This window comes from Syngnathus leptorhynchus, chromosome 2 (assembly GCF_054491065.1).
Source record: "Syngnathus leptorhynchus isolate UIUO chromosome 2, UIUO_Slep, whole genome shotgun sequence".
Classification (NCBI taxonomy): domain Eukaryota; kingdom Metazoa; phylum Chordata; class Actinopteri; order Syngnathiformes; family Syngnathidae; genus Syngnathus; species Syngnathus leptorhynchus.
The window spans coordinates 18,830,914-18,891,861 of NC_141196.1; the positions used below are offsets into that span (position 1 = coordinate 18,830,914).

The 60,948-nt window shown below is 40.5% G+C and overlaps 1 protein-coding gene and 1 long non-coding RNA gene across 2 annotated transcripts in view; both read left to right on the forward strand.

Moving 5' to 3' along the window:
- LOC147061142 (uncharacterized) overlaps positions 1 to 3,530 on the forward strand; it is a 13,421-nt gene extending 9,891 nt beyond the window's left edge. Inside the window, exon 3 of the long non-coding RNA XR_015065535.1 lies at positions 3,423 to 3,530. This is a non-coding gene — a long non-coding RNA (uncharacterized LOC147061142). The remainder of the gene's footprint in view (positions 1 to 3,422) is intronic.
- Positions 3,531 to 37,872: 34,342 nt separating this feature from the next.
- apln (apelin) lies at positions 37,873 to 60,478 on the forward strand. Its single transcript, XM_085906552.1, has 3 exons — positions 37,873 to 38,243; positions 53,672 to 53,844; positions 56,571 to 60,478. The coding sequence occupies exons 1-2, from the start codon at positions 38,177 to 38,179 to the stop codon at positions 53,836 to 53,838; spliced, it is 234 nt and encodes a 77-aa protein (XP_085762678.1). The 5' UTR covers positions 37,873 to 38,176; the 3' UTR covers positions 53,839 to 53,844; positions 56,571 to 60,478.
- The last annotated feature ends 470 nt before the right edge of the window (positions 60,479 to 60,948 follow it).

Consider the following 60,948-nt stretch of genomic DNA (forward strand, 5'->3'; position numbering starts at 1 on the left):
GGGATGATGACAGCACAGATAGGGACATTGACTAAGATTACTGCAAGGTTGGGAGCTGTCGGTAGAGATGGATGCAAGACTTTTACCCTGGACACGCACTTAGTCCACTTTACAGTATGGTTTGGAATGCAGTTATTTGGTGGGAGCTGCTTTTACCAGTACTCAATGCAGACATCATCATTTTCAAGTATGTAGGCTTACCTGTCTACCAAATATAATCATTACCTTTTAAATTTGATCATTATTCAAGTATTTGTGATCATCCTATCTTATAAATTTGATAATTATATAGATTAATCAAAACTAAAAAAGCTTGCTTAGACCATCACACCATCTATGCTGTCTCCATGGCAACTTGGGGAACAGGGATCACTGCGTCATGCAGCAGAGAAGCGACAGGGAGAAAACAGGAGGAGCGCAGACACTCTCTAGGAAATTAGGAAATTAATTATGAGAGAAATTCACCAAACCATACAGCGTCCATATGCCTCTGTGCTACCCCTGAAACTTAGTGTAGAGAGCTGCTGTGATGAATTACAAGTCTGTATTAAATACAAAATACATGCAGATCCATTAACTGCGGTGGTTCCCCTAATTCAGCGTTGCCACTGAAACAGATGTGTGCGCATACTGCATCAGCATGCGTTCACACACTCCGACACAAATTGCTTACTGGGCCAAACTCCAATCAGCAGGATTAATTCAGCCATATCACATTTTACTGTAAAACACCGGCATGAAGGCCTTTGGGGAACAAATGAGTCTGCAATCCCTCAAAGCCTGCATTCAATAACTGAAGGAAGTTTTGAGGCGATGGGAGGAATTGAAGAAATTCTCCAAATTTTGCAGTATTGTTATGCGCCTCTCGATGATCATTACATGCTTTCCCTCTCCAAAACACAACACAAAATAAAACAAAAACTTTCAAGGAGAATAGCAAATTGATCGGCATGTGGATATCTTTGCTTTTGCTTACAGAGCAATTAGTGTAGAAATATGTGAAATAAAAAATTAAGTGTTGGATTTGAACTTCTCAAACAGCCTTGAAACCGCAGAAACAACCTAAAAGGCCTCAATGATAAAATGTTGGATCAAGTCCAGAGAAAACATTCTAGGATAGTACAGTGGTCCACTGCATCATCAGATGACTGTCTTGTGAAACAAGATTAGCTCTAATGTGGAGGGCAGACTGTACTTTTAAAGGATGCATCCAAAAGTATATTACTTTAGTGGAAAAGCTTTTTTCTTTAGCGTATTTGAAAACATTTCTTTTGTGTCCTTCATCCCACTCAAGGCATCAGGTTTGATGAACCTCTGAGGAGATTAGAAGCCAAGTCTATTGGGTTGAACACCTATAAAGGAAGATCAACAAAACCAAGCTTTCTTTCCATGATTGACAAAGCTTAAAACCGCTATTATAGATGAATGGTACCAACTTGCTTTGTTAACCCAGGCTCTTATCTTGCATGCTCACATAAAAGAGGGAATTTGAAGCATCATTATGTCACGTGTGGAGCAGGATTTGGACCCAGAAGTAGACATGACATGTAAAAGTCTTTACAGAGAGCAGGGCTGGACGCAGAAGACATGGAAAAAAAAACTAGACGCTATACCTGGAAGGAATATCAATGCACTGACAAAAAAAGCAACAATGGTTTTGTTCAGACGTTCAGCTTCATCGACTGAATGGATATAGGTCGCCGTGGCAAAGAGATGTAATGCCCAGGGTCTCTTTGTGGCATTATTGTTTGATCCTCATTCCCTCATCTGATAATTGGGAAAAGTAAGTGCGATTGCAGAAGATTCTCCCTCTCTCTTGCAATTCTCTTATGATCCTTAATTGCATCCCAGGTCCACCACAAATGGTGCAGCCATTTCAATTGAGATTTGGAGAACTTTTACAGCCAATTTAATTTGAACTTTAGAACATAACTTGCTCTCAACCAGGTTATGAGTTGATCATAAATTGCCATGGGGATCTAGCCAGGTTAAAATAGAGCCATCTTCGTAACACTGAAGATCCAAAACAGCTCGTTGAGCCATTGATCTTGCTTCATAGTACGCCCCTAATCACTGTACTATAAGCCGCTCTTTCTTGCACAAGTTTTGAACCCCTCATTTTATGGTCTAGTGCGGCTTATCTATGGATTTTCACAATTTTTATGATCTTGTATGATTTGTGCATATTTTCTTACATAAGGAAATTAAACATTAAAACACCTGCGGTTTATAGTCCATTGCGGCTTATATACTAAGAACATGGTCTCAAATGGCAAACCATTCCATTTCTAACAATGATCATCCCACAACTTTAAGGAGTAACAGCCTTGATTCGAAACAGATTCTACTGGGTTGAAAAACTTGCCCATCATGTCACAAAGCTGCTTCATCTTTGCTGTCTATCACAGAGTTGTTACCCGTCCCAAGAGTCCCCCAAGCATTCCACTTTTGACATCAGTTGTGAAACTTTAAGGAGTAACGACACAGATTTTGACCAGAGTCTATTGGGTTGGAAAAAAACATTTATTCTCCCACACGGGTGAGGATGAAGTCTGGGTTGCAATGATGGGGTCTCTGAGATGTCCACATTTGGCCTATATCTGAATCTGAAATATCTGAAAAATATATTTGCCACCACTACCAACATAATCTCTCATGTTAATTATAAGGTCTTTCAGTCATTGGGGGTTATGATCATGTTTGGACCAAAGCCCAATAATGTGCACAGTGGGCCTCCTGGCTGTGAGGTAACACTCTTGTTCCAATGTTATGGTGCTTGGGACACTCACCACGCCAGAGTGACTTGTCGCACTCCTTTGAATTCCAAAGGGCTGAGGGAATCTGGTGGCTTGAGGTATCAGCGGAGAACATGGTGGACAGAGGTGTCTGGAGGCTTGATAAATTCTGGAGTGAGTGTAAGTTAAAGTGAGCAGATCAGTTCTACGCAAGATAGAGTAATCTTCCGCTATCAAGTTATCAAAGTGTTTGTCTTGAGTTAGAATGAAAGCAGCTTTGCTATTGTGTGAGTTAAAAACAGATGCGGAGTGCCTATTTGTGTGGGATTTTGCAGTCTGGGGTTTTACGGTGCTTCTGATAACATGTTGAGAGCACATAGCATTAGCGCTGTGGACTACTTGCAGGCTGAAATGCAGGAAAAAGATCATGAAATGAAATGCAATCATCTCCTATACACTCCTTGCTAAATCAGTTTCTTCTGAAATGTTTGCTGGATTCAAGTTACCAAAAGCCAAACCAAATCTTGCATACCGTCATGCACAGCGATGGTCCCAAATGAATGAAAATGTAAAGGAAACCATTAGGCACTGGATTGTTTGTATACATATAGTACAATATACTTCAACTGAGTCCAGAAATAGGCAAAACCTGAAATGAGCTCAACTCTCAAACAATGCTTTGTCCAGGGAGTTCGTCCGACTTCCTTTCATGACCAGAAAAGAGCGGTGTGGTACGCAGGAAGTTGTTGACTGGAGGGACCCAAAGAAAATATCCAAATAAGGAGGTCAGTAAACAGGAAAGGCACCTGGCTTAGGAGTGTGTCTTCAGGGACCTGGGACACACACCAAAAGCTCACGCTGTGTTGTTTCCTAAGTTATCATAAGGTTTTCTCATTTGGTTTTCTTGCGTGCATATGTGTATGCTTGGGTGTGTGTCTGAGGGAATCTGACATTGTCGCCGCTTGTTTGTACAATGATATATCGAAAACTGGTATCATTGATTATACCGAGGAATTCACTACAATAGAATGAGGAAATGTGTGTGTGTGTAGGAATGCTTTGTGTCCACTGACCTTCACCGTGGTTCCACTTATTGCACTTCACACACATACATTCACACAACACACACACACACACACACACACGCACGTACGCACGCACGCACGCACACACACGCACACACACACACACACACACACACACACACACACACACACACACACACAAACACACACACACACTCTCCTGGGCTTGAAAAGATACAACATGGCTTCAATCCCAACGCTTGATTGGTCCAAGAAATTCAATCATTTCTCAACTTGCAAAGAATAAATATTTTTTAGGTGAAATGAGGGGGAAAAAAAGTGATGTAGAAATCCCCAGAAGCAACTGCTGTCTGCCAGATCATTTTCATCAGCTAGAAGGAGTTTCTTATGAGTTATGCCAATATATATTTATACATACAGTATATATACTAGAGGTGTGCACCAAAGTGGGTGGTAATTCGTTCGCTCCTTCGAGTGGGCATGGGAAATTATCGGATCAGATGATGTATGTGAAGTCATCGGAACCAGCATTTCGGGAATAAGGTACTTGTTATTGCGAGTCCACTGCGAGGCCATACACATGAAATCTTACTAGATGTTGTTTTGAATTATTTCGTAAACCCAATAAGTACGTGTTATCGTCCTCTTTATTTGAAATATGAATAAATGCTGCAATCCTCTCAACTCTTTTGGCACACTGTTTTGCATCAAAAACATTTTTACATTGCTTAATCTACACAGAAGATTTATACAGCCAAATTTAAAAGCCATCCGTTCAACTTTCCCCTAGTGGAACTTCCGTTCCTAAGTGAACACAGGCCTCTTAAAAACCAAAGTTCAAGTCCTCCTTGAACAGCTTTGCACTCAGACGAAAAGTTGCAACTTGTGTTTGGTTGAATAGACAAATCAAGAAGAACATTCTAACACGGATTCCCAATTGGTGAAGATGCAAGGGGCGCTTTGTTTGGTTTAGGATTGCAAGTGTTATGCGCACATTCAGGAGAATGAGAGGAGGATTAGTGCCTAACTTGACCTTCTGGCCTTTCAAAACAACCCAGTGAAGAAAAAAGGGTAGTCACCTCTAACTTGTAGAAGCAAACTCCTCTTTGCCTCTGACACTTATAAACCGTTCACCTTATGACAAGGGGAGCAGTATATGTCAAAGGCGACCAGTCAGCTTGGGCCATTAGAACACACCGGTCAGAGGGAGGTTAAGCCAAAAGCCGGAACACAGTGAAACTGAGTCCGAAGTCCTTGTCAGGCAAGACGTTAAATCCATGAGCTGCTTTGACGACTCAGATATGGTTCCAGGTTTAAAACATCAGGGGAAATACTTAGCAGTGCTCCCACTTCTTAAATGTTCTTTGTTGATGAAGCCATCATAACTGCTAAACATGAGAAAGTAAAGCTTACCCACATATTACTAGGAATTGGGTGCAATTTCAGCGTTTGTCTTCTCTCCTGATCAAAGCATTAAGTGGCCTATGTCGCTAAAACTGAGATTCCTCAGTTTTTACATCAAGTACCTCAAAAAAGTAACCTGATTTTAAAAATACATTTTTTACTGATTGGTTTGTTAGTTACTTACTTTCAGCAGTCCGATGATTCTGCTCAACATGAAAATGACTGTTTTTGGCAGTATTTTATTGGAAGTGGAGGATAATTGTTTTCTTAAAAAAATAAAACATAATTGTTTTTACGGGATTTCACAAACCATACCTGGCCTACTTTTTTTAATAGTGTTTCTCAATTTCACTAACCATAAATACATTTACTATATATCGTCACAGAGATTGTTTACATGCAATCAATAATCATTTTAAAATCCGAATATTGGCGGTATTCAAGTTTTTAAAGTCTATCTAAACGTATTCCACCGTATATTGCTATAGCACACTTACATCAACATTATTCCACCTAAATAAAATACAGAATATGCAAAGAAAATGCTAACGATATAGCATTGATTAGAATAGGACAAAGATGAAAACATTTCTATGGATATTATAACATTCTCTGTCAAACTTATCAAAAATAAGCCCAATTTTATAAGGTGGCCGTGTAAGCTCACACTGATCTAAATTAACGGCAATCCTCCTTGATTTTACAAGAAAAAAACCCACACAAGGATCTGGCAGATATTATATGCAGTTTAAAAAAAGCCACAATTGTATATAGAGCACATTAATGTGCTAAATCATGTCACTTCAATTTGTAGATAAAAAGGATTTATGGCAAATTCCGCTCATATTACATCTTCTAGGCTCAAATTTCAAGATGAGGAACAAAGCTTGAGACTCTTCCAAAGTGAAGCTGTCATCCAGTCTGCCTGTTAGCGACACTTTCTTTAGATTATTGCTATTTTTTGGACATTATTTTATTATACTTGAGACACTGTATATCTTTCAGTGCGCCTTAATCTAATATTTAAAAACAATTTAAGCGCCCCGCATCTGTCAAGCGTTGACAGGCCAAACATACTATGATTGCATGTAATGCCAAAAAGAAACAAAGAAAGGAATGGCTTGTTTCAAGATATGTTGAAATGTAGCTGGACCGTCATATAAATGTGTTTATAATTATACATGACAGATTTGTTGGCTGCATATAGAAAAGTTGCAGAGGTTATCCATATGCATTTCGGAATCTAAGTCATGGTAAAGCCATTACTATTCGCGTTCAAAAAGTCTCACGTCTCAAGCATTATTTTCTTTTTCTTTTTTTTTTATTGCTAACATTTAATGCCGATTCTCTTGTGTGGATCATTGTGGGGTCTTTCCATGGGAAATTTAGTTTGTAACAAGAATTTATAGGAAATTAACAGAGGTTTATGGTAACTTCTAGTTTTAGTATGAAGGTAGTGAAGCTGTTCAAGTGGAAATAAATTTCACAAAATATATTTTTAATGAAGTGCTCAGTGTTTGGTGCACAGGTATGAAGCGTAATAATACGACACAATGGAGAAGCTCATGAACAATAACAAAGAGGTGTGAACTACCTTTATTTGTTCAAAGCACATTGCAGGAAGGATATATATATATATATATATATATATATATATATATATATATATATATATATATATATATATATATATATATATATATATATATATATATATATATATATATATATATATATATATATATATATATATATATATATATATTTTTTTTTTTAATTCATTTTTGTAGACTTGCAGGTGAGTTTAATTTTACAAGCCTATCCAGCCATTCATTGTCATCCTTAGAGGCAAGCAGAACAACCAAAATTCATGAATTCATCAGTGTTCCTTGGATGGAGGCTGGGGTACCTGCGGTTACTTTTTTTTGGGTTGCAGTGAGAGATCACTATGAAATAAAAGGGAAAAGCAGGACAAAGTGATGAAACAGCAAGAATTGGACGACACGCTGAGCTACTGCACATCAGCATGGGAAATATTTGAGTTGTACACGTAACCTTTGCGCTACCTGCTCACGTTGAGAAATTATTAGCTTGAATGTGATGGAAAGACACGTTAAAACAAAGGACCTCTGAAATTACAATTAAAACAATAGATTCATATTTCATAAAAGGAGACGCAGTGTCTATTGATGTATCTATTCATGTATCTATCAATGTATCACTAACTCTGTCTGTCTGTCTGTCTGTCTGTCTTTAACTTTGAGACAGCACTGGTTAGTACAGTGCTGAGGTTGTGGGTTCGATCCCGACTCCAGCCTTCCTGTGTGCAGATTCCATGTTCTCCCCATGCCTGTGTGGGTTTCCTAAGGGTACTCCGGTTTCCACATTCTAAAATCATGCATGGTAGGCCAATTGAGCACTCCAAATTTCCCCTAGGTGTGAGTGTAAATGGTTGTATGTCTGTCTATGTGCGGTTGGCTGGCGATCAGTTCAGGATGTATCCTGCTAACCGCCCAAAGACTGCTGGGACAGGCTCCAGCACACCTGCGACCCTCGTGAGGATTAGCGATGATTAGATTAGATGATTAGATGATGAATAAAAGAATGAATTCATTTCAATTCATTTCATTTTGTGCTACACAATAGGCATTTGATGAACAAGTATATAGAAAATTGCAAGGGATTTTATGTAATTTTAAGCAAAATTATCACGTTAGGCTTTTTAAAAAAAATCATTACATGAAGTGGAATTTTAGGCGGCTAAAGTAGTGGTATCGGTACTTGCGATCAGTAACAACTCAAATGTTGAGACTCATACTGGTATCGGTCTGGAACAAGGTGGCATCCACGTTGGATGATCCAACATTCCTATCTGCCAAGTATAAATAAATAGTTGAGTTATGGTCTGTTCAAAGATTTCTAAATTGGGTCAATGTATCACTGTAATTGCCAATAGGGGCTACAAGATGACGGAAAAGCGCACTTTTCTATTAGACAAAGCTAACCAAATGAAGATCCTTCATTCAGTTAACGTATATCTTGTTTATCAAAACAACATAGGTGCTGGTGCTTGCAAATAACAAAATAACAACCGACTAGCCTTTGCCCCCAACACTCAACAAAACAGTCTTTGAATATATTAGGTCTGCAGGTGCGCAATATGAGCAAAGGGAGAGTTGAAAAAGACAAACAATGGCCGCATTCTTGGCTGCCCTAATGGATGTGGATGCGTCGCTCAAGTTCTCGGCCGTTTCCTCGACGCACGCTGCGCAGCCTTCAAGGCCTCGAGCCACCCGCATTATTTCCAGGTGGCACATCCGACATCAACACTTCACCCACAGAGAATCCGACAGCAGCAGGTGTGAGGTGTGTGCGGTGACGGACTTTCCAAGGATGTAAAGTCAGTGGAAGACACACAAATTTCCTTCCCCCTTACGGCTGCAAACAAAAGCATTGGAATGCAGGAAGATGACTGTTCACGTTTCAGATGAAGCAGATACACTCGTCTGAATGGAATCTGAACAGCACTCAGAGAGAGAAGCTGAACAATGGTGTGCTACACCAAGCTTTTTACAGAAGGACTTCCATGATAAATCAATACAATTGCAAGCCACAGGATGAAAAAAAACTCAAAAGAATTTGAGGCATTCAAGCGAACGATATCAAAGTCATCAGCTCGTAACGCTTTTCCCATTAGACAATGAAGTTAAGCAAAACCGCAATTAAATTGGTGAAAAGAGACTTTGGGAAGGACACATTTGTGCTTCAGAGAACATAGGGCTGTTATCACAAAAGGGAACATATTAGAGTCACACGCTGGACAGACAGAAAATGCTAAGCACATTCAAAATATTGTCACGGTGATTGAGTTAAGATGGGCTGGAGTTCTGAAATTGGCACATAATTACCTTGTCTGAGCCTCAGCGGCTCATGAAAGAAAAAAAAGCAGAAGACATTTGAATGAACCAGCAAAACAGCAGGTGGTGGTCCAGGTACATCATTATGTATATACAACTTGATCTCGATTTTACGCTCTATGATCCTACGCGACTTTCTGTCTAATGCGGTTTGGTCATGGACCTCAATTTTTTTTGGTCATAAATACATTTTCAAGTAGTATTTAAAATGGGATATATGAAGCTAAATAACTCGCGCGTAAACCTTCGCGCTAGTGATTTGATGGATTTCCATGACCAATTTAAAGGTGTTACTTAGATAATAAGAAAATGGGCTGGTTAATCTTGATGACTGATTTAACAAAGGAACCCTTCCCTTCGGCTGCCTACAAACATGCCTTTCCAAAAAACCAATACTTTCTATACAATGCGCTTTCGGGGTTAACGCAATTCTCAAATTCTGAACCCGCAAACGTCGACCTGGTGTCTGGCTGGTGAGCTACTGCAGCAGCCTCAGCTGGCTTGTCAAAGTGACCTAATAGGGCCAATTGATGGATGACTCTATTACTGTATAGCGCCGCATGCTGCGTCACCCTCGAGTCTGCACGTGACACCGCCAAATTTAGCCAGGAAGCAGTGCTGTGAGGAAATGCGAACATGTAAACGCAAAGTCACAAACAAACATGGGATATCTCCTGCAAAAGGACTTCCTGATGATGATAAGTGCTTGATTCCAGTTAGCGAAACGGAGATAAATTGACAGCGAGAGTGACAAGTACACTTCCTGTAAGAGGCCTCGTTGTCACGCACCATCCTTGGGTTGGTAACTTTTCTGCTCATTGGATACAGTGGATTTTTTTAAACGGACGTATGAGCAGGTCATTCTCGAATGTTGAAAATGAGAAAAGGTCATAGCTCATGCTTAAATGTAATTTTAAAATAATAAATGACCTTAAAATAATGGGCAATCATATTTACCCCCCCCCTCAAATGTCCTAAACATTTGACAGTCTGCTAAAATTGTTGACATCTTACATTCAGAGGTTCATTCAACCTGAATTAAATCATTCATAAATATAATATAACCATTATTCAGTTAATTTAGTTCCTGTTTCCTGACAAAAGTGACTATTTTGGGAAAGTGACAATATGTAATTTCATTTAATTTGCTCTGCTCTTATTAATTAAGAATTTGTAACTCAATTTCTGATGATTTATGAGGAAATATTTTGATAAAATACATTTCTAATTGTTAGATGTAAATGTAATGTTTTAGAGTATTTATGTAATGTTTGCAATACGGTAATATAAAGGACTGTTTATTACCTCACAGTATAATTATTGCGGCTTCATTGTATTGTGGGGGATCATTCGTGACCATAAATTCATCTGTTGCAATTTTACCTGGCTATTCTACGGGTTTTCTTGCTAATTCTTCTTCTAATTGCTTCTTCTGCTTGAACTGTTTCCATCCTTACTGCACCCTATTTTGGTGCACTCTAAATAACCGATTGGCACATTTCAACAACGCTCCAAATGGTAGAAGTGAAGCAGTGCGTATTTCCGAATGCTCCATAGAGCTCATCTTCCCCAAAATTTATTCGAAAATACACTCCGAGTTGGCTGCTTCACTGTTCAAATGTGACGTTTACTTAATCAGAAAGCTACCAAAATTGTAAGCAAGTAAACGGCTGTGTTAAAAGATGAATGTGAGCAGAACACGGTCTACATGCCGGCAGCGCACGAGGACGAAATAGCCCCTAATAACTTTGTTAACGCAACAGTAGTCATGGCAACTAACTTTGGTTTGCACAACAACAAGCATATATTAGGCTCATTAATCCAGCAGAATTGTACCTTTGGCTACAATGCAATGCAAGATTCTGGGTTAAGATTCTAGTGTAGTATGTGAGTTGTCACTTGTTGAAAGATCTTGAAGCCCCCTTTTGCCCTGGGGTCTCCTTGAACCATAATATCAACGTGTGCGTGCACTAGTGGTTTTTCTTTTGTGCTTGCGTATGCAAAATAATCCTCTCTGACAGATAAAGACACCTCCACTTTAGACAATGAAAACGTGTTAAATCCTTCACAAACAAAAACATATGCCAGTCAGGAAAAAACACGCTCATGTGAAATGTATCAACTCTACACTTAGTACTCCTGATTAAAGGGGGGGGGGGGGTATTTCTTCAATTTACTCTTCAGACAAAGAAAACAGCACATTCGTTGAACTTCCTGAACAGATTGGCAGTGAAGTGAAAAATGAAGCGTGAACCAACGAATGTGGGTCAGGAGACTCATGCATCACACCTTGCTACACTGCTCGCATGCCTAAAATAACACTTATAATCCATTCCTTTGCGCTAATTTAGCAACATAAACATGTAAATTAAGATGAGATCACCCTGGAAGATATGCACTTCACATTTGATGGTAGAGGCTTTTGTACAAACTTTGTTAAAGTAATAATTGTTGGCTAAAGGGCTCACCATTAAGCTAGTATACTGATCTTTTTGGCTCCAGCTAAGCCACGTCCCCCAAATATAATGCTACATTTTTGACAAAGTCTAAAAGGGTCAATTGAATGCCTTAAATTTGACCCCAGTGTACTACTCTCCATAACTTTTCTAATAAATGTTGAAGTGGATTTTGTAGTTTTTGACAAGACAATCTAGCATAACATTGATTTTAAAGTTGTCATTTGAGAGCGAAGTCACTAACCTCATTCACACACAAATGGGTCTTTGGGGGTGCAAGGAAAAGGAAATGCACATTTGCTACAATCCTCTTAAGTTTCACAACCATGGAATGTGTCGCATTTACGCTCTGTTACACTCTGCTTGCGTGAGGATATTTCAGTCACAGACTAAAATATGTGAGAAACCTAACCATGTTGCCAGGCACCTGTTTTCTGCTCTGCATCTAACCTGTGGTGGCCAGTCGTGCCCTATATAACCACGATACATGAAATCTCAAAGGATTGAGGCCCCTCTTGAGACAAATCCACAGAGAGGGGCTTATTCCCATCCTGCGTGGGGACTGGCGACACAGATGGGGGTCCACCCAGACCTGTGATGGCTTCCATATGTCACCGGGCCCTTGAGAGCTTGTGCACTTTTTTCAAACTGTTTTTCTTTCAATCTCTCATCTCTCGCTCTGTTTAGCTCTTTAAACAGCTTCGAGCAGGATGGGGAGGGGTTGAATGCTGGCGAGGTTGGCGTGGGTCAAATGTGAAGGCGATTAATCGTAGCAAAAAAAAAAAATCACCCTCAGCCGGATGCTCACACCTTTTCTCTGAATGATTGTTAGGAGGTTAAAGATGAGCCATGTTTTGCAGGCAGAAAGATGACAGGAGATAATTTGTATATTTTGTAAACAAAGTGACCAGCAGAGAGAAGAAACCAGCAACAAATCTAGTAACGTTTTGTGGCCTGATTAGAGACTTGGAAATCTATGTTTTCCAGTCTGCAATTGGATGATGCTAATGTATTTACATCTTCAGAAATAGCCAAAACACTGCTGTTGTGTAAAAACAATGGCCAAACAGAAACTGTGGGCCCCTATGACATGACTCGGTGTTAAACCAGCCAGTCGGAAGCAGGGAAAGCTCACTTTGAAATGACACGTTTGCCCTTGTCTTGAGTGACACACGAGAGCGCTAATATTCCCCGCCTGATTATAATCCCTGCGGTGGAGCTCATTAGCCAGGCATCCCCGTTGAACCCTGGCTGAGTCGGTCGGGTCTGGGAGCTGAGCTGTCAATCAACACCTTTTTCTTCAAACGAGAGGGCATCAGGGAGAAATAATCCTGCTCACTCTCTTTTTCTAGAGTTTACGAGGCGCCATTTTTTTTACGTTTGTGCAGAGATATATGCATGGAAACACATCCACGGCGTGTCTAATTGTTGTTTGTTTTATGTTTAATTTGGAAATAAACCTTGACTGAAAGAAGCACTGAACAGCTTGAATATCACCTTGAGTTTATTTTCATGTATTGTTCACATTTGCCAAATTGCTGCTCATGTAGCGTGAGTAGAGTTCACTATCACCAAGCACTTGAATTTGGAGACCACCATTTGGAGGTTAAGGTGCTTCTGATGTTAGTCTCGAGTTTTATTTAATTTAATCTTCTTCCACTAAAATGACTACTTCTAATCTACTACTACTCAGATGTGGGCATTCCGGACCAAGGACAAGGGACGAGAAAGTGTAAAAACAGGACAAACTGAGGGCGGACGACAGAAGTGTTTTTTCGTCCGTCCATGTAATTCTCCTTACCCGGGTCAAGTGCTGACTAACCTCTCAGTGACAGATGTCCATTTGACTGACGACTGACGGAAACGGAAACATGCTCCTTTGTCTCGAGTGTGTCGTGAGCAAAAACACAGGAGTGAGAGTGACTTCACTAACTGCGGGTTGCTGATGTATGAGTGTTTTTTTTCCAATAACTTTATCTGGTTGTGAACACAGCAGAAAAGAAGAAAAATTAGAAGAAGACGAAGAGAAGAGGAGAGGGGGAAGGTGAAAGTTCATGTTCGATTGTAGGTACATTTTATAATCATAGTCATTTCATAAAATCATAAAAGATGCAGGATCGGGGAGGCCATCAATTGCTTGTGATAGATTTGATAGTGATATTAGTTGAATGAGTACTAACGCCAGCTTCTTAACCAGCACATTGGAAGCATTGAATGACTGGACCAGAGTGAGCACACTGATGCCAACATGTCGCTTGGTGAGTGTGACTCTGCAGCTGGAGGGGACTGATGCTAAGGACCAAAAAAAATGGAGAGACAACATACTCCACCATTTCAAACAAGGTTTTACATTTCTTGGCCTGTCTTTTTTTTTTTTTTTTTGTCGGGTGCAGAATGATCAATTGACAGAGTGACGGAAGCGATGGCGGTCATGGAAGTCTTTTTTTCCAGTTTATGAATAAAAACAGAGTAACAATGATGGAAGGGTGCCCAGGTCAAGGACAAAGAATGATGAAAACAGACCAGTAAGAACACTTGCCAATGGGTCCTCATAGAAACTCCAACATTGCATATAAAACATTTCTTTCAGAGTACAACGAGATCTACAAAAAAAAGCCTCTACTTTCCATTCGAAAAATATTAGATGGATTCGGCAAGGTACAGCCACTGGAAAAAGGCTGAACAGATACCCCTCAATAACCACGGGCTGTGTTTTCGTCTCCCCATCGATCCCCTACGCCAAGCCTCAACATTTAAAGTGCTATGATTTTCAGAAGCCTCATGGTTACGGAGCAGCATGCACAAAAAAAGCCTATAAAATGACACTGGCTGCTTGTAAGCACAGAGCTGCCAAGGTGATTTACGGCATGCCGGCCTTTCCTGAGGGTGACAGCAGAGACAGCAAGGAAGAGTGATTCGCCCCCTTTGTGGGGTCCTCTCATAAAAAAGGTTGAGTGATGAGACCCCACTGATCTTATAACATTCCTTTGTTGTTTGCCTAACAAAGACAAATAGAAAACGATCCGCCGCTTGTGCTAACTCGCCAGTGTGACCAAAACACTCACCCTGCTCTTCGTCCCGTCTGTCTTAAGTAACTTTTCATGGGAAAAGTTAAAAAGCAAACAAATAAAAGTCAATTACATTTTGTTTTGTAATTTAAAACAATATTCAGTCATTTGACCTTGAAATAACAGCTTCTGCTTAGAACGAGAATAGCATCTAGCTTGTTGTCGTGGTGACACCCCCCCCACACACACACATTGACCCGAACTTGAGATGCAAACGCAAAGAACTGTGAGGCGGATGTCCAGCTTGCCGTGCTGCCCCAAAACAAGACATACAGTAGTTCCACACTATTCACGGAGGATGAGGACCTTCGCTCCCTCCCGTAACACAAAGCTTGTCCTTCTGTCAAGATCACGTCAATTCTTGAGGCATGCACCGAACAGCCAGCAGAGGTTTTCATCACCGTCTTTAACCTATCGCTACTTAAATCACCATTGTCCCGACACATAAAAAACACAGCGAGCTTCCTGAACCTGAACCTCTGCTCTCAATGCTTTTTGTGGCTTTCAAATCTGCAGTTAACACATCTGTAATCCATAAACCGGTTACAAAGGTGAGCAACCGGGGCATCGGAAGCTCACAGTGCACCAGGATACTGGATTTCCTCTCCAACAGACCCATGACGATTTCATGATAGGAAAGAACATCTTCTCCATTCTCATCGTGAACATGAGGACACCTCAGAGATGCGTGCTGTTTCTTTCTTAATCCCGCTTTACACATGACTGGTTCCTCTTTCACTTCATCAAACCCACTGTCAGATATTCTGGCGACACTACCCTTGTAGAACTCATCAGGGACAACAACGAGTCAGCCTAAAAGCAGGAAATCTGGAATCTCAAGCGATGGTGTAAATTAACGATCTTGACTTGAATCCAACCAAGAACAAGTAGATGACCATAGACTTTAAGAGTACTGAGCACACCACCCTAGAGTTCAAGTTCCAGCTCGTTTCTCGGAGTCCTCATCATAGTAGACCTCACCTGGTCCACAGGTGGGGATGATGCTTCCTCAAAAAAGCCTAGCCTCTCCAACACCAGCTTTTATTTCTCTCCAGATCCAGCATGCAAAACCTCCAGAGTGGAGAACAAGCATGTTCAAGTTAATGAACAAAATCTCTATATTGTCTGGTCAAAAGATTTATCCAATACCAACATTTAAATAATTTCACTCCTGCCATACGAACATCAACATTCTACCAATTGTCCATTGACAACAAATGTCATCCGATAACAGGTAAGTGAATTCAATCCCATCATAAACAAATCAGAGTTGTAATAAAAGGCATTGCAACATGCAACATGCATCGTTTAATAGCGTGCCGCCTGGGAAACAGATGGTAGCCACTAACAACGACACCCACCCTGAACACCGAGATCCCGGACCGGGCCTCGGCCAAGCACTGCTAGCTCGCAGCACCTCTCAAATCCCCAACAACTGATCCTCTCCACAGCCATCAACAGATTAGGGGACACACATGAGTGAAACTGGCTGGACAGCCGAGCCTCATTATCCGTCCTCTTTGACTACCAGTCCATTTGCACTCAGTGGATGTTTTGGGTTCAGCACAATGGGACAGATGACGGGGGAGACGGCCCCCATGAGAGCCCTTCAGGAGCTAAAACTAAAGGAGGCCCACTTATTCACTGTCTGGATTCAAACAATTAGACAATTAACCGGTTAAGAGGGATCAATTAGCTGTTGGATTAAAGCCAATCGGAAATGCCGATTGGCCTCAGATTAGGTAAAGATTACAAAAGAATGAACATAATGTTCTCAAACAGATTGCATCCTTACATATGCAAGCAAATTAATGGTGTGCAAAAATAACATTAAGGATATGGCTTGGGTTGTGTGAGTTTTTTTTTTTTCTTTTAACATTATTGCAAGTATTGCAACATTTTGCAAGTATCTTTAACACGGCTCAAGGATCTCAAAGGAAAAAAGTTATAGTACTTTAGAAGGGAACTTCAAAAGGTTAGTAATTAAGTACAGTGGAACTTTTAAGGTTAAAAACAAAGTCAAGATGTTGGTCAGAAAACAGCAAAACACCGTCCTACTTTGGCAGGGCAAAATGTGCAAAATAGTTTGTCCCATCTAAAGTTACCCTTCTCTCCCAATAGCAAACCCTGAAAGAGGCCGATGTCAAGAAAAAATGTGCCCAGGAGCCATTCCTTAAAGCAAAATCTAATTAAAAGGGAAAGAAAAGGTCATGTAAGGGCCAACAGTGCGAGCTGAGGGCCATATCGATAAAAAATAGATAAACAATCCACCTGGCCCATGCTCTCATAGGAACCAGAGGCGACGGCCAGGTTTTTTCCATCTAAAACAGGTAAGAATTAATTATGGCCCGTCAAGTGTTAAGCTCAATTGGAGAAATTTATACTACAGAACAATGGAGTGATTGATTCACTCTTTTCCACAGATAAAATTCTGTGGGATCTGGACTTCATCAGAGGACTGGAGACAATTGAGTGTGAAAAAGTACTTTTCCCCCCCTAAAGAATATTTTTGAACAATTACATAAAAGTTTAAAAGATTATAAAACTTTCAAAGGTTAATATATGCTAGTTAGTAATGGCCAAATGCCAAGATGGAATAATGCGTTTTTAAAAACCTGCCCCCCCCCCCACTGATAAGACCCAGAAACGGTCCATGTGCTGACATGATCTTGAGGTCTGATAACGCCAAATCTCCATTCCTCAGCCAAGAGCAGTTACAGATATTTGAACAGTCAAAAATAATACAACTTCAAATAGGTTTCAAAATATTGAAATAAGATTAAGTTAAAAATCGACACTACAGCTGCTTCTTCATTTAGAAGAACTATTGCAAAAAATATACAAAAAGCCAAAGGAAAATAATAATGCACAGGCTGAACTGAGGTGTTGTGACTTGTGAAGCACACAGATATCAATTTCCCCTCTCAAAAGAATGCTACTTCAAATGGTTTTCTATTGGTATCATGACATGCACTGATGATTCCCGTTTTCACAAATGTCTGGTGTAGTCCTCGTAGAAGAAATGGAAAAAGACGTTTTAGCGAGTGTGCGGGTCATTGTTGGGAAATGATGGGAAGTTACCGTCACCCTGGCGAGGGAAAGGTCTACTCAAAACCATGAGGTGCAAATTTCTAAACATAACTTTATTTTTATTATGTATTTTTGTATTATTATATGTATATATTTCATTTCTGTTATTTGATGGGGGGAGTCAAATTTGAAATCCTCCATAACCTCTGATGTAACATTTGCATGTAATGTCTCTTTTATTAACCTCCCGCCGAGAGGATTGATTCAGACACTTGTTTTTCTTTTAGTTTGTGTGTGTGTGTGTGTGTTGGGTGTTCAAGTAAAGTAAAAAAAGACAGAAGCGTAATCGTATTGTAATTTTGGAGGAGAGATGATAAAAGTATTAACGACGTTGGGCAATTTCTCACTGGTGATAATAACATCACCAATTTATAAACCTCTCGCTCAGACACTTATCCACAAAAACAAGCACTTGATGCATTTGATCACTCATCTTAGTGGAGCTAATAACGGAGTCAGAGTATTTGTCCCCCCCAATTTTCATCAGGTTTTGCATCATACAACTTTACGGGTGTTGTAATGAAGCTGAGAGTGTATGAGACATGTGGGGTGGGTTATGTTATGGAGTGGGCTGGTGTCCTCTATGAGGCCCCATCTAGTTCAACAAGCACTTAAATGAGGCATGTCATGACACTTCTGTGACAGCACCAGACAGACGGTCTCTGCTGCTTCCCGTGCATGGATTTTAATATTTCCCATCTTTCACATCATCAGCACTTTTCATCCGACTGGCGGGAAGTCACGTGACACAGTTTAAAGCATCTGAAAATCGAATAGACTTTTGGACCTGAGGAAACAACCTCTACCCCAACAATCCTCCAACAAAACCTCATGAGGAATATTAATCAATTTTCCTCACTCAAACTTGAATGCAATTGTGAGGGGAAACAATCACTTTGATAATCAAACTAGTCAAACAGAAAAGCCTCTGTCAAGGCACATTCTGAAAAGCTCTTTATTATATTTAACTCTGTTAATCCTCTGTTCTACCGGAAATCCTGTTTAGTGAAAATGGCCCATTATGCTTTCTGGAAGTTTGGTTGACAAATACTTTACACTTGATTGTATGACCAGCTAATGCTACTAGTCCTTTTCTGGGTCAGTTAATCCAAATTTGCCCGAATTCAGCCATTATTCTTTTAAAGAAATAACCAATGAGGTTGGTAATCCCAAAAATAAACAGATAATGATAAAAAGAATGATGCTCCAACCAGAAGGGCATTTGGAGTTCTGTTGAGGCCAGTAAAATAAGAAATAGAAAGAAAGAAAACTACTTTAAAATGTACTTTTCCCTGGCTACACTCCCATCCGGCTCTGCCAAAACAAGCATTTCTTTTTTTCCCCTGGAGTTAGACAGCCTAGTTGGTAAAACGAGCATGAAAATCCATCAGCTCTTTTTCATAAACTTGCATGTCAACAGACATCAGGCCATCACTTCAAATTACTAATTACTAATTAATTGTGAGGCGGCTCGGTGGAGCACTGGGTATTACGTCCGCCTCACAGATAGGAGGGTGCGGGTTCGATTCCACCTCCGGCCCTCCCTGTGTGGAGTTTGCATGTTCTCCCCGAGCCCGCGTGGGTTTTCTCCGGGCACTCCGGTTTCCTCCCACATCCCAAAAACATGCTTGGTAGGCAGATTGAAGACTCTAAATTGTCCCGAGGCATGAGTGCGAGTGCGGATGGTTGTTCGTCTCTGTGTGCCCTGCGATTGGCTGGCAACCGGTTCAGGGTGTCCCCCGCCTGCTGCCCGATGACGGCTGGGATAGGCTCCAGCACGCCCGCGACCCCCGTGGGGACAAAGCAGTTCAGAAAATGGATGGATAATTAATTGTGCTACTATATATCTTTCTGAACATTTGACTGGTCTTTAATGGATAAGTCTGATAAGATATGCATCAAATCATTCTAAAAAAATTCGGAACATTTTTGAATATCTATGGTATCTATTGTTACTTCCCGAGTTTTTTTTTCTTGTATTAAACGCAAGCTAAACATTTTTCAACCATTCACACTTTTTGGGGGTTCCACTGGTAACAAAAACAGAGGTCAATAAAAGTGACCTCCAAATTTGGCCGAGGTAAACAGCAGCCCAACATACTCATCAGGAGTCTGCATAAATCTTGCATGTGTGCGTAATTCATATTCATGGCTGCCACGTTCACTTCTCACTTGAAGCTTGAAACTTCTCAGACTGGCTCGGTGCGGTGCAAATATCAAAAAATCCCTGAGTGGCATTTTACTTTCCTCTGGACCTTGACTGGAGTCCCTGCAGCGTCTAATGTTTCTGCACGTTAAGTGTCATGCCACCCGCGAGCACCGTCTCTCCACAAAACCATCAGCAGACCACCAAAGGTGACCTTGGCAACTAAAATATCACTCATGGATCACAAAGAACGATGAAGAAAATACAGTGGTGGGTGGTCAGGAACTTCAAGGCCTTCTTTGCTGGCCTTCACACTATCAGAAATACTGACCTTAATTAACAAACTTTAGTTCTTGGTTCAATCAAATAGTCTTCCCTCCAGCTACTCATTTCATAGAGTTTCTCTTGGCTCCAATGCTTCCAGTAAATGTGCTTATTAGACTTTTTGTCCAGTCACATTTTATCCTCCGTTGCAATGTCTATCTAATCCACCCGGAGCTTTTAGGATCAATAGAGTTGTCTGATATAAATGGACTGTTTCAGTTGGTAGCATCAAGACTTGTCTTAGCCAACTTTTGCTGGCAAAACACATCTGAACACATGAATAATTTAATAACCAACATCTCTGGTGAGTATTTAAATGTTGTATATTTAAGTCATGTTTATATACTGTTTTGAACTTCTCCAAGTGAGTTGCTGTTAAATTGTTTCTTCTGCAATGTGATGGTGGCTTTAGTCAGGTACTAAGGCCCAGGTACCAAACACATAGCATCATTCTAGAAGAGGCAAGCCAGCAATGAGCGTTGGTGACCTCCGGCCATCGTCAATTATGTGCAAGCGCTAGCTCCTACATGTTGCAATCCATGTTCCATTGTACAACACATCCAGGCCACAAGAGACAAAACTTGTGTGCACGTTGCAGCCAAGACTAAAAGATAAATAGATCAGGCGTTGCATTGCAAAGAATTGCGTCCAAACGTATCCTTCACAGGCATCATAAAGCACTCTCCTGCAAAAAATGAAACTTGTCAGGAAGACACATGCACTGTAAGATGACAAATGACTCATCAAAGTGTCAGCACATCTGTTGAGAGTCAAGCACTCAAACACAATAAAATATGTGGTCTGCTAATGGATTGAACAGGAAAACGCCGCCCTATAAACTCAAAAGATAGCTGTTTTAACTATTTTTATTACTATGGGAAATATACAGGATTATAGAAATATTTATTACTAGATACAATATTTCCCCCTATCTTTTATATTAAACGCTTAAAAACGGCATCTTTTGTGAAATGTTTTGATGAATAGAAGGTACACGTGATTATTTGTTTTTGGCATACAGAAATAACATTTACTGACATTTATTTTCGAGTTTTACTGTTTGAGGTACAATGGAATTGTTCATCCCCTTGTCGCTTCCTGGCTGAATGCGAGACAAGACCTCGTGACAAACAAATCAAATAATAAGAATACAGTGCATCATAGAGAAGTTGATTTTCTTTCCTCCCTCCCCCAACTTGAATCACGAGAGAATAGCTGACCTCAACCAAAAATGGTACAGTCCAAATGGACACAATTCGCTCACTTTTGTTCGAGTGATTTTCTGCAATTTGTGTCACAATTCCCTGTCAAACAAATTTGTGTCACGGGTCGCATTGCACTCATAGTTTCCTTCGGAGAGCCATTATCACTGTCAACGCCTTATATTTTATACAGTATATGCTCCACAACAAACTGATGAATAACTACAGAGACAACTAAAAACGGTTTAAATATTTAAAAAAGATGAACGCTAATAAAAATTTGAAGACAATTTCTAATTTTAGTATTGACACATGAAGTCGATGCACAATTTGTCTTCGCGGGCCACATAAAATGATTTGGCGGGCCATATCTGGCCCTCAGGCCTTGAGCTTGACACCTGTGATCTAGCGTGACCATTGTATGGAGTCTTTTTGTCTTAAATCTTCCACACCTACACGTCATACTGAATGCCATTATGTCTTGTATCTTGTCATGGAGAGCATCAGAGTGTGCAACTGTACCTAATGCAATGTCCAGAGCTCCTATTGGTTGGACCAGGACAAGAATCCAAATGAGATATTTTGAAAACGCATCTGCTACAAGGGCTTTCAATCTCCTTTAAAACCAGCTTGTGCCCAGTAAACATGAGTTCTCCAGCAGGGGCAATCATTTCCACTGGCTTTCGGAGACTTAAGGTGATGAACAAAACAGCTGTCCTGTGCACCCTGCGTGGAAGTGGACGCGCCCCTGGCCTCCTTCCCCAATCTCCCGCTTGTTTAATGTGTGCGCTCGTAAGGAACACAGTCATCTCGCTCCAATGTCACATAGCGGCACTTTGCGGTCTTATCCATCTCCCCTCTCCCGAGAGCTCTCAAGCTCCCGTCTTGGGAAAAAAACGACATGCCGCCAAAACAGCGGAGGACAGGGCATAAGTTATGGACTGCAAGTGCTCAACGATTCGGGGAAACACCATGGCTGCACGTTCTTTTACAACAAGCAGCTGCGCTTGAAGCCAAAAGAGAAATGTCTTTGAGAGTTTTATTCATCATATCAACATTGAAATGGAAATTGCAGCTTCTCCGCACAAATTATTTTAATTTTTTACTTGAATGAGCAAGAAGCCCGTTTCAGGTTAAGTCAGTCATGCAGACTTTGCATTAGTGGGGCAGTGTCCTTTTGAGAGCTGGGATTCCATTGCAAACTCATGCAGTCTATGTATTCCGTAATAGGAAAAATTGAAAGGGAAATTTCCAATTTTCAGATAACGCGAACGGGCAGAAGTATGTAACCGAAATAATCATTGGAGGGGAAAAAAAACTCAGCCATCTCTGGCCCCATTTTGTACCTCTGATTTAAGTTTTAAGAATCACCATGCAAGAGGAAAAGCCACCAATCAGAGACAGAAGCTGAAATTTCCAATCATGCATCTTAATGGGTTCCTGTGCCTGTCACCTTTTCCTATCCTTTGCGTGTAGCAGAAAATCCATCTTTCCCATATTGTGAAGAAATTGTGAGTGCGGAATCGGTATTTAATCAAAATCAATAACAAATTCAAATTCTGCCTCGCAGCAAGAGTGAGAAATTCAGTCACTTGTCAGATGGAATTGATTGGAATTGAAGTCTTGGAATGATTCACTTAGTCTAATTGGTGAGAGTGTGTCCGTGTGTGTGTTTGTGTGTGTGTGTATCCAAACTAAATTGGATTCCCTTAGTCAAGTTAGAGTGTGTGTGTGTATGCGTGTGTGTGTGTGCGTGTGAGTATCCAATCTTATTTGGATACAAATTGCCGTTTGCTATTTTAGTTTATAGTTTGGCATTCTGTTGAGTATTTTTTTTTCCCATCATCTCCATCTAATTCTCTGCTTGCCGACTGGGACCAGCTCGTTAATTGGAGCCTGAGCAGTGGCGGCTCCAAACGATGCTCCGGGGAGGCTTCCGAACAAAATGTAGTCAGTGTTATGGCAAAATCATTAGGATTTTTCCACTGCCGTGAATTGTACTTGTTGATACTGTCATGGCATCTATTTAAAAAGTAAGCGACTATCTCTGTCTCGCTCAGCATTCAGGTGGATTTCATTGAGTTTGCTCCTTTCCCACGATGCAGCGTTGCTGTTCAAAGTGGGTCAAGGTTGTGTTTTTGGCTTTTCTCATTCTATCAGCAGGTGACATGTCAAGTAAATCACACACTAGAGGACAACATCATTCCTGCTGTTCCATTTAACTTGTCCTAAGGGCGAACGTGTTTCATTTTGACCATATCATTGCATTTCAGTTAATATTGACCATGACGCGCATTTATGTACCATTGGAAACAAGCACAATACAAATGTTGTTAAATCAGTACAATCAAAACTGAGCATTGCTAATTTTGTAAAAAGCATAATTTGGGTCTTACGTCGTGCAGGTGTCCCTAATGTTGTGTCCAGTGGTCTTATGTCATTTTGAGGCCTACTTAGGAACCTTTTTAAAGGCAGATGCGTTATCCCCGTGCTAACTCAACCATGACGTGTGACAAACGACAAAAACAACACAATAATGGGCACCAAATGTTCCACAATAAATAATGTTAATATTCTGTTGGTAAGGCCTACATTCTGCACATATGACAAATCTTTGGCATCCCACTTGTGAGCACCAACAGAGTTGATCGTGAAAAAAAAAAAGCATTCAGAACCACTCCACAGGTTGAGCATTGTGGGGAAAACAGATGAAAGAAGTCCAAACAACCTGTCAAACATTTATATTGTGCTGCCTCTTGAGATGTTTTGAGTCCAACTTGTAGAAAATTAACTCTGAATGCCGTGCTCTGGTGAGGTCGGGTGACAAGAGTGTGACAAGCCGTGTGGTCTATGAATCACCACTGCTCGACATCATTTTGTGATGAAGAACCTCAAAAGTTCTCACAGTTGGTAGCAGGCCCAGAGAGAATGCTGATGAAACACAGAGGCAGTGAGGCCTTGGAAGGACACCAGTATTGCGTAGCTATACGTGCCGGGATGTGTAATATGAGATTAAAAAACATGGCTAGAGAGCAGATGATTCACTTTGGCAATGTTTTGTTACTTGTATTGGAGTTAGGGCCGTATTCTCCCAAGTGCTTCAGTCTCCCTTCCACTTAAATCTGTCATTTACCACCTTCATGCTTGATATACAATCCGGGCAAGAGCAACCTTAAAATGTGGGCGTTACTTGTCAAATTTAGCATTGCATGCATTTTCCGCTCGACATAAGCGCGTGTTCCCTTTTGCACTCCAATGCCCTGTGAAGGTGAAACATCACATTGCGCTTGAAGTTTGGATTCAGTTACAACATATGCTGCTGCATGTGACTTCCAGCGATCAAATGCGTTGTATATTTTGTGTTGTATTGTTATTTGATGTTATATGTTTTTGTAAAGCGCATTGTAACAGCGAAAGCTATTGTGAAAGTTAAATATATAATATAAATATATGTATATATATATATATATATATATATATATATATATATATATATATATATATATATATATATATATATAAATATAAATAAAGTTGTACTGTATTGTATTGTGTTGGATGAAGAGAGACTCAGGTGCTGTAAATCGGCTGTTACAGCATTTTAGCCGTGATAGTTATTGGCAAAGAATATTGGCTTTGGTTAAAGTAAACAAGGATCCAAATTTACAACATGCATAATATTGCTCGTTTTTCCAACACTGTAAAAAGTATGGAGTATTTGTAAACCTAAAATTCGACATGAATTTTAATGGATATTTCAACCACATGCAAGAGGCATACAATTTGGTCAAATTAGGATTAGCATTGGTAAAGGTTTGTGAAACAGAAAAAACCCCAACTTATTTTTATAGATAGTGTAAAAACTGGCACATCGTTATTTTTGTGCTGGGCCAAGTTTAGTTTATCATGTTTGGGAATTTGGCAGGCCACAGTACACCTTGCTGGGTATTTCTCATGACACGCTGGCGCACTTGACCATTTGGTGAAAAAAAGTAGACTGGACTTCAGACTAGACAAAACCACGTCTAAATTGTGGCGCAGGTGGTGTAAGGCCATTTTCGTGGATTTGGTCCTGTCGACAAATTATGGTTGTTTATATGCAGACATACGATTGGTGAACAAAGATGGTCTGGCAATTTTCCATCATGCACAAGTAAAGCGCTTTCAGTTCTTTCTCCCGCACAATCTCCGGCATCCGTTATGCTTCCGTCATGTAGACCACGTGCCTCTCCTGCTCTGAATTTGAAGGGAATAGGGAAAGTCGCTCGATTGGCTGGGAATCAAGTCAGCTGTATTCAGTCAACATACCCCACAACAACAGTGTGAATGCCCCCCCTCCCAAAAAAAAAGCCCCACCCATGTACGTATGTCATAGTTGGACTGCAATTTGTGCTAGACTTGTGCAGGACATGTTATTCAATATGATTTAGAAGATGAATGAAGGAACAAAAGGGTGTAGGAAGGAAGGAAGGAAGGAAGGAAGGAAGGAAGGAAGGAAGGAAGGAAGGAAGGAAGGAAGGAAGGAAGGAAGGAAGGAAGATGAACACATTTTGATCTAAAATCATGCCTATTGCAGAAGGGGTGCATAGAGTACAATGTAACGCTGATCCAAATAAGGATTGTTTTATCCTTTGTTTGTCCTCCACTCATTTCCATTGTAGCTTTGTTTTCTTGTTTTGTTTTCTGAAGTCTCCCTATGACATAAGTAAGCTCGCGTGTCAACTTTTTTTTGGCAGAACAATTCCCGGCAAGATAACCAACCAACCCACATCACATCACCACAGTGGAGCACACGTTGCTATGAAACAGACTGTGATGATGCAATGCTGCCTTTGAAGGGCGAAGATAACGCCCCTCGCATGGAGGTCCACAATCCCAAATGATGGAATCATTCATAAGCTTTAAGAGAATTTTTGAGACCTCCATGGTGCGAGAGCTATTTGGCTTGAAGAAAAATGTCCATACTTCGTGAGCTATTTAAGTGCTGCACCAGCTCTGCGTTGAGCTTAATGACTTAGGGTGCATTTCAACAAGCAGGTCAAAGCAGTCACATAAATGCCATCCAATCCCACAACTCTGAACCTTCAACATTTGACATTAATCCAGATAATAATGTGGCCCTTCCTGTGCCCTAATGATATCTGAACTTTTCAATGGTTGACACACAATGGCACTTTTGGAATTAAGCAGCCAGGACTGCTGGGACTGGACTAAATAACACACAGATGGCCCACCCCAATCTTATGTACACCCCCTCTACAGGCTTGTTTGGTTTCTGGGTGTTCGTTGTATCCATCATCCGACTGATTTCAGACATTTACAGCGGTACAACAAAGAAGGTTTGATCAGAAGGTCCAAATGAAATATGTTCAAACAATTGCTGCAGTCAGGAATGTTCTGTATAACTCTGTATTCAACAAGTCAATTGCTTGGTTCCGTATGAAGTTTAAATGTACCTGGGAGTATATGAGTGACTGATGGAAGTCCAAAAGAGTGCATTTCCCTTTTTTTTTTCCATTACTCAAGCGACAGAGATGCCTTAATTAGTTTGATTCTGTTATCATGCTCATATCGCAAATGATCTTTTCCTACTGAAATGAATGTTTAATGCTATTACTGTAGTCTATTTCAGCCTCCTCCCATAACATCCTTATCATCTTCCTTGAACTAATCGTGGTCGGTTGGTTTCTTTAGTACAGTCCATTTGCTTTTGGATGAATTAGAATGAGGGAGTTCTTCTTGGTTAACCAGATCTGGGCTTCTTTTGCACCTTCACCAATCAACCTTTGTCCCTTATGCAGAATTTTGTATCAAAGGACTTGCAACCACAAACACTCAGTCAAATCTATTTATCCTTTCATATCATCTTACTGTTAATTGGAAAGTACAAACCAAAAATTGCACTCTTATTTTCCCTGTTCCATTTTTGTGAACAATTTGGCCTCGGTGGAGGTCTGCACTTGCACAAGTTTTGAGTGTTCCAGGTATGTTGAGTTTTTGTAATTTCAGGAAGGATTTGGTGGTATATTGTAGCAAATAGCTGCATTCTTTAAAACTCCTTTAAATTTGTGCACTCTCCATACAGCTATCTCTGGCAGTAGCATAAGCTTGCATCCTTCTATAAAAGGTGATGCTCTCACATAAAATAGGATGTTAATTCCCGGTGGCACATCTTCAGTCAAAGCCAAGGGTGGGCGGTCTCACTCTCTCGCTCTCTCTCACCACCAGCAGTTGGCAGTTCATAAATTAAAAGATTTGCTTTGGGGAAAATTGTATCCAGCTCACATTTGAGGCAATCAAATCTGCAATTATGCAGTCTCACATTTCAATTTTGCATCCAGCTGTGAAAAGCCCACTCACGACTAACAAGATTTCCTGAAAAAGGGATATGTGAAAAAGACTGGCAGACACCAAACAATGAAGGTGATGCTTGAATTTGTCCAACAGTATACTGTTGTTGTGATATAACCTTTTCTTCTTATTTCTTACTGTCATGTACCGTTACAAAACATAACCTTGCTATATTGATTACGAGAAGAAGAAAAAAAATTGACATTTATGAATGAAAGGGAACCTAACGCTTAACTAACAATTTCAATCCCCATTTTGGATGACAAAGAGGATCTGTAGCAGGGTGACACTATTAAAATATAACCATGCCAAAACCCATTACCTCTCTGAGGCTCATTTTTTTCACACACACTAGGAACTATGCCATTTTCCCAATACCTATGGTGAATTGATTTTGATTTTGAATATGGGATTTTAATTATGTAAAGTGCTTTGAGTTATTTTTTGGAATGCTTAGCCTTGCCTTATAAAAGTTAATTAGTGAGCTTACTAATGAGATCAATACTTAGCCTCCTACCGTCAGTACAATTTAATCATCAGATCATTGCTGGCTCCTCACAGTCTATAAAAAGGTAGATTATGCTCAAATGTGGCTGTGGAAGTGTGGTTGGTTCAAGTTGACCATGAGAGTACAGAGCAGACAGTTTGACTTTAAAGTGGCTCACCCTCGGATGCTCCACCAGGTTAACATGCAGACAGGATTAACGTAGATGTCTGCAAGTTCAGGTAAACCGAGGATTTGAAAGACTTCATGAACAGATTATTAGGACTCAGAGTAAAGCTAGTTATTTTAGGGAAAAGAAAACAGTTGGGTGAAAAGACCGTAAATCAGTGTCCACCAATCCAAATGGAGCGTCCACAACAAATTGTGCAACCTCACTGTTAAGATCTATGCATTATTCATTGAAAAATTGAAGGAGACTTTGTGCTTTTTTTCCCCACGATATAAAACAATTTTCAGTTGTGTCACTGTGGCGGTGGTCTGTCAAAGTACCCACATGATCAGCACTTATGGAGTACTATGTAGTTCATGTCTTGCTGAAACCACCTCTGTTTTTAGGGGCTGACCCTGTCTCGTGCAATCACTGCAGGGCTAAAGGTGAGGCTGGCTGTGGTTACTATGACGACAGTGACTATGCTTCCCATGCATACTATCTCACGTATTTTCCATTCCAGCAGTTTTATTAACCTCGTCAACAAATAATAAATCTCATCTCATCCTTTCCAATCTCATCAGGCTGGATCATACAAGCAGAGGCCAGAATATGGACAAAATGTGAAAATAATACAAACAGTTTAGAATTTATGGAGGCAGCAATTCATCCACTACACTTTGTGTTATGTGGCACATCACATAAACTTAATATATGATATGTATTTATTTCTAATTGTCATAATTTTTGAAAGAGTATAAACCATAGGTGTCAAACTCAAGGCCCGGGGGCCGGATAGGCCCGCCAATTCATTTTATGTGGCCCGCAAAGACAAATTTTGCATCGACTTGATGTGTCAATACAAAAATTACAAATTGTCTTCATTCTAAAAAAGAAAAATTGCTGGAAATTTTGTTAACATTCATCTTTTTAAAATATTTTTAGTTTTTACTAGTCTCTGATTTCAAAACTAGTTATTCATCATAGTTGTACTAAGTTCATTTTGTTTCCTTTGTCAATCACTTTTTGGTTCTTTTATCACAAACATTAATGCAACCTAGTTATTCATCAGCTTGTTGGGACAGTCATAATGGCCCTCCGAAGAAAACTATGGCTACGATGTAGCCCGCGACAAAAATGAGTTTGCCACCCCTGCTATAAACAATTAAGTTCTTCTTACTTTGATTTACTTTTTAACCTCTCACTTGTTCCTGTGGAGGTCGGAACTTCAAACTTTGTGGACTGTGTGGACCGGACCATGCTCACAAGTGGGCTTGTCGTAATATGGGAATGCTAAACAAGAAGCAGACAACACACAACACAGACAGATCTATAGGTAGCTCCTCAGGCCCGCAAGTATTTTGTGTAAAAAAAAATAAAAAATAAGCCTCACAGAATTCAAAATATGAGCAAACAAATGAAGGATCTTGAATTTGCCCATTTCTCAATACATATTCTATCTGTATTTACTCCTTATCAGAAGTAGTAAAAGTGAAATAGGTGTAAGAGCTGGGAGTTTGTGCCAGTTAACTGTTTCAGCATCATGTTTAAAACAGATATTAAATCTGCACCGAAAACCAACAGCAAACATCATCACATAATTACTTTGGCTGGTACACCGAAACATTTAAATCAAAGTCAAGGAATTGGAATGACATGAAAGATATTTGGGCGTTTGCTTTAACAGATGCAGCAACATGTGTCTCTTTCTTCTGCAATAAACTGCCAACCAATGTTTTAAAGATTTCAACAGTTGGGAATGTGTTATGGATTCAAACCTTCCACCCTCCCTGTGTTGATGTGTTTACGGGAGTTAGCGCTCATTGGCCATTTCTTGCATGTGTCATCATCATCATCATAAGAGCTTTATTAAAGTTGCTCTACAGTGAAAATATGTCTTCTTTAATTTGCCACACAACAGAGAAGAGTGTAGTAGTATATAATAGATACAACCATGAAAAAGTATTTAAAAAATCATGAAAAATCAAACCTAAGTCTCTGCTGAAACCACAAACTCAAATGTCAACAACTACTGTCGAACCCGCACAAATGGACACTACTTTGTCGACATCAGTTTTTCCATGCCGCAACAAAAGCAGCCACACAAGCGCAAAGCCTGAGCCCACATGCTGGTTGTCAAGTCGGAGCTTCCTCTTTTGGCTTTCTCTGCGTAAAATAGGCAAAATGGAAAAAAAAAAAAAAAGAATTGTTTACTTTTTGCTCATTGCTTGCAAGACAAAGCAAAAAATTGGTCATACATGTATATGTGGTCATTGGTGTCTCAAAAAAACTGAAGTTGTGGCACTCATACTTCAAGGCTCCACTGTAGAACAATATATATAAAATAGAAATAGTTCAAATTTAAATGTATTTTTTTTCCATGTATTTTAATGTAAGCTGAAAGATTTCTTTATTCATTACATTGAATTGTGTGAATTGTTTCCTGTGACGTCAGTCTGTGTGCATTCCCAGATTAAAAAAAAAAAGCATTGAAATCAAATTCCAAAAAGGAAATGCTGGTTGCTGTGTTAGCGAGGGGGTCAAACGTCCTCTGGAGACGTGACTGCTTCACAGTCGTCCATTCATCAAGCAGCATATCAAGTACAAAGGACGCAATATCCTTTTCGGCCTTTTGTTTAACCCCCTCTCCCCACACACGCACACACACCCCAAAACTGATTTCCAGATTTCCTTATTTTGAGAAGCAAATCCAGAATATTCTATTGTTTATTAAATACCACAAGAATAAAGAGATGAATTGACGGAATATTCCACCATTAGTCAGGTGCTCTCCATGTGTTCCTCTTTCAGGTGAGTTTAAAAGTCCCTTTAATAGCCCTCATCTTGGTTAATGGTGGCAGGTGAGCTGGGCTGGTTCTCATAAAAGAGCAATGAACTGAGCCTAGTCCACATAAAAGCTAATGTGTCATTAATGAATTGGATTCAATCACTGTGTCCATAAGGCAACTCAAGATGAAATCGCCACTAGATGCTGCTTTGACTTTATAGGCCGAAAATGCTTGAATAATAAGTGCATTTGATTGCCCGCGTCGTAATAGGAGAGCAAAAAAAAAAGACGGGAGATGTTGAAATACGGGATTGCAAGGGGAGCATTGACATTTCATAATAGTAAAGAAAACAAAGAGAAGTTTTACAGCAAGATAGCAGACAAAAGAACAAAAGAAGCCACTTTGTTCTTTTGAAAAGTTTCCACCCCCCTTCTCCTCTTGCTCGCTTGCCTGAAAGCATTCATCATAACTGCAAGTTCTTTTCCATTCATTCTTTACACTTTGTCAAGACACGAAGAAAACGGATCTGCTACATACTGTGTGTGACCATATCCACCATGGTAATGCTGGTTTATGAATAAATCGTATGTTATACTTTATTCTTAGCTCATTTAGAATTACCATTTATTCTTATTATATTATCAGATTAGTCTCACAGTATTATGAGTCCCCCCCCCCCCCACACACACACACAATTTGTATTTGTTCTTTTCATTGTGGACCACATCTTCATTTACAAAACATAGTGGGAGTGGATATAAGTCTACACACCCCTATGCAAATGTCACATTTGTGTAACGTGATGTGAATTTCCACAAATACTGTGACCTATAACAAGTGCATCTCAATTGTTATTTTTTAAATTGTTTAAAGGGAAAAAGATAAAAGCATATAATAATTTTGTTGCATAAGTATGCACACCCTAGAACTAACACTACAAACATACCTTTTGGAGTTATTGCCCAAAAAGTTCAACTGTGGTTTCCTTGGACTACAAAACATTTTTGCACATGTCTTTGGTATGTTTTGCAAAAAGCAGGTGGGCTTGAATGTTTTTCTTTGTAAGATAAGTCTTCCATCTTGCCACTATACTGCAAAGCCCAACCATAGAAAGAAGATTAGAGATTATGTACTTGATTCTTTGCAGCTTCCCTGATCAGTTTTTTCTTCTTGCTTTTTCATCATTTTGCAGGGATGTCCAGTTCTGAGTAATATTACTGTTGTTCCATAATCTCCACTTGATCCATTTCCTTTAACTGTCGTTTTTACAATGAATAAAATTGCTTGTGGGATATGTGAAAAACCACAATGACTTTCCCTTTATTAGTAATGCTAATACAGGCTAGTATTGTGACAAAAAGGTAGTGGTGGTAATGCATGACAAACTCAAAACATTTCACAATGGCCCAGCAGAGTTTTTTTTTTTAAAGAGAATTTCTGCAGTTTTGATGAGTGGTATCATGATAACCTCATCTGACTTTCAGTTCCAATGCAAGGATGGTATTGAATGTGAGTGTGAATTTTTATGTCTTATCTTTTTGTTGTTTTGTTTTTTTTAGTTTATGACTGACACTGTGTAGTTAAATTAGTAAATAAAATAAAAATATGGCGAGATGCTTGCACCAAATTGGAAATGGTGCCCCGAATGTTCAGATTAAGACATCACAGTGAAACACTGTGTTGTACTTATTTTTTTGTGTGCTGCATCAATGGATATACAGTATATGGTTATCAAAATATAAAATAAACATTTTTTATATAGAAAATGGATCGATGGATGTTTTGAAAAATGCTGTTATCTAACATGCCACCCATAGAAAGATTAAAAAACACAAATATTTTGGATGAAAGAATAAAAAATACTTGATGTCTTAATGTCAACATCATCTCTGAGCACAGGTCACGTCTATGTGGAAGAAATATGCCTGTATGCGCTTACAATAATAAGTCATCATGAAGAATAATAAATTAAAGCCTGCAAAAGGCAAAACCATTTTTGACATTGAAAGGGTTTAAGAGTTCACCTTCTCGTGTTTTAAGTCGAAAAACAAAAAGACCCTTTGTCTTGCCGCTGAAGGCGGAAGACCTAAGAGAATGTCGTGAAAGGTTCAATGAGCTCTGTTTTCCTCAGCACCTTTATTTCAACGCCGCAAAATCTCTTTCAAAGACACATCATGTCTCTTTTCAGGCAGGGGCCGTCGTCCCCCCTCGTGCCCCCTCCCTACAAAACATTTGCTTATCTCTCGTCTGTCACGTCACATCTCTCCGTCCCGGTCTGAGTCGGCGAGCCCAGGCCCTGGCACGCTCAGCCCCCAGCCTTACAGACTGCGTCCACAAAAAACAAATCAGCCATTTCTAAACGGATCACACGTCTGATAAGAGCAACAATATTAGAAAGCAAGCAAGAGCGCCACTTTGGAGACAACGCCTTCTTGCTTTAAGCTTGTTTTGACTGCGTTTGAAGCCGTTTGACAATGAAAAACAAGGCTGGGTCGTCTGCCTATCTGCTGAGAAACAATGACAAGAGCGCTCAGGGAAGCAAGAGGTGGGTATATTTTCCGAAAAGACTATTGGATGGTGCCTGTAGCTGAGATGTAGCCACCAACTGCCACCAGCGGCGCACATACCGACGTACACGGGTGAGGTTAAAGGGCACGCTTAAGATGGTTGCTGACAAGTGAAGAGGCAATCAACGGTAGCAGAGGAGGAGGAGGGTGCTGCTATCACCTGGCACCTGAACACACACTATCACGAGATCTCGTGTTCTGATTAGACTGATTCAGTGACTATTTGTTTTTCTGTAATATCTGCCTTTGACACGCTCATGAGGGTCTCCTGAAGGTTCTGCACATGCTCATTGGGATTGATGTGTTTACCATGTTTTACTACATAGCGGCCAGGGGACTTTATTAGACGGGATTTGAGGCGGGATTTTGTATTTGTACAAAAACATTTTAAAATACATTGGTGCCTTTAGATAGGAGTGACCGGCATACGAGGTTTTTCAGACAACTTTTTTGCTTCGATTTGTGAGTATGGTAGCACAGAACACAACTCACTTTACAAGCAGCACTGAGTGCACTTAGTGAACATTTATCAAAAAATGATATTTCAAGCTGTTAAATGCCACTCACAGTTGAGGTTTGCTGTCAAACTAATAATAAATTAAAGAAAATAATATTTTGTGTATTCAAAAACAACCTCATAGCTTTGCCTTAGGAAAATCACTTAACAAACAACGCAAAATTCCATTGACATGCTAACATCAAGCACCATCGATTGCATTTTAGTGGCAATGGTGGAGCAAATTTAGACCAAGTTCATCTGGCAGGAAAAATGGAAAGTAGCATTTACGTGAATAAGGATTAAGATTCAGATTTGGATTTAAGGCTTAATATTTGCTAGATTTTTACATGGTTTGAGAGGCCATACGTTCTGCATCACAGTGACTAAAACTCAGGGTCTTGTGCAACTTCAGAAGAATAATTTTCACAGAAACCTTAAAATATGACTTGTATGAGTTTTGGCTCTGCTCTCCTCCAAGACATTTGTTGATGAAAGTAGGGACCACAGTTCCGCCTTCAGAAATGCAAAACACCACAAATCATTCTCCCATCTCAAAAGGAAAGTCCAGTATTTCAACCATCTGGAAGATGCCATTGATTTATTCTGCTGAAGATTTCTCAAAAGGAGAAATCAAGAGACCTGACAACAAGCAATCACTGGTTTGATATCCAATAGGCAGCGTGCAAATGGAGCTGGATGTTTTTCACTTATGCTCGGCAACAGAATCAACGTCTATCTTCGGTTAGCAACAACGACAATACAAATAAACATCCGAACGCTTCATTAGCATTTCCGGAATCAGCAGCTTTATATGGAAACGGAAAATAAACAGGAACAATTCATCAATTTGTGTACAATCGTGAGCTCATGGGCTCAGTTTAGCCAATTCTTCAATCAAAAAGCCACCTGTTGACAATTCCTGTTACGGACATTGACATCGGAAAATAATGCCATTTGCATCATACAGTACGTGATATGTGAGGAATGTCTCCCTGTTAAGAAGTCAGGAATCAGGAAAGGTCATCAAATGCAGACATACACGACATTCCTTCATGTTCGCTTCCTGTAAACAGCCAAGTGTTTCCTGTGTTGAGGCAGATGTTGGGCCCTATTGCTCCCTTCCGACCTCGGTCCGTGTCCTGTTGACCCCAATCACCTGGCTCCCCCGCATGTAAACGTGCAGTCATCCCCTGGCTTTGAATTCACGTCATGGCAAACGTCCACTGACACACGGCGAGGAAACGCCATCTGCTACAGTTTCATTACACGGCTTTGCTCCGAGCTAAGACAATTAAATCTAATAGAGTGCAAATGTCTGAGCTGGTACTGCCAACTTTACAATGTCGGCCATATTACCATCCATATCCATATGACTTTTTAATGACCGCTAAAGCCACAGTCATGAATTATCAATATAGCGCGGGGAATTCAAACACCTGGATTGCGCAAAACTGTTTAATAGCCCACTCAAGCACATTACTGTTCATTTCGAATATCTCTGAGGGTTGGCTTTGCAATCCTTCCTGAATGTTGGATTAAATTGAATTTGGAATTACTCCTAACTACTAAGTGGGCTGGTAATAGCGCCGTAATCCCCATCTATCTGCCATTAGCGACAATTGGGAAGGATTTCTGTCAGTGATCAGTGAGCACATTTGAAAAGATGTCGTGAACAAATTATTCTAAAAGCAACCACGCTAATTATCTTCTGGCTAAGAAAAGGGGCTCGGATAAACGGCCCAGGGGGCCTAGAGGAGCGATCCGCGTGAGCAGGAGAGGCCTTCAAGTGCCTCGTGTAAAAATGGAAGGTGCTCCTCTTGTTGGATCTCAAGTGGGTGGCACATACATGGTTTCCCGTGCGGGACCCAGGACCCTTGGGGGAGACAATGGCCAGGCTGTTGTGGAAAGTTGAGGGTCACAGGCCCCTTCTTCTCAGGTCCACGCCACTAAAGTGTGACTGTTTAGTAACAACAGAAAGAAGAAGCTTTGCGGAGAAGGGGGTTAGGGTCTGGGGGGGGGGGCAAAGGCGGCCCATCGATCAAGTGTCACTACATGCCTTCGGGGACTCTAACCCCAAATGTAAGCAGATTGAGCCACTCAGGAGGCCAAAAACTTCACAATCTGACATCCAATAATTGTAGTCTAAATAATATTTACTTATTATCATTCTTTAATTTATTCTTATTATTATGAATTTTAAAATGTTGTTCCTGTGCATGGCTTGGTCATCTGGGAGCAGTATAAGAATTTGCATCTAGATCAGGGCGATCAGTAGTAGGCTGCAGGTACTGAAATAGACTTGATGTGTCCATGTATGAAATTGGCAAGTAAACTGCAAAACTTTCCCTTGCCGTTGATGTAGTTGGCCGTGCAGGTGACCTGGGCAATTGGAGACCGCCTTTCATCCCCTGATCATGAGTCTTTGTCATGGCAGAAACTTCAAGCTTCTTTGCTTGGGAGCTGAGTCGAGTAGAGTCCCTTGCTAGCATCAAATGCTCAGACCTCAAATTTTAGCTTGCATGTCAAGGCAAAAATTTGGTAGAACGACAACTCATATCTTCAAAAACTCTCAAGTAGGGTCACTAAATTTCTAAATATTTCAGTGAGTAGCCTAAACTAAGGATTCATTTGGTTCTCTTATGGGTCTTGAATGCAAACCGATGCAATTTAGAACATTTGATTCTGTATTGGCATTTCTCCTGTGTAGATCCCTAAAGAAAAATGTTAATTTCGCTCGAGGTACATTTGTGAGTTGCATTGGATAGAATTATATTGAATTCATATGGAAGTTTGCGACAATTTTTGTGTTTCAACACTACAGCAGAAACCAGACAAAAAGCCCTGTGATGAAATCAAACATTGCTAATGTTAGACATCGACTACATATTTTGAAAGTTGTTTTAAAAGGAAAAAAAAAACAATTGCGGATGCAGAAAGCATGTCGCCTTGATGGCGCTACATGGTTTTCCGCGATAAGGAAACTCCCAATTCTCACAATTCATTGCAATAAAAATCAACGTTTCCTGTTTATTGTGCGGTAAACAAACGCAAACGAGATAAGTTGCTCTCTTATCGGCCTTTGTTTGTGAAAAGAATATCCCAAATGTCAAAAAATGATTGGTTAAAGGAGGTGGCGGGCAATAATTGATACGTTTTTTCCTGCAGTGACTCCCCAAGTGTCACGGAGGCCGACTTCAAACGGCGCTTGGTGATTTAAGCCAACCATACCGATTTAGCCCGAGGCGCGCCGTTGATAGAATGGAGCGAGGGTTCGAGCTACAAAAGCAGGAAGCTCATCTCGCACCTACCCTTCCTTCTTTCATCCGCTATTAGCGCTTATTTGGATTCCCCCAAATTCCTGGCATGTCATCCTGCTTTGCAATTTCAAAAGAGTTTTCAACAAGAGCATCTGTTGGGCTATTATCATAAACCTGCACGCACCCCCATGCTCCCGCTTCTTCTTCTTCACACCCCTCCCTCTCTTTTTGCCAACTCCCAGTCCATGCACACTTACTGACTTTGGGGGGAGGTGGCTTTTCTGTGACCTAGTGGCTCCGAGATACATAAGCCACATGACCAGACAGCCTCCTTATCCGAGGAGTGCAGGACTTCCAGAGACACTCACAGCTCCACTGAACTTGGCTGCTCATTTTCTGACACACGCTGTGGGGGAGCTTGGATAGAGACGTGCCTCCAGTCATTGGAGTGGAGCTGTCACATATAACACACAAACACACATTTAGACAACACTCATTTCTTACACACACACACACAGAGCAAACAGTCTCTTTCATTCTCTCTCAATTGCACACTCTCTCTCTCTTTCTCTCTCTCCTCCCTCCCATCCACACACACACAAACACACACACATACACAGCACTACAGTATATCAGCGAGCGACGAGCGGCGAGCCAGAGGGGAGTGCAGAAATGAATGTGAAGATTCTGACGCTGGTGATTGTGCTCCTGGTGTCTCTGCTGTGTTCTGACAGTGCTGGTGAGTAGAAGCGAGGCACCCCTCACGCACCTTCTCTTCTTTTTCCTCCCTCTTCTATTTCTGTCCTGTCTGTGCTGGTGCAAGCTGATCTGTGTTTGTATGTGTGGTTGATCAGTTACCCAGCGTGTGAGGGCTCTCAGCAGGCTTGTAGGAGCACCTGGCCGGGTACAGTACTGCACTGCAGTGGTTCACAAGGCTTCAACTTGAATGTTGTTCTCTTGGCTTAGGTGCATCATTATCATCCCTCATGAATCCCCCCCCCCCCCTCCGTCTCACCTTGATGTGAAGCCAAGCTGCAAATGGAGTACCGAGGGCTTGTGTGCGTGGGGTGATGGATGCATGGCAGACTGTTGTTATGAAATGTAAGCTTCGCATGGCACATGTTCCACAAGCCCGAGAGGGAATCTTGACAAATTGGCAGCTTGTGTTCCATCTGACCTGCATTGCATGATGATTATTCAGTGACTTTGATTGTGCAGCAGAGCAACACGCTGCTCATGGAAGCATCCTGCACTGATGATAATGAGGATGGTATAATTGTTGTAAGGGTTGGTGGGGAGAACACACACACATCCCAGATGTGTGGATCCTCTCTCCCGGGATTCGGTCTTGACGCCTTGCCACGGTAAATTTCCGTAAAGTGCCACTGGAGCTATTGTTGGACTATATATGGATGCCTGTGAAGTCTAATATTGCACATTATTGCCTCGGAAGGGTTTAAGGGTGGCTTCTTTGAGGGGAGTGATGGGCCAAGCTTGCAGATGTGATGCAGGTAACACTGTAGTGTGAAGAAACAACAGTTAGGCCTTGTGTAAACGTCCAAGCCATTCTTGGGATTATCACCTACCTCCCAACTACAGTTGCGGGGAAGACACACACACACAGGCTATAAGCGATATAGGCTGTGAGAGGTGATTGAGTCCAGACTGATTACAGTGATAAGGCAACATTCTGACTTTAGATAGAAAAAGAGAGGCTGTGCAACCGGGATGCTGTCCATTCTGCGATATTGATCCACCAGAGCGGCACCATCCACTTCCCATGCTTCCCTGCACATTTGCCGTACAGCGACACACGCTATTTTTGTCTGACGCTACTGGGCGCACGACTAAATGGGAAGCAATTATCTAGCATCATGGCCAGTGTCGTTTTTCGCACCCCTGTGTGTGGCGAAGCGTGTTCGGCGCCTCGCGAAGCCCCCCGGTGGAAAAAAAAAAGAGCTTTTCACCACAGCTTATCCTTCTTAGTGTTTGTTCCAGTCATGCCGCTTATGTGCTTCCCATTCCTACCCCTCCTTACCCTGGGCTGCTACTGTGGAGTACCAGCGCTCCATTGATGGGGAGGAAACGAGAAAAGGGAAGCTGGTAGAGATGAAGGGAGGCAAGAGTGTTGCGACGGTGATGGGTGTGGGGAGGGATGCTAGCTGGAGTGTGTCTGCTAGGCACAAGCAGCATGCGTCGTCGTGGAAAGGTGTCAGAAGAAGCTCCTACGTGTAGGCAGTGGGTGTGAAGTCTTTTATCTTGAAACAAATGCACTTCCGATTTATTGGGCATCTGTCTCAGCCGTGTGAGCGTCTGGAAATTGAGGTAAAATGCAAAAGGAAGGAAGGAATTAAAGCGTTGAATAATGAATTGAGACCCATTTTTTAGATTTATACTTTAAGGAGTCTTGAAGTCAGAGGTTTTCTGGAAACTTTTCATCATCTTGTCATTCAAAAGTTTGATTAATGGTAGAATTGTTTACAAAGATTCACAAGCAAAACTGATGGAAAAACTGTAAATTACATGCCAGGCCAATTGTTAGTAATCCCACCATGTGAAGGAACATTTGGTCATATTTAGAAGATAATCGGTTAATCAATCTAGGACTTGAACAAAAAAGTCCAATTCATAAAGCTTTTTTCCCAAAATATAAAAATCATTTTAAAGCATGCTGTGCTTCGACACTAGACAAAGACAAGGAAATATATATGAGAACAACTGGAATTTTGCTGTCTTATTTAAGAAGCTTAAATGTGATTGGTTAATTCCAAAAACATCCACACCCAAGTTATGAGGCAAGTTAATATGTATACCACATTCTTGCATCTACAAAATGCTTTACATAAAACATAAAAGAACTATGGAAATAGAAACAAAGGTTAGACATTGAAAAAAAAAATACTAATGATTAAATTTAATCAGAAGGCATGAAAGGGTGTGCAAACTTGTGAGACGAAATTATTTATGTTTTTTGTTTATACTGCAGAAAAATAGTTTTAAAAAAATCCATTGAGGTTGTAGATTACATTGACGCCAAAAGTTTTGAAGTGATTGCTCTTCAACTCATTTATTACGCCACAAAAACTTGTCAGGGTGGGCAGCTATCTTATGTCCACTGTAAGTAGATATTTGATCCTGATATTGCATTATCAGGTGTACCACCCACATAAGTACATAATTAAAAAAATCACTTGATGAGTACAAGCGGTCCTTTTTTCTTTTTTAGCTTGTCAAATACCAATTTATGCCTTGGGTTTTTACAGACAACCCTTTCAATCGTTTCCACTCTCTAAAACACTGTTGCCATGAAAACTAATGGTCAAAAAGGCACTTGTAAAAAAAAAAAAAAATAATTCAATGGTGTTGTGGAAATGGTACCTGAGCGCCTTGTAAAATTCTAAATCATCTAACAAAAAAGGAGCAGTGGCCTTCTGCGTGTAATACTACCATCCTCAAGATGTGCACTTCAATTACCCATCCTTGAAAAGCACTCTGGCTCAAGAGAGGGCTCCAGCTTTAGACATGTGGTATCCATAATTCATCCCCGAGGCCGATCACTCTTTCTCGCTCTGACTCTCAAGACGTAAACAGTCCTTCCTTGTGTCTGTCGCATGAGCATCCATCCTTTTCTCTGCACCCCATAGCAACACATATGGCAGCAGACACACACACACACACACACACACACACACACACACACACACACACACACACACACACACACACACACACACACACACACACACACACACACATTGATGTAATTGTGCTAGCTGAGTTAAACAGGTGAGGTAGTCATGAAGCCCTGATGGGCTGTGCTTTTATCTGACCGAGAAATCGACTGCCTGGAAAGCGGGCGATATCATGTGAGCCTGTCAGCGCTGCTATTATTCCGTATGAAACTTTGATGTACTGTTGGGGCTGGACGCACGTATAAGGCACCGCAGTGCAGCGTGCTCATATGATCATCCCAGTGTTACGGGTCAAACTACAGCCAAAAACAGTATGTGAGGTATCTCACAAGGGGGCAGAAAACAGCGCCTGGTCTGGTCTGACTGGCAAGTGTAAATCATGTGGGGCGTGCTAATGCAAAGAAGGTGTTTGTGCTTTTGGATCTAATTACGGTCACTGAGAAGAGAACAAACGCAACTAAACATTTCCAGATGCTCGGGAATATCTTAATAAGTGCTGTATGATACGGAAGAGCCGGTGTGGACCAATGTTATTATGGGATTTTTGAAAAAAGGAAGGTGGGGAACCAAAATATTAGAAACAGTGATACAAAATGATGTACAATGATGATGTCGTCATTTGGATATGTGTGGTGTTTAGTGGCAGTGAACTCAAACTTCAAATTTCTTTGCGTCACAATAAGCAGCATTTTCACAAATATTAAACAATTCATCAAAACTGCCACTCCTTGTTCAAGTTTACTGTCACATTAGCCATAAAACACACGTTACACAATCACACGTGTATTTAAAACAACCATATAGGAAAGTCCTCCCAGCCGAAGGCTCACAAATAATGTAAAACGACATTGACATGCTAACAGGTTGCATCAATAGTTTTAGGAGCAATGATATTTGAATACAAATGGTGGACCAACACATGTTGACAGATAATATAAGGCATATATTGTTTGTCCTCTACACAAAATGACTAATATGATTGCATCTTACTGAGTGGTAGTAGTAGTAGGACAACTACTAGTAGTAGTACCAGCAATCTTCTTTGTTTGTGTATGCAGGACTGTACGGTATTATACTCGCTCCTGGTGGCCACACCAGAAGGTGATGCATAATGAATTGAATTGAAGCATTAATGATGCTCATGATGCTCAAACTATTTATTTCTTTTACATCCTAGCTAATTATATAATTACTCTATGGTTTTATACAGTACAATATTATAGAGTGCTACTATTTACATTTTCATCTTTTTTTTCATCGTTCGACTGGTGGGATACAATGCTTACCACTTTTGATCATCATTAATTGTTTTTGTGAATGCAACATTAGTCACCAGGAGCCTACTGGATTGAGACCAGATGGACCTAATTTTGTGGCCTAGTGTTTGAGGTGGCCTCCCAATGGAGATGTTCTGGGCTCAAATGAGCAGATTTTTAAAGACATGCAGACGTCTGCATAATATTGGCTGATGCGAGCTGAGTGAATGGCACCCACCATTGCTCCGGAGCAAGTGAGAATTAAGGAAGCGTTTTAGAGAAAAATCACGCGTCATTTGGTCGGGATATAAGGCTAACCTTTGCGCCGACGCACCCTGGAGATTCTTGAAGACTTTGGCATATGTGAGTGCCGTGCAGCCATAATGCAATTCAGAAGCCTTTCACTGAATAAATCTACTCACTTAGATCTTCCCTGGAGAGCCAATGCGGCGGAGGGAGGGGAAAAAAAGAGCAAAGACAAGTTAAAAAAGAAAAGCTGAGGGACTATAAAATAAAAAGGCTATATGGGATCTTGCAGGGTTGTCTCATCAAAAATCTCACAGATGGTTATACTGTAGCCAGAGGAAAGCTGACACTTATTGTGGTGACATGTGGAGCACTCCAGACCCTTATGGGAACTACAGTAATACATTGAGACTCAAGTTCAAATTGTTCCACGGTCACACTCGTAACTTAAAACATCATCTTCCAATCTGTTCCAATCTTGACCAAAATTGAAAATGTGTTTTTTAGGAAGGAGAAAAACATTTAGATAGACAGAACGATAGACAGATAGACAGATAGACAGATAGATAGACAGATAGATAGATAGATAGATAGATAGATAGATAGATAGATAGATAGATAGATAGATAGATAGATAGATAGATAGATAGATAGATAGATAGATAGATAGATAGATAGATAGATAGATAGATAGATAGATAGATAGATAGATAGATAGATAGATAGATAGATAGATAGATAGATAGATAGATAGATAGATAGATAGATAGATAGATAGATAGATAGATAGATAGATAGATAGATAGATAGATAGATAGATAGATAGATTGATTAGAATTCTTGCTTTGAATTGCAAGTACGAAATCAATACATAAGTGCTGTACGGTGGTAGCGAACTCAATTGAACTCAAAAGCAGCTGTTTTGCAGAGTCAATAATTCTTCAAAGAAGAGGCTTCAAGCTGTTTGATTTCATTCCTTAATGAAGTTTACTGGCGAACTAAACATAAAAGAAAGAATTACATGTTCATTTAAAACAACCACACAGCTCGTCCTTAGTAAAAAAAAATTTTTTGCTCAATGCTAACAAACAATGCAAAATTCCTTACGACTAACAAATGGCATCAGTGTTGTCTCATCGTAAGCCTTTAAGCAACAGATATTTGTACACAAATTGTGGAGAAATACATGTAGACAATGTAGTGGATGAATTGTCATCTCCATGAGTAAAACTGCCTGCCATGCTCATCGTGGCAACAAAATTCCTACGTTCCATTGGCCGTGACATTGACGCTCACTTGCACGAGGTTGATGTATTTTGATAAAAGTGTGTGACATTGGAACTATTATTTTAAGTGTTACCTTGATTTACAAGTGGCCCAATTTGCAAGGGTTTAGAATTACAAGCCTTGGTCAATTCTTCTTCCCTTTATGTTGTGAGCAAACAATACAGTAAACAAAACAATGTGAGCTAGAGTGTTAGCCTTTTATTGAACGGGACCTATGGTCAAATTCATGAATTCATAATGAGAACACTTGCAAAAAGATGCTGTTATACAACTTGCTGCCACGTCAAATAACAATCTCAAGTACCTAAAATCACTCACTAGACCACACCCTTTAAAGCCACAAATCAGTTTGTGCAATCATTACAAATCATAAAACCAGTTTATTTATTTGTATCATTTAAACCACTTTTGAAATATTTGTTTGTATGAAAAACTGTGGTATTTTTCTTTCTTAAAAATATCTCAGCAAAAATTGTATTTTGGAATTGATTCGTAGCATTTCCACTCATTTCAATTGGGTATTTTTACATATACAAGCACTTTAGGAAATTTAGTTATGTGATTAGTTACAGAACAGTTTAAACCTATAAATCAGAGTACCATGTATGCCGCCTTTAACAATCAAAGTGCATAACCTGAGCTGGGCATGAAGCCGTATGGAGTGGAGTGGGTCAAGTTCTGGCTAACCAGACCTCATGTGATCTTGCCGTCCCCCCTTAATAAGAGTCAGACAGTCACCCCACTAACAGCTTTCCACCAGTGCCCAATGAAAATATTATTTACGACCCTCTGTTTGAACATTAAGTGTTTATACATTTATAGCAGTAGCCCTGGCAGATTTAATTCCTGATCAAGATCTGAGTAGACACTTTTATTAACAAGCTGTCAGATCACAGAATAAATATTGTGCTCTTTAGGAATGTAGGTGCTTTAATTGCCTTCAAACTCAATTTCAAAAGACTGCAAAGAATTGCTTTGGACGTGTCATTTTTTGGTAGAAGCCCATTCATGGTTTATGTTGAGGCTCACAAATTCACATGTGGCTAAAAGCAACTCACAGCTGGTTGATCTTAGTCTGCAATAAAGATGCCAGTAAAGAAAGGCGATCCGACCGTTGTAGTGGGATTCGGTCTCAGGTTTTAACGTTCCCCTGCGGGGGATGCGTGACGGGGAGCTTTGGGCAACATGTTTCCATCACTAAGCTATTGTGGCGTCTCTCGAGTGGTTTCAAACTGTCATGTTCGCAGTGTTTTCTCTTTGAATGAAGCGTTTGAAAATCATAACATCCCTCTCGTTCCCTACACAATTGGAGATCATTCGTATAGAGTGAAATCATACATTATTCATTGCACTCGTCGACACATTGGAATGCATGTGTTGTTGACTATTTTACATGTTATAATCTTGTCGGTCAAATGACCTGCCACTGAATAATAGTGGCGGTCGAGCCAACGCACAGGTGGGCCCCTCGCCAGTGTTAGGGAGAATGGAAACAGATGTTTATAAAATTACCAAAACCATTTATAAACATTTATCCACATAATGAAAACAGTTTATTCCAAGCGAGACCTTGCAACACCGGTGACTGTCACTGAGTTAACCTACCATCTCTATTCATCTCATTTATATCTTTTCTTTATTTATGAATCCATTCATGTCATATATGACAATGACTTCTAAAGATATTTAAGTTAAACTTTAGAATAAGCACAACTACATTGGTAGCTATGGTTCAAAGCGAGCATCATTTTACACCCATTGTGTCCAGGTTGGGCATCTGAGCCAACGCTATTCCTCCAGTGACGCAGTCTGATGCAACGTAGCTGCTATTTCCTGTCATCAAAAGTGTATATACAGTGTACTGTGGGGAGAGCCAAGGCCCCTGCATAGTGACATTTCCCTCCTGTTTCTCCTCCTCCAACCTGTCAAATGGCAGTAGGCAGGTTCACAGCCCAAGAGGTGGGATGATGATGACACAGGAGAGAGCCGGGTTGAGTTTTGCTTTGTCCTTGACATGCCATCTTTAAGGATACTCTCAGACAGCATCACAAATGTGGATGCAGCCGACTTCAGTACTGTTCCTCAAGATCTAACATGCACTACTGCACACTGGTGGTCAAACTTCAGCTGTATGGTGGCAGTGAACTCAATTCAAGCCACTTCAGTTCACAAAAGTAGCAGTTGGGCAAAAGGTGAACAATTCATTCATAATAGGCTTCAAGCTTTTAATGGCACTCCAAGTTGAGATTTACTGTATAATTAAACACAAAAGCAACATTTAGCCATTGCGTATTTAAAACAACACAGTTATTCTTTAGCAAAGTATGCTTACCTTATTGCTAACAAACAACGGAAAAGATTGTTGACATGCTGATGGTTTGCACGGATATTTGGACACAAATGGTGGGGCAACACATTTAGACAGTTAATATGACAAATTGACAATAGTAACAAACATTTTTCTTTCACTATGATAAATGAATAATATTACAGCATCTTCTTGGGTCAACAGTTGTTTTTTGTTTATAGTTGTAGAAGAAAAACTATTTCTCTTTTCTTTCTGTTTGTTTCCATGACTGGAACATGATGGGTGTGGTGCTCCTTCAATTACGCCCTGACAGATCACATATGTCTGATGCCATAGCCCTGGCCAATAGTAAGACAGTAGTAATTGGTGTCGAGAAGTATTGTGAGGTGATACATTTGGACTGAGAGACTAAGATTTTTGTACGTTGGGGAGGAGCTAAATTTAGCCTGTGTTTTTAGAGGAGAGTCCTGCCACATGTTTTCAAGTCATAATCTAGAAGTCATTTATTTTGAAAGGTAATGTTGGTAATTGTATTTTAGATATGAGTGTTTAGATTGTGACACATTTATTTTAAACTATTAATGCACTGATTATATAGACTTCAACTGCAACCATCTTCCACAACTGTTTATCATGTTTGGGCTGGCAGCAGGGCCGGCAAACTCAAATTTTGTTCTTCATCAGGGAAAAGTTTGAGGATTTATTTAGTTTTGCTGCTGGAGTACAGAAGCCCCCAACTTGTAGTAACCTTGTAGCCACAAATTCACCCCTCCAACTAGAAGTGTGACTGCAAATAAAGCGACAGGCAGTCAAGTAGCGAGGAGAGTCGAGAGCTTCATTAGCCAGCTCAGTGCTGCTGCCGGCGGCACTTTGAACTGGTAGTGCTCTGATCATCAGCGCGCACGCCATCTCACACCTCATCATTTCATACGCTCGCTACTTTGGGCACAAGGCAGGCAAGGCTGACTCACAGGGACATCTGCAGAAAGTAGTGGGCTGCTTGTTTTTCATCTTAATTTTCTCTGAACCTTCACACTGAGGGTACGGTGAGGGGTTGCGATAGAAAGCTGCATTAAACGGGAGAAACTTTTCATGCACTTTGCTTTCCTAATGGACAAAGACGGCCTTCAGCTCGGCCACAAGCGCAGCATTATCATAGCGCAACAATGCTGCATATCAAACAGCCCCCAGCCGAAATCAAAGACGACACAAAACAAATGCTCCTGAGACTGCAGAGGAGGCTTAACATCACAGATAAAACGATCATTGATTCTAACTGTACCGTATGTTGGTATGTTAATGAAATCTGAGTTTGGAACAGGGGTGTCTAACCTTTTTTAATCAAGGTAAAATAAATTAAGGATGAAAGAGCCTCAACACTTCACTTTTAACACAGTAAAACTAATCAATCAGTGTAAGTGAGGATATTATTCTTTATAGTTTTGAAAATTGTTACTGTCTAGCAGAAATCTCACAGGGCAATGCAAATGTCCCCCGGATTGTCGTTTGGACCGCCCTGGATTATAATTTAAGATGATTGATCTAGCTCCGAATTGAGCGGCTTCATGGTGGTTGCCATGGTAACGTGGTCTGAAACTCAGCAATTGGTACCACTTTCTCCCAATGGCCAAAATTACTTAGGGTGAGGATGGAGGGGGGTCTGCGATGAGCATCAACTGGCTACCTGTTTGGACATCTTCCACTACGTGCAGGGTGGACGTGTGTGGCGAGGGATGACAAATCCCTCAATGTGTGGCTGTGACAGCGCGAGCGTTTATTTAATGCTAAGAGAATGTTTGGATTGTTCTAGCACAATTAACACTTCATCCCGGCTAAATAATCCTGATCCGCTAATGTGCTTATACCGTGGCAAGCATCTCTGCTTCGTCTGGCTGTGTGGGTTAGTGTGTCTTTGGTAACGATGCGGATTCACCGGCGAATGCCACTCGTCGCCTCTTAGTTAATGAAGAAGGGGAGAAGCAGGGTTGAGACAGCGGGTCTGCTCCTCCGACGTCACACGATAACCATGGCTACACCCTCCAGGGAACTCATTCTTCCTCTCCACAGCAAAGCCAATTGATGTTTGCTTACCCAGGAGGTTTGCACGTTGTCCGTATAATAGGCTGCAACCACAGAGCAGAGTTATTCTCTTTTTTACTATCCTTTTTATTATTCGCAATAATTGTAGGAACATAATGTAATTCTGCGGTTGCAGAGAGACAATCATTGATATGTAATTCTATTGTGTGACTAAAATAGACTCTTTTTACTGCTCATTTTTATCCTTCATTCAAAGGGATAATTAGAATTCAATCGAATAACTCAATGTTGGGAGGAGTGAACTATTATTTTCTCCAGCCCAAATGTCCAACAATGTCTGAATTAATGATTTTTCTGAAAAAGTGCAAAAGGTGCTCAGGGACACAAAAGCCTTTCTATGTTGCTCCAAACCAAGACGGCATCGTTCCATGTTATGTGGTGATGGCTCTCATCTTTAATAATCAGTGTCAACTCATTTCTGTCTTCATCATTATTGTCAGTGATAGCATTGCAAATACAAATTCTCAGGGAATTGCAAAATTCACTTCACCGTTACAAGTAGGAACAGTGTACAGAACCACTACTTTATCAAAAGGGGATACCTCCCTGACCTACATGCAATAGGTGAAAATCTGCACAATAGAGAGACCCACATGTAAAACATTCCTAAAAAAAAAATCTCCAATGTGCTTTAAACAAAAATGCATTCGAGCACCAAAATTATGAGCTACTTTTATATTCAATGTCTAAACGTGAAGTTGTGCCATTTATTTTTAAATATGATGCTTAAAGGGTTGTTTATATATTTGTTTTCCATTAGCTAGCAGACTAAAGACTTAACCTTGTGTTTGTTTGAAATCCACCACATGTATTTCTCCTCGTTTTAGATTTAATTTGACCATAAACTTCAACTGGAAGTGAAAGAGTTCGGGTTGTCTCTTTAATTGAAGAATTGCTCACTATTTACAGAAGTGATGCTTACTGTGGAGTGAATTTGGACAAGTTTACACATTAGTTGGGTTCAAACGGGATAGTAAAGTGGTATACACTTTTGACTTTAGTTCCTACTTAATACTTTTATACAACTGACTAGTGAACAGTCTAGGGTGTACAGAAAATGGATGGGAATCTATTTCCTGATTAATATGCCGAAGCGCCAAGTCACACTAATAGCCACACCATATCATCAAAGATTTGGTTGAAAAGTTGTTCCGTTTCTGGAAGTGGCTAAAATTTGGACAAATTGTAAAGGAAATTTCACTCCGATGACAACGTTCCTTCTTCTGCTAGTTGTTTGTTTCCACATATCGCCAGTATATCTACAGCGTGTGTCACAGAGATGTCAGATAAGCGATGCAAGCAGCGTAAAGTGAACATGGCGGACAGATTAAACGCTTGTTAGGGTCTTATCCGGCCGTGAGTTTTGATCAATGCGATTGCGACACAGTTGATTCACCATTGACGCAATGTAGATGAGCAGCAGGCAAGATGGGAAAACAAACGCCCATTAAGATCCAAGAGATGATCAATCAGAGAATATTGAATGTGGATTAAATGTCGATGGCCAATGCAAACTGTGTTTGTATACATTTACTGCGACCTAAACTCTGAACACAACACCTCTGTGTGCTCGCTGCAATCGTTTCTCTCGCAGTCTTGTGTAAGTTAATCTGCGCTGCACTAATGACAGAAAAATGTGTGTTGTCGCTCCATTTACAAGCGCAGACATTTGTTATGAGGTTGTTTTGGCAGTCGGTTCACACAAATCAGCTTTACGACTATTCATAAGCAGCTCTGGCCCATTGGCAGCACTGTGGTGTGCACTTTGTTCTCGCCTGCCATGAGGGCAGCTGATGAACTCGGCGTTAAACCAAAGAATGGCCATTTTTCTTCCCTGGAAGTTATATTTTGTATCCCTAAAGGCTGCGGTTCTGATGATGGACTGTTGCAGTAACAATACAGAGGAGCTGTCAATATTCCTCTTTGCACTGGGCCGTGATAAGAAGGACAGCACGGCATTTGATGAGAGGCAACGTATCGCCTCAGGATGTGTTTGGAAACCAGGGCGGCGAATCAAGCAGCTCATCTTGACAGTGACAACTATTCCCCAACCTACTCAAACTTAATTTGCATTCAACTCGAGCATGCTACATCCATCTTTGCAGAAATAACATCCAGTCATTCTTCAATTTCCGAATATATTAAACTTTAATTGGAGAATTAGCAACAGGATGAAAAGAGTTCAGATTTGGTGCAAAGACAGAAGAGGGGTTCCAAGGTCATCAGCTAAGAGGTTTACTATTGTCAGACATATGTTATCCAGTTCGTTTTGTGCTTTACCAGCTCAGAAGAAACACGAGTATCTCTCCTGGGAAAAGATTAAAGAAGATACTACAGGGACTGCTTCCAATTTCAGGGCAATAAAACGGATGACATATCCTTGTTTATGGAGATGAAATATGCAGTGGATATACACACACACACAAATATATATATATATATGTATATATATATATATACACACATACATACATAGTACATATATACACATTCTGCCATTGCAAAAATCAAAAGGCTTGTATGTAACAAAGCTACTATGTGCTATTTTGCTGTCTGTTATAAGTCACATCGCAACACTTTTCTTACTGGCTGCACGAGTCAATCTATACTGCCAGTCTTATCACCGGCCACAGGATATTTTAGCAGCTTTCATTACACTTCTCTCTCTGTTTTGACGCAATGGATTGATTGAGATTGGACAATACGTTGCTTCCAGTGCACAGCAATTACTGACAGGCTGCTGTGGCAGTGGACATCTAAATTGTCTCATTGCGGCGCTGGTGTGTGACAATATCAGCATCTGGGACAGGAGATGACTTTTGGTGCTATGATTGTGTTGGTCACAGTCATTTCGCAGATCCACTAGACATTGGGGTGTGACTGCAGGTATATGTGCAATACCAAACATTTAAGTGATGGTCAATTGTCAAAAAGTAGGAAATAGTCCAGAGTAGCCGATATTCCAAAGTCACCAAAATCTGTGATAACCTTTCCAATGTCATCAAAACCGTCCCATAAGAAACCACCATTCGGTATTATTATTAGGCCAATTGTTTTTTCATTTGTCTTTGAGGCACGAATATGCACCTTTATAATTTAAAGTGGTGAAAGCATATAGTCCATGTGATTAAAAGTGAGACCTGAACTATTTCAGCTAGTTCTGAGTCTAAATACTGAGTCCAATTGACAGAGAAAAGTATAAATCCTTCCAGGATGCTTCAGTTTGCCATAAAACCTACCTAAACAACACACGTATTAACAATCAGCCTCAAGGATTGGAAAAGAATTATCAGAATATTTCAAGAATCTGTGAATGTTCATCTTTCACTGCATCCAGGAATAACAAAAGGATAATGTGCAGATTAAAGCGCCTTGCGGGAAAGATGGGCTTTAAATGCGGAAATATGCAACAGATTTTCGTTTCTCTTGGTCTATGAATTAGCCTAGTGTTCTGCCACAAATATAGCGTGTAATGTGCTTGCTAAGGGGGATTAGTGTGGAAATGGAACTCGAGATGTCTAGCATTTCAGGGATAACACGTAGAAAACACTCAATGAACTAGCTCACTCATACAGTTAACGAATGCCATTCAGATGCTTTCAGTTGTTCTTTTGACATTTCTTTCAGTATGGTATAGCTGAAGGTTGTGAATCATAGGAAATGATTCAAAAGGCTTTGAACCACACATAAAATCAACCTTGGGGACCCTGGAGAAGATTGTTTAGTGTTGTATGCAGCTTCCACTTACATTATAGTAGGAAGGCTATGTGTAGTTTTTTTTTCACCCTCAAATTCAATTTACAGCTTGGTTCAATAATAATAATAATAATAATAGATCGGTTTTATATAGCGCTTTTCTAAACACTCAAAGCCGCTTTACATAGAAAATTCACACACACATAGACACACACACACACACACACACACACACACACACACACACACACACACACACACACACACACACAATACATTGGTTCTATTCCAACATAGCCATTGGCACATATTTTGTTTATATTTAGGATGGCATTTTAGTCATACATCTGGTAAGGACCCCTCTATCACTGAGGTTGCCCTCCCATTCCTAGGCTCGTAAGGAGAATCATCACCATGTTGCCAAAGTATCATTGGTAGAATACATACCTATTATTGAAAGGTTGACACCGAGATTTGGTTAGAAAAATAACAACAGTCCCAGCTGCTTAACCTTCAACAATGTCAGTTGTACTAAAATTGTTTTTAGTAACTTAATGCCAACCTTTTTTGTGACTTGAGCTGCTGTTTCCCTTCCAACCTCACCTCTGCAGTCCACCCTGTGACTTATCTCAAGCTGTGTCCTCAAGCAAGCCCTTGTAAAGGTTCCAAAGGTCACTCTTTAGGGAACTCTAAAAATGGTGCCAGTGTCTGTGAGCAAACTGGAATGTCATGACCCCATGTCAGTAGTTTCAATCAACTTTTGACTGCCCAGTGGGAATTAGTGTTCCCCCTCTTTCTATTCTAAAGAAGTCTTAGGAGTGCAGAGGAGATTGGTGAACTCAAATTGAATCAAGGAAGAAAGAGGACTGAATTGGTTTCCAATAAGACGATCATAAAGATCAGAATCATTACAACAATTCATACTCAGCGCTATGCATTAGGTTTTCATGTTGTACTATGTATTCTATGGAGTTTGTTCAAATTTGATATGAAGTCAATGATTACCATAAATATCCCATTACAAATGAGGGTGCTTTGGATCATTCCGTTTATGGCAGTTTGAGCACTCTGAGACACACCAGGGGTGGACCTAGGCATTTCGGCCAAAGGCTCTTACTTTGCCAATGGATGAGAACATCTGGGATTACTCTCAAACACGCCTGTGTTCACACTCACACACACATGCACGTACACACACAAATACGCATACACACACACACACTGTGCGCATACACGCACACACAGAATCATCTCTAATCTTGGGACCAAACAAAGCGATTTGGTTGTGTCATTGTGAGATGTTTATTATAATCTACAGGCAGAGTGACAGAGACATGAAACACAAGGGATGGGCTCGCTTGATTCGGCTATGTAAATCTGCTCCGCATTAGCTAGCACCACACACTTGATGGACAATGATGCTTGGTGGGCTCTTCATACACACATACAGTACATGTCTCATGGTGCATTATCCATTATCCTTTTCTTCCACTTATAATAGACTATCATCCAAATGTGATATTCATACGAGTGTTTTGGAATTATTGGTTTGTTTATTTATGTCTGTGTATGGCTCCCACAGGTCCAATGGCCTCCACGGAACATGGCAAAGAGCTTGAGGAAGCAGCTCCAGTGAGAAAGCTGGTGCAGCAAAGCCCTTTGAGGAGCGGTCAGAGCCACAGACCAGGCGGATGGAAGCGGAGACGCCCACGGCCCCGCCTTTCCCACAAGGGGCCAATGCCGTTCTAGAGCAAGGTGAGGTTCAACGCTCATAACATTTCTTCGACAGCATTCAGTCACTTGGAATGTTTCTGCTGATGAAAGAGTCTAAATATTGAAACTCTTACAATAGTACCAGAATGTCTGCATTCAACACAAGAATGCCATTGTTGACTTTGTTGACAGATTAATGAATTTACATGCCTTCATTGTACAACAAAGGTGGGTCTTGCAACAATGTCATTCATTTAATCATACGGGAGATTGATATTGTTAGAAACCTAACCTTTGGGTTCATTCCACTAGAATAAATAGGTTTTGTTCATTTGGTTAAGTCAATTAAAACCCTTAAACAAAGATAACACTTTCAAGAGTTTGGTTTCTCGTCTTAACCTCCAGCGCTTAAAAGAATGTTTAACTTTGCTGTCAAGTCAAACAACCCGTCGTGCGAATAATCTTTTATCAAAAATCTGAGACAATATTTTACTTCTCACCTATTCACAGTTTGATTTTCTGAGTTGAACCAAAGCAAGCTCCCTTTATTTCAAAAGAAAACAGATGAGGCGTCACTGAGAAACTAAAACATGCTAAGGCAACATGATCAAATGTACAGTGTATACATATGCTTGGCCTATGCACTCGCCAATGTTTGCACATTGCACAAAGCAACAGCAACATATACGTATGTATGCATACAGAAACACAAGATCCATTAGGGAATCTTTCCCAAATGTGCTAAGAGACAGGGGAACTCTCTCAGACACCATTTCCTCCTCAGGGGGTGCCATGTAGACAACACTGACCTGTAAAGGGCCGTCATAAATTCAAGCCGAAGTGAGACGAGGCTGCAACCCGCGGACGTCAAGGCATGGTTAATTCAGCTGAAAGAAAAACGTCCTACATTGTGGACAGCGTGACAAATATTTTAAAATCCACAGAGAATTATGATCTTTATTGTGTTTTTCTATTTATGTTTTGTCAAACTTCCTTTATGTTGTGCCTTCCATTCAGGACGCTCAAGGGCGCAGAACAATAGTTAACAATCATTCAGAAGTAACATGCATTTGACAGAACATTGGTCACCCGGTCTTCTTGGTCAAACAATAATGAAAGAGGGAACCCTCAACAACTTGTGAGTGTTCAGTGTTTCCAACACAATAAGGAAGTGGCTCTAAAAACTGAATGGTTCATAAATTACGATGCTGTCTCTGCAAACATCATTTAACACTCCTCTCTGGTTCAAAGTCTGTTCATTTAAAGACTTATAGGAAGAGTAAGTTGTCTATGCAGTTAAGAGGCTTCGCAGTCAGTCCTCTATATGAGGCTACGGGAAGTGAAGTTTTACTACGCGCAGTTCAAGCTGGCATCAATTGCACAGGTAGACTCGTAGCATCAGTAAATTAGTTTTAAAGAGGAGTGCAAAAGAGACAAGCTCATCTACACTGGATGACAAGTCATCACTGAGTATCCCTCAATTTAAGGAAAATAAGCAAATATTTTTGCTGCATTCCAGAGTTAACCCAGGGTATGTTTGGTTGAAATCTTCAATGGCAAGATTGTGGCTCATTGGAACGGTGGTCTGAATCCACCACTAAATCGGACTGATGAGAATGTACTGCAGGGCCTCATAGTCAGCCTACAGAAATGATACCTAGCTCTTCAGTAGAGTTTGCACTTTACACCAGGAAAGGATACAACTAGATGATGAGCTACGACACTAGACAACTCATTCAGTACTATTGCACAATCCAAAATGCATCTACGGCCAAATAAAAAAATGATGTCTATAAGTTGAGGTGATTATGGTAGATGGTGGTACCAATCTACCAGCTGTGTCATTTATTAGCATCTCACCATCCTAATGTCCGAGGAATATTGGACAGATCATCTTTTATTCTTCAAAACACCACAGGCGATGTGAAAGTTTCCTCTTGACACATTCCAGATGTGAGATGAAAGACTCTTGATCGCAAGCTCTAACATTCAAACATTCCGCCAGGCCAATATTATAAAAGCCAAGCCACTAAACGACAGAGAGACGACAGGATATTACACATTTTGAAGCCACGGGCGATTTTTGAAGGCCTATTTGAGAAAGCTTAGAGCTGGAGTCCTACAACGATTTCTCCATTTAGAAAAAATGAAAAGTAGTCCAGCAACTCCTCCTTTGGAATGAGGGGTATGACCTCAAACAGTTGTAGTGAGATCATTCTGAGGACCCAGCAAACAAAACAGATAGTGTATACAACTCAGATCAGATACACGCATGTCAATTCACTGGGCATGACATGACTGCAGAACTATGCCAACTTGAAACAAGAATGGGCCCTTATCAGTTAAGGTAACTTGTTTTCTTGCAACAGAGCTCCAACCCAAGGGGAATCTCTGGAAATGATCGCAGACTGGATCGAAGATAAAACGCCAAATAAAGATAACAGATATCCCTTTGGACAAGTGCTGATCCTGTGTCCCAAGTGTAGAATAAGGATGGGTTTGTGTTGTACATGAGACATATACTGTAGAACTCTTTGAAGCAAAGACCCATGGAATCTGGTTGAGACATGTCTGGATAAAGCTCTACTTTACTCTTTCTTCAAATGTAAGATAACATGCGGTGCCACACACAGAAGGTTCTGTTCGATGTGGTCCAAGGGGGCACACTTATCAAACAGGAAATTTAAAAGTCTGCATGACTCATGAACACACACCAAAAAAAAAAAGAGTGCACATTTTGATGACACTTCTGTGTTTCTCTTTTTCAGGCACTGCTTTAAGCGCCATCCCCCAGGTTCTGATTTCTATGCTCTTCCTTTGCCATGGGGGGCCTTGCTGCTAAGGGCCTATGCTTGCCCAGCCTGAAGAGTGATGTCCATAGCACCTGCTGGTTCTTCAAGCAACTCTGTCCACAAGAAAAAAAAAAAATCAGGACAAGCCGCTCAACCCTTAGCTCTAAGGAGGAACGAGGGAGGGCAGTGATGGGGGGGTGGGGAGTTACTGAGCCCCTAGCCATCTGATTCTAATCCTCCGTCACCCTAAATGACTTGATCTATCTCTGTCTTCGCCCAAATGTTGTTTTTCTTTACCTATCATTTGCTTTTTAGACACTAATCATAGCAGTCTCCTTGAGAGTCTTACACATTTAGCATGACATGGTTCAGACTCTCTCTCTAAGAGCATCTGTCACTTCTCCCGTGTAATTTTCCTGTCAATGGAATCTAAGGTTGGCCCCCAATTGTGTCACTGTGTAGCAGCTTAATGGCTTTTGCAAAGGAAGAAGGAGCTAATCATACAACAGTTAATTGGTCAAATATGATTAATTATTATTAATATGAATATATTGTTTGCTAGTCTGTATTTCTACTGCTTAAAGGAGTCAACAGTTTAATGAGCAATGAGAAAGGCAGGAATGTTGCATTTGACTGTGCTTTGCATTTCCTAATGCCATCTACATTCAGTTTCATTTTTGACAGAAACAATTGCACACATGTCCAAATAATCGACTTAAGTGGCAGAACTACTATATTTTGGAGATTCTATAATCTGAAGCTAGTTTGGTGTTCGGAACTGCACTCGAGGTCTCTGTAGCAGCATGTGTCAACTCAAATGAGTCTTAAACTCCAAATTTTATTTTCAGTTGTTGCTCCAAAACCCTACCACCTTCCTACCACACGACTGTTAACTGGCATTGCCAGTCTGTGCCACTTACAGGCTTGCCTTGCCTTTTAATGAAGTGCCAAATAATGAATCCACTCCAAATGCTGCCAGGGTGTGAAGAAATTACCTCTGCTAAAGTCTTGAAATACTGACACGCATTTGAAGCGAGGGATGAATCAACATTGGATCATATCATTTCAATTACTAAACCTCAAATGGCACTTCACCCTTGGCTAAATACTCCCAGTTTGGGATTATCGGAATTATACACCTTCAAGGGTGGGCATCTTCTTGATGCCTGGATTTGTTCCCCTGCATTACTTAGAAGAAAGTGTCGCAAATGAGAAACCTCGCAAGAGGCACACCCACTTTTACCTGGTTATTCCTTGACTCACGCCCCAAATCAAGATCAGTCTATCACAAATGGTCCTGCTGTCTAATCCTATAGTGACTTTAAACCTTTGACCAAACGATATGCCTTTGCATCATACTGGAATACATCACTGTTTATCTATGATCTCTGTGTTTAAGTCTTTATTTTTCCTCAGGGTGCTAGCGTAGGGGCTTGTACTAGATCAGTCTATCATATAAAACAATCATAGAGTTTGCAACATTTAAAGCTTATATCAGCATATTTTCGTAAACTTCATTACTCTCATTGCGTGTAGTACAATATAACCATGTAACCATGTCGTGGCCCTTTTAGGTGGTGATCTTTTACCTACATTGAGTTGGGTACAGTTGCCTTGCCAGTCCGCCAGCTCTTCCACAGCACAGGTGGTTAGGCTTTGATCCGTACCCTCATTAAAACGCTGAGTTAATCTTTCTCAGATGAATCTCCCCGAGGCTGACCGGGGCCACGTAGACTGAGCTCGTTGGTTAAATTGGCTTAGACTGGAACCTCAGCCTCGACCCCCCCCCCCTCCCCTCACTGCTCTCCGTCACTTCATAGTCAGCCTGGTTCAGTGTGTAACCATATCACTAAGACCTTTCACCGCCATTTGTTAGGCTTGAGGACCAAAGCACAAAACTGTGACTTAACTTAAACCCCAAGTCTCTTTGTTGCTGCATCTCATGCAAATATTGAAATCAAACAAATAGGCGTGTAAGGCTTCCGAGCCTTTATGAAGAGCGCATCAAAAATCCCAGTGGTAGTCAACACTGCCAAGATTATACCTTGATTAAAAATGTATTAAATCCTCGAGCACTGTGAAGCGTAATAATTCCAGTTCTGCTTTTTTTCCTTTTTTTTTTTTTTCATATCCTGCCAGACAGAAATGTCGATTTTATTAACGCTACTCGGGTGTGAGGTTGTCTTTGATGGGGGAAGATAGTCAGGGGACAGAAGTTTTGACGTCGGAAGTCGACTGGGTCACGACGAGGGGTTCATATTGATATCCACCACCCCACGCCCCATCTCAGAAGTTTTTGTAACTGGAGCTGAACGTCTGTATCCGCATTCTTCTTCATGAATGTATCCTCACCATCTGCACCAGCCGCGCTGCCCTTCAAGAGACCAGAGCAAACCAACGTCAACCCCATACGGAATCTTGCTGAATAAAAAATTCAAAGACAAATATCCCGCAGGTCCCAAGTATCTGGTTTGAAGTAATCTCAACAAATAAGCGTGGCTTTGCTCCAAGGCCTCTCTGCATGGGTTCGCCAGGCTGCACTTTTGCAATTACATTATGCTGCTGGAAAAATATGCCCTGAAAACAAGAGTCTCTTGGTTTGAAAAGGTTTTCCAGTGTGTTGTGACAATTCTATCTTGTCCGTTTAGGTTTTTTTTTTTGTCTAGCTGGTTGTCCAAAGCTTACCTTTTTGACTACAGTCTGAAACGTTGTATCTTTTGTGGATGTAACAAAATAGAAAAGTAGTCTGCAGCACAATATGTCGTGGACACGTGAAAGCTTTCAGGCATCCCTTTTTTTTTTGTGTAGATCGTAGCCCAGAGCACATCAGGTTAATGGGCCTTGTGGTGTGGAAGGACAAGCATGTTCAGGCTCAGGCTGAAACGGTAAACCAATACATTATGCTCGAAGAGTTTAACCATTTGCCCAAATGGTCTTTTGCAGCAAGAGAAACCATTTTTTGCCTCTCAATGTTTCCTCTCCGGTTCTTCTTCTCTCTGACCATCACAAGGCCTGAGTAATGTTTCTATGCACTTGTTAGCATGTTTTCCTTCAAGAAAATGTTGGTTCTGACACATTGCCCCCACATTTGTTTTTCTTTGGTCCATATCCATTTGACTTGGTGTAAGAATTTACAGTAGGTGTGTTACGGCTGAAGACACACATTTTGCAAAATAAGATCTGCTTAAATCCTAGATTCATTTCATACTTTCACTTACAAAATGATGCAAAATTAGAGACAGAAGATTGATATGGTCGAGTCCAAAATGCATCATGTCAGACTTCCATGTGGGTGCCATTCAATCCTGTGTATTCCAATCATCTGGGCCACCCAAAGGATGACTCTGTTTTTTTTTCCCCTCCTGTGGGAAACGACTATGATCTGATATTATCTCTGAGCTTGGCAAATGAGACTGCCTACACCTAGAATAGCACACAGGCCCCCCACCTGCCCTGATTTTGAAAACATTCTCCATCCACGTGAAAAGCATCATGCCCACCACGCGGGGAGACTTGCGGGCTGGCATAACAGTGTTATGAGGTCCCGAGCAGAAAGAAAATGTATTACTCCTACATTCAGTTTTAAGGTGTGTGCTCAATATTACTCACCAGGCCAAATGTACAGTCCCCTGTCTCTGTTTTGATGTTGAACTGGGCAAAAATAAATGACATAAATAAAATAAAACAAGTGTATCAGAAATGGTTGAAATACTGTGTACATATTTGAACTTTTGGTTTCTAATTTATAAAAGATAAGCTTTAGCTCTTGGAGTACTTATTTTCCCTTTCACGTGTAGCTTTGTGTTTTTATTTTCTATTTCTGTAAAGTGTGTAAATATATCTTTATGATAATAAGTAATATTAAAAATCTTATTTTAAGAAAACACGGTTTGGAGTCATTTTTGGCCAAGAAAAAAAGCTAACATGACATGGTCCCTTTTAATGCAGGTTCTGAGCGACTAATAGAGTAAGTTCACCATGAACACCGTCTTCTGTTGGAATGCTAGCAAACCAGCAAGTTAAAAAACTGGAACTGAATTCCTACCTGATGATGTTGATAAGTGAAACTAAAACCTTACATTAAAAAAATAAAATAAAATAGCAATAGATTCCTGCCTGGTTGATAGATTCCTGCCTGGTTGATAAATAGCTTTTATTCCCAACACAGAAAGAAAGAAATATTGTTTAATAAAGTGGTTAACTGAACAGCTTACATCTTGATAGATGCACTGAAATGTACAGACGTAAATAGTAAGAACTACTTACGGAGGAGGATTAGGGACAGTGAAGAAAAAAAAAGGGAGGGGGGTGACAGAAACTGACTTTTTTCTCTCAGAATTCCCACTTTAAAGTG

What these genes read in the sequence shown, in the direction of transcription:
- apln (XM_085906552.1), top strand. Translation starts at nt 38,177, where the DNA reads ATGAATGTGAAGATTCTGACGCTGGTGATTGTGCTCCTGGTGTCTCTG. An exon ending in GCTGTGTTCTGACAGTGCTG is followed by an intron (nt 38,244 to 53,671) that starts GTGAGTAGAAGC and finishes TGGCTCCCACAG; the next exon opens with GTCCAATGGCCTCCACGGAA.